Genomic DNA, 72,089 nt, shown 5'->3' on the forward strand with positions numbered 1-72,089 from the left:
GCTTGCAACCTCTTTATGTAATTTTTCAATATCTTTTTCAGAGAGAGTGAGGCGATCCTATAACCTCTTATTTTGGTCCACAAATTTTCTTTTTTCTTCATCCAATTGCTTATGTAGTTCGCAAGCCCTTTCCAGGGCCCCATGGTGGATTGATGAGCATTCTAATATTCCTTCCTCTTCACCTCTTATTCGTTAATGCCCTCAGCAAGCCCCACAATAACCATGGCAGCTTTAGCCAAGGCCACATAAAGAGATAGTATGAGTTCATTCAAAGATGGTTTATTCACACATCTAAATGATGTAGAAGGACAAACATGCTCTCTCGCTTCTTGAGGCATAGAATCTTTCCATTTCCTACTTCCTTCGGTAGGGCAGTAAGGAAATTTCTACATACTTAGATGTTCTCGCCACGAAAATAATGTTTGTGTCTCACCACTAGTAGACACAAGGTTTATTAAACCTCTAAGAGGGCCATGTTGAACAATCACACCAAATGTATGCTCAGTTGGTGGTCTTGGTGGAGGTGGAGACACAAGAGAAGGAACCACAAGAGGAACTATAACAGTGGTCGCCACACCACTAGATGATGCAACGTGATCATTTTATTTCTTTCGACGAAGTTCCCTTATAGGGTTACCCTCGTCTTTGCTACTAAGTACAATATTGGTAGCTCCAACATTAGTCTTTTGTTTCTTTTGACTACTTTCCACTTCTTTCCCCAACAAAAGCACCAGAAGGACTTCTTCACAAATTTTGCATAAAAAATTGAACGTCCATGTATTCGTCGATCTCATTGGATAAACTTGTTGATTCCCCTAAACTCTTTTCAATAGCACGAGCTATGTTTACACCACTAACAAGTCTATTATCAGTACAAACAGTAATCATAAAGGGGTTCACACCACTTTCTTGATCCCCTGTAAGTTTAGAGGACCACGAATGAGACCTTAATTTACGAAAGGTACAAAAATAATTTCTAGGCTTCTCTTTCTTCCCTAAGAGAATAAGTCCTAATTCACTAGAGGCTCCATATGGCCACGCAAATTGTGGGGGTAATACAGTCATGGTGTTCGCACTGTTGTTGTCATCAATTGGCTACCATCCATTAGGGCTCAAATTTATGAAATAGTGGTGAAACACGTTCTTGACAGTTAACACTTCATTTAGATCCAATGCGCGACCTTGACAAAGCTTATAAAATTGAGCCCACCCTCGCTTATGATATAAATTCTCATTTTTGTAGGCATACATTCTTACTAGGTATCGACCACTTAGTTGGAAAATCAAAACCAATTCCAAGCTTATACTTTACCTGTATGTATTTACAATGATTCAATCGAAGGTTCGAAGACTAGTTGGAAACAATTGATTCCACTCCCTCGCGAAGAGTAAAGTAAAATAGGCCACATAACCTCATCAATTACACGTTTTGAGTTGGTAAAAATTCTAGAAAACAGAAATCAACAGCGCCTCCTCTCGCCGACCACATTCGATAAAATAAGCCACTGCAATCCACCATGAGAAACCAAATAACTACCTCAGAGCTATCATATGTTCGTCCAGAAGATGGCAGAAGAAGAGGTGGAGTGGAAGATGAAAACCCGCTTCTAACACATGCAAGGGAAATAGAAAGCTTCCATTTATGGTGTCACTCAATCAGCTCGAACCTTTAATAATCGAGAAGTCATAGACAAAGTTGTGTATTTGAACTCCTCAAGCGGCCAAGTGACAACTCATTTCTTCGTGCTTGGTGGTGCAAGCATATGATTTCGCCTTCACGGGAGCGTTTGCTTCACGATTTTGTGAAGGCTCGCTCTCTGAACCACTACGGTTACCCTAAACACTATGATCACCTCCTCTCAACCTAACCATCATGCCCAACTAAACCCAGAATAATTACAAGGACAACTTGAAAATTTTATGAAATTTACCTCTGAATCACGATTATCCTTCTCAACAACAGCTTCTTCTCAAAAGTTTCAAATCCAAATGATTTAATATTTAGGGTTAAGGCAACCTCCCTTTTAAAAGAATTTTACACTTTGACAATTCGTGTGTCCAAGAATGAAGGCACAATCAGCTATATACAACTATACCTCTCCTCAACATGTGGTGAAGTGTATATGAAAATCTAAAGTGAAAAGCGTATGCGGTAAATTTCTTTCTTAGAAATCTCCCACCTCATGAAGCCTAGTTTTCAGAAGAGTCACTTTATAACTCTTCTTTAAACTGGGTGGGGGACAAATTGTTATGATACTCGCCATTATCAACCCGCTACCCAGTTTCCCAATTGAGTTTTGACTCGTAGCTTGCATGGTTCACATGTGAGGTGTTCGCGTCCATTCTTGAGTTCGCACGATGTGGGTTCGTACCACCATGCATGTGAACCCACACATAGAAAACATGTGTTAACCCTAGAATAGGGTACGTGCTGGCATACATGGGAACATACCTACGACGTCACATTCATGAACTATAATCATATCATATAAATAGAGAATTTAACCCTTTTGAAAAACAGACACACAAAAACACTCAACAAACCTCAATTTAGCTCATTTTTGAAACCCTTATATTGAAAATAATCCCCATATACATTCATTTGTACAAGTGTCCATATTTTGAATACTCAAAAATAAAGTTCCATTAATTGTTAAACAATTGATATATACTCATATTTCTATCTCTTTTTTTTCTTCTCTTTTTACTAGTTCACAACCAAATTAGATAGACAATATTAAAAAAATCAACTTGTATTATTCAATAAAATAAATAAAATATTTATTTTTAATACAAAGGAAAGTCGAGGATACTTAAAAAAGATGGATGTGTATATATACATGCATGTAAAAATTAGCTTTTAATACAAATGAAAGTCGGGAATACTTAAAAAGGATGGATGTGTATATATATATGCATGTAAAAAATAGCTTCATCTTTTTATAAGAGAGAAACCCTATCATGTATAAGTAGGTTGTTCAATTGCTTTAATTTTATTATTGAATACATTAGTTTTTTTTATGTTTAGAGCAATTTAAACCCATCAATTTTGGAAATGAGTAACTAAAATAAATTAATTACAACATTAATGTCTTGATTTAATTTTGCATATAAATTCAATTGGTATAATAATAGCCCTCAAAATTTATATATCCTGAAATTTGGTATTGATTTAACAAATTTAGCCTCTCGCAACATTTGTGCAATATGTAAATATTGAAGCTAAATTTGTTGAAATTTTTTAGAATTAAGATCAAATAGACAAAATATATAAACATTTAAGGTTAAATTTGTTAGTATACAACTAATGAAAAATATAGAATTATCCTTGATTACTCAATTTCAAAATTGAGGAGAGAGACTTTTATCGTATAAATATTATTTAAATTTCAAAATTTCCATCCTTAGATTGAATTGATGAGACGATGAAGAATTGATTTCTCTTTGCTTAATTGGAGAGCGAATAATATCTAGGTTTTGATTCTTATCAACACGTAAAAAGTGATTGGCAACAACTCTTTTAGGTCTTTGGCAGGAAATAGTCTAAAATAACATTTTCATATAATAAAAACAAAAGGCACTCTTCATTTAATTTAATCTTATTATTCGAATTTTCTGTTTAATATCTAATTTCAACATATATTTAAAGATAGATTAAAAAGTTACACACACTCCATATCAAATCTATATTTATTTTCCTTGTACTAAGATTTATACATTGACCAAAAGTAGCTAATATATAATAATACAAAATGCCTACATGTGTATATCTAGTCTGAAAATTCAAAGGCTGCTAAGCAAGAAGGAAACGAACCCCATGTCCTCAAAAAGATAAATAAAAAACAAGCCAAATTGCAGATAGTGGGAGGTGATCAAGTATTATATATTTTATTATATTTGTCCCTTCTTTGTATTATCGATCAAACGAGCACTTTGAAAAAAAGAATAATCCATATACCTGCTGCCGGATTCGGAGATACCGGGTAGATGGGAAAAGTATCCCAAACACTATTGTATTAGGTGTCAGAAAATACGTAAATTTATGTAACAATTAAAATATTTATGGAACAAAAATATAAGGAAGAATAGTTTTACATTGATGTAACTGTATCATTCTCTAATTTTTAGTATGAAAATGATTTACAAATCATATTATGAGATTTTAAAATATTTATGTTTTAAAATTTGACGGTAAAAGTACCATCTAGGAGTCGGATTGCATTCTACTCTATTTGCTAAAAAATGAGTAAAGTAGTCCCTACAAGATAAATTAAAAAGCATATTGATCATTTTAATTAAAAATTTTTATTTATTTTTACTGTTAAAAACTAATATGACTGACGAAATAAGTAAACAATCACACATTACGTACGTACAAGAACTAGTTTAATAGTAGAAATGGATGAAATTTTTAATAGAAGAATTACTTTACTAATTTATTAAAATTTTTAGTAGAGGGATTTTATCAAATATTGAAAGAAAAAACCTGCATTTTGTGGCGCACACGGTATGTGAGAATAAACTAATCACCTAATTAACAATTAGTTCTCCGGATTTATATAATATTAAAATATAACATTTCATCCTAATCTTTTCTTACTAAGAAAAGAAGACATGTTTCTTGAAAGAATCCAATTCATGTCGAAAACTGAAACATGTCCTTTTTTTGGCTGCTTTTTTCTTTCCACAATTTAAGTTAATTTTTCTTTAATTTTCTGCAATCTAATGAAACAATTTAAGTACAATGTTTCTGAGTATAAATATATATAATTTCCTTTATTAAAACGAAAATATTGTTGATAAATACAAAAATTTTAACGATCCATTTAAATTATAAATAATAATTTGCAACGTGCATTTAAAAAAAAAGGAGCTGGAAACAAAGTCAAGCAGACAATAATGCATCGTACAATGACATTAGAGGGTTTCTTCATCTGGTCTTGGTTTCTATAAAATAATAGTTTGCACATTGCCTTCTTACTATTCTTAAATTATTATTTGGTTATCTTTTAATTGACTTAGTCGTCCACGTTTTCGGTTTTTTTTTTTTTTACAAATTAAGAAACGGTGAAACCAAGAAAAAAAAGGAAAGACTTTGTCTGTCCATCAAAGACGACTACAACTTAAATCAAAGTTTCTATTTTATATAATAAAAATAAAAGATATTCAATGAAATGGGTCATTTTGATTTCAGTAATCCTTTGTAATTAATACTTCTTTATTAAGTTGTTTTTAAAGAAAAACAAATAAAAACTATTCCGCTATTCAACTACTGCTCACTGTTTAAACAAGCCCTTAAATTATTTTTTTAGTCAAATAAGTCCCTATTTTATAACTTTTACGCCATTCATTATAGTGTTTTAAAGTAAAATCAATAAAAATTATATATACTTCTAACATCAGCCTAAAATTTAAAAGAATAATCAGAATTTTAAAAAGGAGTGATTAAGTGTGATATGTATATAAGTACCTTCAAAAAGTTTTAAAAATATTATTTTATTCTTATTTACTAAACTACTCTCATCAAATTCCTATTAGTTTAAAAATAAAATATTTTTACTTTAATATTAAAATCAAGGCCTGCTCAACTTAAAAAAATTAACATTAGTTTTTAAGTATATTATCCAAATGATTTAAAATAAAAGTTGTGTATGTTAGAATGAAAACAAGTAACGTTAATCAATTTTCTTTTCTTCAACTAAACAGTTTTACATCAAAAATTTAAATTTATTTACTGTACGCATGGCTCTAAATAACCCTTAATAATTAATTTAATTAGCTCATGACCAAAATTTTATGCTGATACTTTGATGACAAGCTTTCATACACCTTCGTCCCATCTCCTTCTAAAAGAAATCTAACTTTTGAATACAAGTATCCGTACTACAGCTCATCTACGAGTCATTAAGTGTATGGATTGTTGTTAGGTTATTCACTTTAACTCAACAGGGTGTGCCCCATTATCTAACTACAACTTATCAATGTTTATCACATGATACATTATCAAATTATATTAAGATTTATTCAAAGATTTCTCGTCTATAATTTTTCTTTCTTTATTACTGTTTTCACAAAATATGATATAGTATTTTAGTAGAATTCTTATACCCAATTTTATATTGATAAATACAATATCTAAAAATATCTTTCCCTGTTTCTAGATTACAATCTAGCTTGGGTCCATAACCCTAAACTAAAAAAAACTTATATGATTTTAAAAAAATTAAAACAAGGATTAACTAAGTTTTACTTAAAAAAAAAGCACCCATTAGATCCCACACTCAATTTATTTATATGAATTGGCTTCATAGATTTATATTTTATTTTGGGAGGGGTTCCAAAAAGGACTTGGCTTCATTGGTGAGTCATTTCAAAGAGAGAATATGAGAGAAGATAAGGTTAAAAAGACCAAAGTGGCTTAATTAAAACAAAAAGGTAAACCCAAGTCTTTGATTGTAAGGAAAATTAACAGAAACTACTACCCCCAATATGAACAGATGATGAAGCTTCCCAATAACCTCTTCTTCTCTATAAATACTCCTACAAAGCCCCAACCCCTTTTTATCTCAAGTCTTCACATTTAATTAAACCAAGTTTCGAACATATTCTTTCACCACCACCGTCCTTGTATTCCTTTTCCTTTTCGTGTTATTCGGAGATGCTGAGCCATTTGCTCCACGCCGTAGCCGGTGACGACAATGGGAACAAGAAGATGAAACCGGAAAAGATCAAAGGCACTGTTATTTTGATGAAGAAAAATGTTTTGGATTTCAATGACTTCCATGCATCTTTTCTTGATGGCTTTCATGAGCTGTTAGGCAAAAGAGTTTCATTTCAGCTTATCAGTTCTCAACATGTCGATGCTGGTGAATTCCTTTTTATTTTTGTTTCATCCAAGAAGCTGAAAAATAATAATATTATTTTATCAAAGCATATTTGTTATTTTGTCTCTTAAAGTCAAAACAAAAGCCTGCCATTGCTATCAATAGTTTATAGTTATTTTATTTTTCTTCATTAACGACCACTTCCCTTTTATACACTGACATGTACATATCATCTTTAACCTCAAGGAAATTTTTTATCATTGTTGATGAAAATATTGAACTTTTTTTTTTTTTTGAGCATAGAAAATAATAATGCAGTAAACAGTAAAAAATGCATTTTCATATGAAATGTCAAGCACTAATTAATATTAGTCCTAATCTAATAATTAAATTTGTTTTATATTTTTAGATAATGGGTTGCAAGGAAAGCTGGGGAAAGAAGCATATTTGGAGGACTGGAACTCTACAGAAACATCGGCAGTGGCCGGAGAATCTAAATTCGACGTTAACTTTGATTTCGAGGAGGAAATCGGATTACCCGGAGCTTTCCTCATTAAAAACAATCATCACAGTGAGTTCTACCTCAAAACTCTCACTCTCGAACATGTTCCAGGTCATGGTCGGTTTCACTTTGTCTGCAATTCTTGGGTTTATCCCGACAAGAAATACGATAACCCTCGAGTTTTCTTCACTAACAAGGTCAGTTCTTCGATTGTTTTTCTCTTTGGGAGTTTCAGTTTTTCTTTTGGCTAAAATCGTAGTTTAAAATGTTTGGTTTTTTTTTAGACGTATCTTCCGCATGACATGCCGAAGCCGCTGCTTCAATACAGAGAACAAGAGCTGATGGCCTTGAGAGGCAATGGCCAAGGAGAGCTTCAAGAATGGGATCGTGTCTATGACTATGCTTATTACAATGATTTGGGGAACCCCGACAAGGGCCCCGAATACGCCCGCCCGGTTCTCGGAGGTTCTGCCAAGTACCCCTATCCTCGTAGGGGAAGAACTGGTAGACCTCCGACCAAGTCAGGTGAGGATCCCATACCAAATATATGTGGGTTAAGAATGAATGGATCATTGAATTTGTTGTGACAAGGTTTTGCTGTTACTGTAATAATCGAACAGATCCCAAGACTGAGAGTAGGATACCACTTTTGATGAGCTTAAACATTTATGTTCCAAGAGATGAACGATTTGGACACTTGAAGATGTCGGATTTCCTTGCTTATGCACTGAAATCTATAGTTCAATTCATAGTCCCAGAGCTTCAAGATCTAACTGATAAAACTCACAACGAATTCGACTCATTGGAGGATGTTCTTGAACTCTACTATGGTGGAGTTAAGCTTCCTTCTGGACCTTTGCTTGACAATATCATCAACAACATCCCCTTGGAGATGCTCAAAGAAATTTTCCGAACTGATGGAGCCCAACTGTTGAAATTTCCTGTGCCTCAAGTCATTCAAGGTTTGCATTAAATGTATTGCTAATTTCAGAGTTAAATATCTTTATTGTTGATTCCAACCATTTACTTACTTCGATATTTTTTAATGAATTGGAGCAGACAGTAAGACTGCATGGAGGACTGATGAAGAATTTGCCAGAGAAATGCTGGCTGGAGTTAACCCTGTTATAATCCGTCTTCTTCAAGTAATTTTTTATCTGGAAATCTGTTCAATTCTTAAAATTTACCATATGTTAAATATTTATATATATTCTCTGGTTTCAGGAATTTCCTCCAACAAGCAACCTAGATCCTAAAGTATATGGTAATCAAAACAGTGCCATAACCAAGGAACACATTGAGCACAACCTAGAGGGACTAACAGTAGAAGAGGTGAGAATTCGAATACCCCAGAATTAATGTTATCTGGTTTATCCTTTTCAAATCAGTCTAACTTGAAAGGATTTGGTTGAACAGGCACTGAGAACCAACAGGTTATTCATATTGGATCATCATGATTCACTTATGCCGTACCTGCGGAGGATAAACACTACGACAACCAAGACTTATGCGTCTCGAACCATCTTGCTTTTACGCAATGATGGCACTTTGAAGCCATTGGTGATTGAATTGAGTTTGCCACATCCGAACGGGGATCAATTAGGTGCTGTTAGCAAGGTTTACACACCTGCAGAACATGGAGTTGAGGGTTCAATATGGCAGTTGGCTAAAGCTTATGTTGCTGTAAATGACTCTGGAGTTCATCAACTCATAAGCCATTGGTATGAATTTATAAAATAGCATGTATGCATCGATTAGCTTTGATCTAAGAGGATGGTTTATGTTTATGGTTTTTTTAATCTGCTTACAGGTTGAACACTCATGCAGCAATGGAGCCATTCGTGATTGCAACGAACCGACAACTTAGTGTGGTTCATCCAATTTATAAGCTTCTCTATCCTCACTTCCGGGACACGATGAACATCAATGCCTTTGCTAGGCAGATTCTGATTAATGGAGGTGGTGTCCTGGAATTAACAGTTTTCCCTGGAAAGTATGCAATGGAAATGTCATCAGTGATTTACAAGAGTTGGAATTTGCTTGACCAGGCACTTCCTAGAGATCTCAAGAAAAGGTACATTAAGCTCGGATACAAATAGTTTTTCCCTGTACTTAGAGTCATGCCCTTGCACCCATGTCCGAATACGTGATGGACACGGGTATATAAAGCTTTTCGATTATGGAAATAACATGTTTTCATCTTCTCTATTCAGAGGAGTTGCAGTTGATGATAAGAGTTCACCACATGGTCTTCGTTTGCTGATAAAAGATTATCCATATGCTGTTGATGGACTGGAGATTTGGTTTGCAATTGAAAAATGGGTCAGAGATTATTGCTCCTTCTACTACAAGACCGATGAAATGGTCCAACAAGACCCTGAACTTCAAGCCTGGTGGAAAGAACTCCGAGAGGAGGGTCATGGCGACAAGAAAGACGAGCCATGGTGGCCTAAAATGCAGACTCGAGAAGAGTTGATCGATTCTTGCACCATTATCATATGGGTGGCTTCAGCTCTCCATGCAGCAGTTAACTTTGGCCAATATCCTTATGCAGGCTACCTCCCGAACCGACCGACTATAAGTCGTCGGTTCATGCCTGAGAAAGGAACACCAGAATACACAGAACTAGAGTCCAACCCGGACAAGGTTTTCTTGAAAACAATAACTGCTCAACTGCAGACACTCCTGGGAATATCCTTGATAGAAATCCTATCAAGGCATTCGTCAGATGAGGTTTATCTGGGGCAGAGAGCCAGCCCTGAATGGACGTCAGACGAAACCCCACTTGCAGCTTTCGATGAATTCGGGAAGCGGCTTACCGGGATAGAGGAACGGATTGTAGAGATGAACAACGATGAGCAGTTGAAGAACCGTGTTGGTCCGGTCAATATGCCATACACATTGTTGTATCCAACTAGTGAAGGTGGACTTACGGGCAAGGGAATTCCAAACAGTGTCTCAATCTGATGCATTTATCTTCAAATTATTTAAAAATGGCCATTAAGTTCTTTTTTTTAATTATACCATTTGTAAACAAATAAAAGTTTGCTATTAGTGCAACAAATAAAGTTTTATAGATATTCAATGTCTGTATAATATTGTAAGAACCTCGATATTATTGTAGTTTGCATTGTCCTCTTGAAGAACTCTAATACACGGTGTAGAATATTGTTTATCTCTTACAAATTGACATTGCCATGAATTCAAGGAGGCCAGTGAGTTATAACAGGTTAATTGAACTTCTAAACATTTTACGGATAATTTTCTCTTGCTAGCTTCATAATTCAATAATTATGAATTATTTTTTATTATTATGATTATTATTTTCTAAGGGATGAAGAAACAGATTATCCAAGTTTAAATCTGAAACCTAATGTTAATAAGGAATTAAGCAACTTTACTTTTTTGCTAAAAAAAGCCTGTTACATCAAAGGGCACAAAGCCTTGAAATATACAACAAGTTAAGCCCAAAACCCCCCAACCCCAGTCAAAGAATGTTTGGTAATTACGAAAAATAAAAATAATTTTAAATTTATATGGACTCGAATTAGGGTATTAGATATAATATTTTAAAAAATAATTTTGCTTTTATATGGGTTTGAACCATGATTAATTCATTTAAAGTTAAATATCGTTGTTTTCATTATTTTCACTTTTACAAAACATTTTAGTGAAAACTAAGGTTTTCAGAACTAGACTAATGGTCTAACCAGGTTACCAGTTGTCGGTCCAATCGGTTTGATTAAATAAATTATTAAAAAATTCATAAAAAATAAAAGGGTAAATTACACCAAATGTCATTAAATTATTAGTAAGTTTACGTTTTGATCACTCAACTTTAAAATGTTATACTATTGACCTATTTGAAAGTTTTCATTCAAGTTACCAAACTGTTAAATCATTGTTGTATGACATTCTTTGCTCACAACACTTGCATCAATTGAAAGCTTTCCTTTTCATTCTCTTCTCCAATTCAATTTTCTTTCACGGAACAACTTTGAACGTCATGAATTTGCAAACCAAAATTCAAAAAGCTTTCTTCTTCCATCTTCGGCACTAATCGACAAATTGTCTTGGATCTAAAGTATGTTCTTCTACTCATGAATGGGAACTGATTCATCGTATCAATCGCCGAATTATCGTATGGATTTTGCTAGCCAAACTTTAAAAAAACTTAACAACCCAATGACTTGAATAAAAACTTTTGAATAATTGAATGACTTAAATGCAAACTTTCAAATAGTTCAATGATCATTTTGTAATTTTTTGAAGTTGACTGACCAAAATATAAACTTACTAATAATTTATGGAACTTGGATATAGTTTACCCAAAATAAAAAAAAATTAAAAATATGGCTCAACTAGTTTTAGCTCAGCTATAACGGTTCTAGATTGAATAGATCTAATGCTTTTTTCTGGACCGATACCTAGTCAATTCCCAGTCCAACCAGTCTAATTCAGTTCAAACAACTTTGGTGAAAATAATAAAAACAACCTTTTATTGTTTTATAATTTTTACATAGTTAAAATTTCCAAAGATCATTTAAAAAAAAATGAAAACTGCCTCTGTTTTTTTAATCCAAATGAAGCCTTATTGATTCGTTGTGGAAAAAGTTTTCCATAATTTAATGAAAATTTTATTGGCTTTAATTTTAGGGTACATTCAAATTATTATAAGGCTAAAGGATCTAAAAAGCTCTCAATACAAAAAAAAATTAATTGAGCCATAATAAAAAAAAAGTGCACTTAATTAAACCCTTAATTCCTTAAAAAAACAATTGAACCTGTCCATTAACAGAAACTATCATTGACCAGTTTGACTGTTAATGATTGATGACATGACAAAAAAAATTCATCGGAATGCACCACTTGGTCGCACACATGCCATTTTGAGGACATGGAAAAATAATTTCACTCAAAAAAAATTTATGGCATGAAAATTTACATTTTTTTAACACCCAACGGTAAAAGAAAAATAAACTAACGAACCTTTTTAAACCTTAAATCGACCTTATTCAACAAATTAGAAGTTAAAATTTCTTCCTCCTACATTCAACCTTGATAGTAGAAATTTCTTTGAGTTCTCTTAGTAGGATTCGAAGATTGTGCATATTTTCTTGGGTAAGGAATACAAACCATTAACTATAAGTTATTTAAGGTGGTATAAATATTTTTATAAATATTTAAAAAGTGTCATTAAGGTGGTATTAAAATTTCATTTAAAAATTTTAATGTTTCGATAGTTAATTAATTAAAAAGAACTAAATCGTAAAAGATGTAAAATTTGATCACTATTTGATTTGAGTGATTAAATGGTTAATTGAATAAAGGAAAAGGAAATTAAATGGTAATTAGACCATTCAAGGAGTTAGTGGACAATTATGGGCTTGAAATTGGTGTTTTATTTATTTATTAACCAAGGTTAAAATGGTAATTTGGTATATTAAAATAAAACAAAACAAAACCAAAATCCATTATCATGTTGTCCATGTTTCCTTCACCAAATTTGAAACATGGAAAACTCCATGGAAGGTTTTGAAGCTTTGTCTTTCACTTTGAAGCTAGCATGGTATGTCATTTTAGCCCCGTTTTTAATGATTTTTATGTTTTTGAGATCGTTGCAACTAGGTCCAATTAGCCTGTACCTTCGGTTTTGAAACTGTTAAAGATTTTGAATGTTTTCGTTGATGAACCTTATGATTTTAAATGTTAAATGATGAATTTGAAATATTAGTTGTTATTTAAAATTATTTTATTAAGTGATTTTTGATGAATTTTCTGATTAGGGACTAAATTGTTAAAATAGTAAAAGTATAAGGATTTTATGTGAAAATTTTGCATGAATGGGCTGTATTGGATGCCATAAGTATTTAGTTAGGCTCGATTTTGTGTAAAAATGGTTAAGTTGCATGTTTTAGGCTTAGGGACTAAATTGAATAAAAGTAAAACTTTAGGGGTAATTTGTAAAAATTTAAAAAAGTCTAAATTGCATAAAATATTTTTTTACTGTCTAAATTAATAGATTGCTTGAAATTATTAATTTAGATGAAGATCGGGTGGAAAATTGAGAATAGAAAATTACCAAAATGCCCCTATACTTTGACATTTCTGCAATTTAGCCAGGTAAGTTCGTATGAACTATAAGCACTTAAATGTGAGTTAAATTGACTATTTAATGTGCTATTCTATTGTACATGAATTAATATATAGATGTTATTATGTAATTTATTATGTCATGAAACGATAGAAATTCAACGACGTATGGCGACTACCGAGCCCCGTTTGAGCCTGAGGAATTTGTAAGATGCAAATGACATGTCATTAGGGTTTACATGATTCGGGTGCTGGTCTTGAATGTCCTACCGATGGTTGAGGTCCGACATGTGTTATCGAAAGCTCGATCGGGTTGGAAGCTTGTCGAAGATTCATCACACTATCCATCGATTATATCGGTAGATTTTGATGTCTTGGTTAAGGTTATAATGGCATGTGTAGGTGGACTTGTGATTGATGATTAGTTGAATGTTAGTTAATGAGTTTGGCATGTATAGTTCATTTTGGGTGATGAAGCCTTGGTACATTTGGCGCCTTGTTGGTATGTGTTAATTTGATAATGTGTTAAAGCATGTTTGAATGGCCAAAGTGATATATGATGAATTGACCTCAACATGGTCAAGATATGGTATGCTTTGGTAAGGCTTTGAATAGATGTGCATGATTGAAATATGTTTTGTATACATGTTTATTGTTGGAACCATCTATATATGGTTAGATTTGTGTCATTTAGATGGCCTTGATTGTTGAGTGGAAATGGTCATTTGAAGTTGTGTTTTGAATAACCAAATTGGTATGATTGAATGTGATTTTGGCATGTGGTCAATTATGGTATAGCTTGGTATGAAATTAAACTATATATATATGGATAAGTTATGATCAAATATGTATAAGTTAGACATATGTATATTTGGGATGCATGAAAACTATAGTTCAAATGATAAGTTCTAATGACAAGGTATAAGATAAGCATGCCATGTTTTAAAATGGTAGCAAGGTGATCAATTATGTATATGTGTTGTTAAGTTGAGTGCTTGCTTTGAGGTGCCTTTTGGGCATATTAGTTGTATGGATAAATATCATATTGATCTAGCTTTATTATGCATGTTTTAGGTATATTTTTTAATGCTTGAAATAGGTACAATGACTTGTATGTATGAACATATTTTGGGTGAAAGAAATGGCTTGAAAGTGGCCCATTTTTTGTCCACACGGCTTAAGACACGGACGTGTGTCTCATCCGTGTGTGACACATGGTCATGCGACACGGTCGTGTGTCCCTTGTAAGTTTTTACATGGCCTAGCACATGGGCGTGTGGCTTAACCGTGTGAACCAAGTCAGAGAGTTACACGGGCACGGACACGGGTTGGAACATGGCCGTGTGTCCCTACTTCGAATGCCCACACGACCTGAGACACGAGTGTGTATCTCAGTTATGTGAGTCACACAATCGTGTGACCCCTGTAGTATGAATTTTTTTTATCTTTTTCCATGAAGTTCTAAATGTTTTTTATTTAGTCCGAAATCATTTCTAAAGTGTTTCTAAGGCCTCGAGGACTCGAGAAAAGGACGTTATGCAAGTGTTTGCATGGACTATGATATGATTTATGAAATTTTTGAGAATGAATGTTTTTATGTTAAAATTTTTTGGTAATTCTTCGTAACCCTATTCCAACGACGGATACGGGTTAGGGGTGTTACATCTTTTGAACCAATATTGTTCCCAACAATCCCATGAACAATAGAAGATTGAGTGGCATTGGGGACAACATGTTCGTACGGGTTTTTTTACAAATGCGACATCTTTGCTTTGCCCGATGTTTATTATTCTCCTCTTCCATACTATGTGTGCGCACCATTTTAAGAATTTGAATGTAAAAAACACTCAAACAAAAATTTGATAAAGTAAAATCAACCCTCACCATTATGCATTTGTAATAAAAATAAACAAACTCTAAGAGGCAAAGAAAAAAAGTTAAGATTTCATCACTTGTAATTTCTAAAGAGTAATCAAACTCAATAATATTAAAAAAATGTGTGATCACTTTCTATCAAAGTTAACCTGAAACTCTAAAAAGCCAAATGAAAACTTCACGCCAAAAGAAATAAGTTGGGTGGAGAAAGGAAAGACAACTCTTTTCGTACCTATTAACACAATAAGCAAAAATGATGTTAAGTTCACGAGACAAGAAATGCAATTAAGATTTAGATAACATTTGGTTTTCCTATTATGTGTATTTGGTGTTTGGTTAAATTTAATTAATGCTTTAAATCATGTTAGCACCACTGAGCCCTATTTCTCAATGTACGGTTTTATTTATTTCTGTGTACAAGTATGTTAGATTTTGAGGACTCAAGGAGTGCAACAACATTCAGGACCCAACTCTCAACTCGATAGAGTTTATATAGATTTTTATATGTTTATAGCAGATGGCATGTACCAATGTCTTGAGTTGGTTTTTAGGTTCATTTTGATGTTTTGGCATTTATGGTAGTAATGGTTGTATTTTAAATGTGTCAATGATATTTGATGGTATGTACATGCACTAATCTAGTGATACAATGGTATGTTTGCTCATTTTATATATGTATGCTTGTAATTGTGAGGTATTGCTTGCACGCCAAATAACAAAGTGTGATGCATGAGACTAGAATGAATATGTATATTTATGTGATCATATGTTTAAAGATGTTTAGATGTGTCAAGGATGAGATTTGGACCTTATGTTGAATGTCTCATAATGTGATGAGGTGGGATTTTAGGTCACTTTAGACCAAATGAGATTGATGTTAGGTAAACTTGAAAGAAATGATGCAAAATTTAGGGAAAAATGTTCTCATAGTCGCGACATTCCCCTGTTGAAGTCGAGACATCAAACCACTATATTCATGGTTGTGATTTACCCCCTTCTGAAGTCGCGATGTCATGCAACTACCCTTAGTGTCGCAAGTTTTGGTTGTTTTTACATTTTGGTCCATTATATGTTACTGGTGTTTCATTAGAGTTTTCGTAAGCTTACTTATAACCTGAATTTGGATAAATAATGTTTTTAGAAGTTTTAAAACTTAATTGCTTGCATGATTTTCCTTTTAGATATTGAAATGAAATTATAGTTGCTTCAACAATGAATATGAACCTTCACATCTTGGATCCGATGATCAAGTCGGGTGGGTGTTACAGGAAAGGTTAATCGACAATTTTTTTATTAAATTCATTTTTAATTCCCAGTAAAAATTAAATAGGTCAAAGTGTAAATTTTCATGTCAGATTTTTATTTTTTTAATTCAAAATGTTTTTTCGACGTTAGCAAAATGCCATGTGTGTTGCTAGGTGGAGCGGTTTGGTCAATTTTTTCTATCATGTCATCAATTGTTAACAATCAAACCAGTCAGTGATAGTTTTTGTAAATAGAAGGGTCCAATTAACTTTTTTAAGGGATTGAGGACTCAAGGGTCCAATTGATTTTTTTGATTTTTTTTACTGAGGCTTTTTTAGACTCATTAGCCTTATTATAATAAATACGATTAATTTTAAGATTATAGATTTATACACATTTAAATACATTAATAATTTATTTTATAAAATTTTCTTTATTATATTATATATATTTATTTTGAAATGATGTCATTTTCCAATTTATCAAATCTAATTTTAAATAATTCAAGTGTCATAAAGAAAAGAATTTTTTTAAAAGGTCTCCCAATTAATTTATCCAATTAGGTTTCTAAATATTTTATTAATTAATTGATTTTCTTATAAACTTAAGAAAAAGAAAAAGGAATGAATTTCTGTGTGAAAGTAATAATATTGCGTCTTGATTTACATTAGGTTACATAGCCTATTTATAATAGAAACTAGATACACAAATAAGGAAAGATATGATATGATATGATATGATATGCTATGATATGATATGATATGATATGATATGATATGATATGATATGATATGATATTGTGCTAATAAATTAGATACAAATAAGGAATGATATGATATGATATAAATTAATTATGCAAGATATCACATTAACATCCCCTTTCAAACTCAAGGTGGTGCTGTGGAAACTAAGTCTTGAAATCTAGTTGGAAGATGGGTTTTTGTGAAAATGTATGCGATTTGAGCTGATGAAGAGATAGAAGCAAGGTGAAAGAGCCCTGAGTAACATGATGTCGTACAAAATGATAGAGAAACCCATCATCATCAGAGAAAACCTCAAGACCCAAAAGAGGAGGAATCATCACAGATCACCGATCACATAGGCATTAGCCACTAATGAAGATATTAGTGCCTATGATCCCCATTACCGAGTGCCCCTGTCTCCACTTAAGACATTGCTTACAAAGAGGGAGAGCAACAATGAAGCACGAGATAGAGCTGAGTGTCCTTGATCACCAATTAAAAGACACTGTAAGAGAGCAAAGGCTCACAACGACCCTAGATCGACTGAAATCAATCGTCAGTGACATCTAACCTAGAACAACACCCAAACAATGACTAAATCAACAGAGATCTTGGATCTAGCAAAAAACAGAAAAATAAGAAAAGCAACCTTTGGAGGCTTTAGGCACCACCACCCATCCACCATTCGAGAGTTGTAGTAAATCTCTCACAAAAAATGGAATACTGGCACCAGAACACCACATCGGTCCCTCCTTAACAAAGGTTCGCTTGTGAGAAGAAAAAATAATAAAAAATAAAAAAGCCATGAAAGCTCAGACAAGGACCCCAAAAGGGATTATTAAACCAAGAGGAGGACATTAGAAAATAGAGCAGAACAAAGAGGCAAGACCCCCAAAAGGGGTTATTAAATCAAGAGGAGGACATTAAAAAACAAAGCAGAACAAGGAGACAAGACCCCAAAAAGGGGTTATTAAATTGAGAGGAGTATATAAAAAATAGAGAAGAACAAGGAGGAGGATGACCAACCACTGAGAGTAGGTGCTTGGTCGTCTAAATCGAGAAACATGAAAATGACCTAGAGTAACAAACAACCAAAGCACGGGAAACAGAGGGCAAAACTAGAAACATGATCAAAAGAGTTTAGTCAATAGAGTAGTCAACGACTTAGAATGGATTGAGTATGATGACTCAGCTTGGACAAAGAAAGACAAAGCACGGGAAACAGAGTACAAAGCTAGAAATAGGAACAAAAATGGCAAAATCTTTTTGGAGTTTTAGCGACTACAGGCATCGTCAATAAAATAGATCTGCAAACTGAAAAAAGAGAAGCCATGTGAAGTAAATGAGAAGAATAAATAAAGAAAATGTTGGTGGGAGGGAGAAAAAAGGCGAGCGGTAGCCAGCACGGAGGCTAACATCGTCATGCTGCTGGGCAAAACAAAAGATAAGAAGCAAATGACTTGGAGAAGAAAAGAAAAATAAATAAATAAAAGGGGAACCTAAGCTCTTGATACCATGTTACAAACTTAAGAAAAAGAAAGATAAATGAATTTTTGTATGAAAGAAATAATATTGCGTCTTGATTTACATTAGGTTACATAGCCTATTTATTCTAGAAACTAGATACACAAATAAGGAAATATATGATATGATATTAATTAATTATGCAAGATATCACATAGATGTGTGAGAAATTTGATATCTATCTTTTAATGTCACAAATTTTGTGCTACTTTATTTTAACTCAATAATCATTATTGAAGTTTTATTTAATAGAACTAGAATATGACCCTTGTGATTTAGAAAAAAAAGTTAGATTAAAATTTTAAATATATTATTGATATTAATTATAGATAACTTTAATGATTGAATTTATAAGGAAATGAAGTTAATGTTAAAGTTGAATCTTTATACCAGGCAAAATATGGGATGAATTAATGGAGAATATAATACGAGAAAATAATTAAATACATTAAACTATGGTTAAAACAAATAAATGGTGATTGTAAAATATGAATATAAAAACCTGTTATATGTATATAACAATTATTTACGTATAAATTTATTTCAATACATAAAAATAATAAGAATAAATGCACAAAATTTTAATGTTTGGCTTCTTTTTCTTTCTAGTGTTATTACATGTTAGTGTGCCATGAAAGGAGAGTGGAACAGTGGTTTAAGAATATACAAGAGCAATCCAACGATTCATGTGGGCAAGACATGCCAATGTAAAACAACTGGTAATTTTAATCGAGCATGGGAATTACTATACCCTCTACTTTAAGGATTATTGAGCGAGTGCACTCGAAATCCGAAACAATATTGGATAAAGCCAGGAAGAAAGGGTGGTGAAAATGTTCTCCGATGTGGCTATGTAAACTTCTTTTTTCAGTTGTTATATGAATAATTTTTTCTACGGAAGAGAAACATGAAAAAAATTAAGAACCTTTGTAAGCTTTAAACATTCCAATAGATTTGGTTGGTTGACTTATGAGTGATAGCACTACTTTTTCACCCCTGCTTGCATGTCTATTTGTGCTAGTAAAATAAAACAAATGTGAATCAAGTTGTCACAATTAGTGCTTTTATTACCTCCAATAAAAGGAAATTTTAGCATGAAAAAAAGGGAAACTTTTAGCGTTTTATTGTGCATAAAGATTAGGAAAGAGGAAAAATTTGTATTTTAATCTCAGCATGGTCAAAAAAACTATGCAAAGTAGATCTCTTCTCATTTTTATATGTCTTAAAATCAACCCATTTCAATTGCGAATTAAGCCGCCGTGGGTTATTGATAATTTTAATAAAATGGTGTATATTTTTTTTGGCACATTAATATTATATTATTCATACTAGGATGCTGTCATGATATCATATTTAGATATTTTCTCCAATTCCATTACTGTTTTGCCAATAACATAGGAGTTTAATTTTCCTATGAGACTCCTAAAAAAAATTAAACCAATGAATTTAATTTTAAAACTCTTAGTGGGAGCTATAAAGATTTTCCCATAAAACTAGGGACTGGTTTGAAAATTAGTCTAGAAAAGTTTCAAATTTAATCCGCTATTATCATCTACATAGAACCCAAACCTATGCCATCAAATCCGACCACAGCTTCATTGCTAATCCTTCAAATTGCCACCTGTACGGTAATGGCATCTTATTCATAATCCCACAAACTGAAAAAAATTAAAATAAATAAAAAAAACAAAATAATATCATTGGCCAAACCACCTTTATATTCAAGTTTCGCGGCAACGCCACTTTTCGCTCTCTCAAACATTGTTCTTTCTCAAAATTCTGTTTTTTTTCTTATTTATTTCTTTTTTAAAATTTCTCTAAAAAATCTTCTTTCTCTATTTCTTTTTTTTGTTAAATGTGTTGGTTCCGCTGGGAAAAGGCCGGCAATTGGTAAGTGGAATTGTCTCCGATCCGTGAATTAGGGTTTTAAAGTTGAGATTTTGAACCATCACTGTGGTTTTTAAAATTCCTTTTTGCAATTTTTAAAGGAGCTTTCGGTTAAAATTTTGAATTTTCGTTTCTTTTAAAAGTGCTTTCGGTTTTCTTCAGTGGGTTTGAAGCGGTTTTCAAGGTGACTTTATGGATTAAGCCAAATTGGCTTTGCCGTTCTAGTGGTTTTAGAGCAGCATTGTTTTGCAATCTTGCTTTATTTTCAATACGTAAAATTTTAGGTGTTTCAATTGTGAATGAAATTTTGATTCTGATTTTGAGATTTTGTGGTGTTTCTTTTTGCTGGTTCTAAAAAAAATTACAACTTATTATTATTTTTAAAGTTCATTGTTAACATCGATTTTACATCTGCACTATCTTTTTCAAATTTCCCCTTTTCTTTTTGAAGTTTATGTTTTATGATGGAATGCTTCAGATAAAGGAAGTCATTGATGGCCCCAACAAGAAAATATAAAAGTGTGAACAAACAATATTCGAGTAAATGTGAAGTATCTCCTGATAAAGACGCAGGAAATTCAAGAAAAAGTAACCCAAAGGTAGGTGTTTTGTCATTTTTAATTGATTATTTGATTTGAAGATCAATTTATTTTCTTGCCTTTGGCTGTTTGATGGATACTCTGTTTTACTTGGCATCATCATATGCTAATTGTGAGTCGTTTTGATGCACTGTTGTATTCTATGCTATAGAAGAAACTATTTGACAAGCTAGGGCATCCATGGAGCAAGGCAGAGATCGAGCGGTTTTATAAAGCTTATCGGGAGTATGGGAAAGATTGGAAGAAGGTATATTAGCTGCCTGCCACAGTATTTACTTCGAGAAATATAATAAAAAAGTTTAATGGTTTTACTGTAATTTTATATTGGGATGATGCTCCATCTAGGTATTCTATAAGCATAATTAACACTTTCTTTTTCATTTTAAATTTGTGGTTGCTTATGTTTAGGTGGCTGCTGCTGTGCGTAACAGATCCACTGAAATGGTGGAGGCCTTTTACATTATGAATCGGGTATGGTTAGGTCTCGGTGTAGCTTTAAGAACTAATCAGTTATCCAATTCATCTTTGATTGCTTAATCTTGTCCTTGAATGCTTATGGGTTTCATGATGTTTGTTTCTAAAATGCCCTAGGAAATGCTTAGGATTAGTACTTGATTCAATTTGAAAAAATAAAAAAAGAATTCGAATTTTGAGTTAATCGAATCAAGTTATTCAAGTTTTGAGTTCGAGTCGAGTTAAATTTTACAATTCAAATAACTCGAATAATTTGAATAACAAATTGGTGTCACTACCCTCTAGTCACTCAATTTTGAAAATGAGCAAATTGTCTCTCTCAACAAAAATTACAAAATAATTCAAAATAATTATAAAAATTCTAAAATTTATTTATTTTGTTAAAATTATAATTTTTTTAAAAAAAATCTATAAAATATATAAAGAAAGTTAAATTTTAAAATTTTTTAAAAATAATAATTGTGGGACCTAAATAAGTTAATTAGTGATTCAAGTTTATCCATGTTATTTTTATTATTATTTTGTTTTGAAAAAGTTTTCAAATATATATGGTTTGAAAAAGTTTTCAAATATATATCGTTTGAAACTTATGTGCTCTAACATATATGTTTAGTTTTTTTAATTTAGTTCGAACAATTTCACTCTGATTCGACTTGACTCGAATTTTATTTCACTCGACTCGATTCAAACAAATTTCAAATCGAGTTAGGAAGATAAAAAAGGACTCGTCAACTCAAAATTTTTTCACTCGATTTGATCGAATGCTCACCCTATTTAGGATAGATCACCTATTCTAAAAGATTAAAAAGGAAAAACAAACAAGGGAACTTCTGTCTTAGTTAACTTGCCATCATTTGAACTTTAATGTGGCTTCTCAACTAGCACTGCTATAATTTGATGCAGATAAGCATTTTGTCTTCATTGCTAAAGTCTTCAAGAGGTTATGTGGAATCATGTGCTTCAGGGGCTTTGAATGATGTTGCATTTTCAGCCTTCATTTGTTGGATGGAACCTGAGAGTTGCTTTATTTTGACTTTATTTGTTTATAAATATTGTTACATTATTGTGTTTTTTCTCTCTTTATTTTCAGGCATATTTATCCTTGCCAGATGGAGTAGCATCTGTAATTGGCCTTATAGCAATGATGACTGATCACTATAGTGTCCTGGTGAGATTGGTTTTAACATTTTTATTTAATTGTATGAGTCTGATATTTGCAGCCAGTGTTGATATAATTAAAGCTATTTGGTGCAGTTTGTTTTTTGGAAGTGTATTTCTCTCCTTTATGAAGTGAATTGATTCCTTGTTAGACTGTATTTTCGCAAATTATATCTTTTCCATTTTAGGCTTGCAAAATAAATTGAACTCTTAATGTTCTTCCTCTACCTACTGATCAAGGGTTGAAAATTTTGTACCATTTCAACTTACAGGGAGGGAGTGATGCAGAAATAGAGAGCAATGGGCCTTCTAAAATACCCCGGAAAACTCAAAAGCGCAAGCGGGTAAAGGCTCATTTTGGTTCATCAAAAGAGGATGTTTTTCTGCCCCAATCAATTGCATCCACTCAAGGATGCCTGTCTTTGTTGAAAAGAATAGGCTTTAATGGTAAAACCCATTGTTCTTGTTAGCACTCAATTGAAGCCATCTATGGTTTTTCTTAAATTTGGTTCCTTTTTTTTATCACAAGTCTCTTTATTTTTTCTGTCCTTTTATCTCTTATTTGGCAATTGATGCAACTAAGAGACTGAAAATGAGAGTTAAAGTTGTTCAAATTGTCCAAATTTATGTGCGAAGCAAATCAAAGAATAGTGCCTGAAGTTATTTTTTATTTGTCAAAGTGATAAGAGGTACAGTAATATGAGGAATAAATCTTATTAACAAAGTCAATTAATATTATGTCTAGTAAGCACAGAAACTGCTTGTGCTCTCTGAAAGTTTGTTATAATAAATAATAATCTTTGTAATTGTGATTGAGTTCCTTATTTGTTTGAATTCCTTTTAGGTATAAATCCTCATGCAGTTGGGAGAAGGACTCCTCGAGTCCCAGTTTCATATTCATATAGGAGAGACGACATGGAAAATTATAATCCGCCAAAAAAAGAGTTAAGAAGTCAGAGGCTAATGATAATGATGATGAACATGTCGCTGCAGTGACATTGACTGGGGCATTGCAAAGAGGAAGCTGCCCACAGTTTTCTCAAAGACCTTATAAAAAGGCTGAATGCAGAAGATCCGCACCTGTTCAGTGCTATGATCGGATGGTATAAGACCATTGATTTGGATTTATGATATTTAGGCTTCTTTGCCTTCATTATCAGCGTAATAACTTCATTTTTTTTTCTATTGACATGCAATTAGTTGCTTCAATCAGAGACAACCAAGGCCAAGCTTCCTAGTTCTTCCAGTAAACACCGGATTGAAAGCAGGCATGGAGGCAAGGAACCTGTCATTGGAACTTACATAAAAGATACAGGCCCCACGGAGGACATGGAAGGTGCTGGTACTGTAGAAGTGCGTGAAAAGGGGAAAAAGGTTTACCGGAAGAAAGTGAAAGCTGGTGAGTTCATAAACAATTTGTCTGATGATGGTGGAGAAGCATGTAGCGGCATAGAAGAAGGAATTATAGATAGGGCTGTCAAAGGAAAAGTTGAGATGGAGATTTCCCATGGAAAAAGTAAACTTTCACCATGGAGTCAGAGGAAGAAAAGCAAGAAGATTGTCTCGGGAGGTATGAACTTGAGATCTGGGATTGAATAATGTGAAAAGTATACCTATAAAAAAGTAGCAAAGAAAAAAGAGAGAAAAAGAAAAGGAAATGCTAAAGGATGTTGCTTAATTGTTCAAAGAATCATAATCTTCTTAGGTGAAAGTAACTGGTAGGTCCCTTTATTATAAGGATTGGTTCTAGTTAGTCCTTATAGTATTAAATGGATTAATTTAGTCTCTATACTAGTACAAAGAATAAAAAAAGGCCAAATTTTAACTGAGTTAACATTTACTGTTTAAACGATGTCATTTATTGTTCAACAGGTTAATATTTTTAAAACTTTTATGGTTTTATAAATGAAATCTTTTGTTTAGAGCTGAAACTGCATGTGAAAAAAAAATCATGCCTTTTCTTTTTAAAATAGTAAATGTTAACTCTATTGAAATTTAGCCACATTTGATTCTTTTTAATAGTAGAGCATTTAAATTGATCCATTTAGTGGTAGAGAGACTGATTTGAACCAATCCCTATAATAGAGGGACTTGACAGGCACTTTCACTGATCTTGCAACTGTTTTTTTTTTTGTTTTTCTCTTACATACATGCTCCACTTCAAATTTTTATTCCCTTTTATATGTAGATGAGAGCGCTTCCCTAGATGCCCTACTGGCATTAGCCAATTTGTCTACATCTATATCTCCAGCATCAATTATAGAATCCGGTAGGTTTCAATTGCTTCTACTTCAGTTTTTACTGATTAAATGTAGTATACGGTATTGGGTTTCTTGTCACTTATCTTCCTATACTTATGCAGTATATGTTTCTTCCAGTCCATTTTCTTCATGCATGCTGGAAGTGTACATTTTTCTCATTCCTTTCGTTGTTGTTTCTGTGTTTACCTAGAAGTATCTGCCAAATTCAAAGAGGATAGAATTGCACGTGAAACAGATGAGAAGCCAAGTGCATCTGAAGCTGCTTCTACAAGTCATTGTAGAGATGAAACTAAGCACATAGGGCTAAAAGAAAAGGTGCTCAATTTAATCACTGAAGCTGAAGATGGTACCTCCAGAAAATCAAAAGTTGGAAGGTATTCAGCGAAGGATGACAATGTTGTTTCTGAACCAAAGCAACAGGCAGAATCTACCAATAACTCAAAGAAAAGAAAAAGCAAATCCTTCAGTACTTCACAGGTAACCACTGAATATTTTGATTGTTGTACTTCTAATCTTGATTTCATGACAAAATCTTTTGTTCCAGCTGCAGATTTCAAATCCAGAAGCTCAAATGGATTCTCCTTTCATACAATCTTTTGATAATGAGGTAGGTGAATCTTTTAACCTTTTATTAGCTAGTTTAATGTGTGTAAGATAGCTAATCACTACCATGTTATTTTAATAGTATATGTTCTCTCCAAGGTTGATGCTGTTTTTATGTCTTGTAGGACATGGCTGAAGAAATGAACAAAAGTCTCACTAAAGGAAGCAGTGCTCAATCTTCTGTTCAATCACAACAAAGGAAATCATTCAGAGTGCCAGAGGATTCCCTCACTAAAAATGATCCAAAATTTGCTGAAACTGATTCACTGGTGTCAATTTTTCAAGTTCCTGCGGAATCTAAACTAGTTAGCTTACCAAATAAGCATCAAAGTAGACGTAAAATGAACCTGAAGAGAGCGTTACTTTCAACAGATATAAATTCTCTCAATTACACCTTAGCAAATCAACCAAACAAGGACTCTCTCTCACAAGACGGACTAAAGGTAGAATTCAATCTTCCTCCAAATTCCCCTCCAGCAATATATATATATATTGCTCATTTTCAGCATAATTTATGAATGTTATCGAATTCCAGGAAAGGCTCTCTTTCTGCTTATCATCTAATCTGGCAAGAAGATGGTGCTCTTTTGAATGGTTTTACAGTGCTATTGATTATGCTTGGTTTGTTAAAAAGGAGTTCGTGGAGTACTTAAATCATGTTGGATTAGGTCACATTCCAAGGCTTACTCGTGTTGAGTGGGGTGTCATAAGAAGGTAAGCTTGTTAGTGCCCCTACAGTTAAGGATTTTGGAAAAACAGATTTTACAATACAATTGCTTGTTATTACAGTTCCCTTGGCAAACCTCGGAGGTTTTCCGAACGCTTTTTACATGAAGAGAGGGAAAAACTTAAACAGTATCGGGAGTCTGTGAGACAGCATTATGCTCAACTTCGCATCGGTACCACGGAAGGACTTCCAACGGATTTGCCACAACCTTTATCAATTGGGCAACGTGTAATTGCCATTCATCCCGAAACGAGGGAAGTTAATGATGGAAAAGTACTTGATCTGGAGCATGACAGTTTCAAGGTCCAGTTTGACCGTCCCGAATTAGGAGTTGAACTTGTCACGGTAATTGCATTGTTTAATATATTGGCATTTCAGTTCATTCATCTTCGGTTCACTCTGGAAGTCACATAGACTATTGCAGGATATTGATTGTATGCCATTAAACCCATTGGAAAATTTGCTGGAAACTCTTGGGAGTCAAGATCTTGCTTTTGATAAATTCCCTGCGACACCCAATGTGTCTCAAGTAAATGGACATTCAAATTTTCGTGGGTCCGGGGTATACGCTCCAAGTGGGCATCCGGAGAATGCAACTAGCTCTGTGAACATGTTGGCCAATCCAATAAAGGTTAGGATACCTAGAAATTGCAAGCATTATGTACTTCAATTCAAAACTTTGTTATATTGCTTGATATGTTTCCTTTTTAATCTTGTTGTGTCCATATCTCAAACTTCGACCAAGTAAGCTGAGGATACTTTTCCTGTTGCACTTCTTTTCCGATGGTTCAAATGTATCCCTTTTTCTGTTTCCATGGAACATGAGAATGTTGGTGTATTTTAGAGTTAACACGTCATATTTCAGAGCCACTTTCTTCTTCTTTTGCTTCCTCTCTGCCTTCCTTCCTCCCAAATTATCTCCTTTGATCAAATATTCTGGAGCTATAATGGGTTCTAGATTAGTATTTCTGTTCCCTTAATGTTAAATACTAAATAGTAACCAACACAATATACTTGGGTCTTGTCCAGGTGGATGCAAGCCGTAATATTTTGAATGCTAAGACATCTGTTCCTAGTGTTGTTGCTGCACATCAAACAGCAAATGGTCTACCCCTTACCATGGCCCATATCCAAGGGAGGGAAGCTGATATACAAGTTATGTCTGAGTTGAACCGTGCTCTGGACAAGAAGGTTACTACACTATTCATATCATCTTGAATTACGTCTTAACTTTCTTGATACTTCTCATTCTAGATGTAGATTTTACTGATTTGCATGCTCATATAGATAACTGCTTTGGTAGTGATTTTACTTTATCTTTAAAAAGTTATCTGTTTTAACTTTGGTTCCAAAATTATTAACTTCACTGCATTTATCTCTTTGGTGATTTCAGATAATATATTCTATAAAATTTACCGAAAACCCTTCATTGTATTCTTTATTGGACTTTTTTCTTTATGTTTTCTTTGTTAATTGGCTTGTTTCTTGAAAATCATAGTCATATTATCTTGTGTAACTAGTTTCATAGTTGAGTTTAGTAGAATCACGTTAGTGTAGCCGGTGTTCTTCATATATATATATAATACTGCAGGAAGCTATATTGATGGAGCTCAGAAATACGAATGACGACATATTGGACAACAAAAGCGGAGGAAATTGCTTAAAAGGTTCTGAGCCTTTCAAGAAGCATATTGCAACGGAACTTGTACAGCTAAAGGAAGCCAATGGCCAGGCATGTGGCTTCTATGAATTGATGTAGAAGTGGTTTATTCTTTTCTTCGATTTTGAACTCTCTTCTTCGATAACTTTGAATTGATCATTTTCCATGCAGGTTTCTTCTGCTTTACATAACTTGAGACAACATAATGCTTACCCAGCAAACCCAGTATCACCACAGCAGAAACCTCCAACTAAGTCCAATTTCTTAGGTAGCTTGACAAGTTCTATTGACAGTTCTCTTGTTTCACTAGAATCTGATTCTGTTGCGGGCGAAATTGTTGAAGGCTCAAGATTAAAAGCGGGTTCTATGGTGGATGCCGCTATTAAGGTACAAGTATCTTTTATTCCTTGTGTATATATTTACTGACCCTTATTTGTCTGAGCTTATGGTTTAATGACCCCTATTATGTATGCACTTTCGTTCAGGCCATGTCATCTACAAAGGAGGACGAAGATGCATTTATGAGGATTGTAGAAGTTTTGGACTCCATAGATAAACTACAATTTACACCTGACATTAGGATGCCGGTGATAAAGTCAGCGGAGCCAGAGAATGGCAGTATCAGTTATCAAAAACACTTGGTTTCCAGATTACCTCAAAACAATGAACAAGTTCCTTCAGAGCTTATCACATCATGTGTTGCTACTTTGCTCATGATATGGGTAACCCGGAAATTATTTTCTGCTATGATTTCTACTCTCAACAGCTTGACGAGCAAGAATGTTCTTCATATCTGCATCTTGTTTGCAATCTTGTGCTTATTTCTATTTCTTCTGACATACAGACATGTACTGAGCGACAATTTCCCCCAGCCGATGTGGCTCAAATTATGGATTTGGCTGCTAGAAGCTTGCATCCATGGTGTAGCGAGAACCTGTGGATTTACCGAGAAATACAAAGGTGCATGGGCAAAATTAAAACTCAAATATTAGCTTTAATACCAACTTGAATAATGAATATGATGCTTTTTTTTCATGTAAATATGTTGGAGTCCTATTCATTTATTTATTTCTCCGATTGAATTTTTTATTGTTCATCTTTTTGATGGTTTCGTTCTTAATATCCAGATAAAGCTAACATGAAATACTGAACTATTTTCAAGATCATTTAAAGTTAATTTGTTGACCCAGAAATTAAAAAAAGAAAAAAAAAATCAATAATAGTGATCAATATTTCTAACGTTTCCAAGAGATTGTCTCCTTTTAAGAAAAATAAAATAAAATTGGAGCAACATAGTTGATTAGTTTATCATTTAAGGATTGAATAGATAAAACTGAAAAACAGGTGGATTGACCAGATGAATTGCCATGGGCACAACTACAACTTAAGAGTTATATATATACACACAGAAAACACAAAAGCTCGAGGCTAACAAGATTTAAGAATGCCTTTGAGTTGTTTAGCCACCTCCATCATTGTGGGCCTCTTTTCTCCATCAACACAGGTGCATCTGAGGATTGGTGTTGCCACAACCATCAACTGCTCCGCCTCGATCTACATTCTTGGATCCACAAAACTACTGAATATTTCAACACAGTGCTTCTCATCAGTATCCAGTATATTACGCTCCACAATTGTTAGCTTCCTTCCACCTAAAAGCTCAAGTAGAAGCATTCCAAAAAGATAAACATCAGCCTTCTCCGTTAAATAACCTGTGGTCACATACTCGGGAGCTGAGAGCCCTATTCTCCCTATAACAGCATCCTCCACATGTGCTTGTCCTTGAGGAAGAGATATACCTAGTCCAAAGTCAATGAGTTTGGGAACATTGTTGTGATCCAACATGATACTTTAGCATTTAATGTCACGGTGGATAACTGGTCTAGAAAATGCTGTGTGAAGATGTCACTGCATTTGCTAAATCCATTTCAATTCTCAACCTGTATTTCCATGGCAGTACTGGCTTAACATTTGTTGCAGAGAGAGATCTGGAGAGGCTTTTGCATGCAAATTCGTAAACTACACTCGGATTTTGGGTCTCCAAGCAGCATCCTAGAACTTTCAAAACATTTTTGTAACCACTCATTTGTGATCCTATGACAATATCTTTGTAAGCATAATATTTCAATCCAAGGGGATAATTACTATCATACTTCTTAACAAATATTGGACGGTCCTTTAAAGAGTCTTTGTACAATCGATAACCACCATCATAAACTACAATCCGATTTCCATCATAGCAATTTGTTGCTATGATAATTTCTTCTGTAGAGAAATGACGATGGGGTTGGACCTGCCATTGTAGAAGGCAACGTTCTTCTAATAAAACCCATCATAGAAATTTGTTGATGTATTTTGTAATTTTATTTTATTTTATGCTTTATGTTAGTATTTGGCCGCTGTAAAGTTTTTTTTTTAATTATAAAGGATGTGTGTGTGAAGGTGAAAAGATAAGCCTTCTCCATTATTCACAATTTTTTTTTGTTTTTCTTTTCTGTACTCTCTGTAACAAAATTTACACCAACAGTGGTATTCAGAGCGTCTTCTTGAGGGCTGTGAGGTTCTACTGCTATTTTTTGGGTGTTTTTAATGGCTTCTTCTAATGCTATTTCAACATTTGTTTCTATTTTCACAGTAACTCATTATCATGTTTGGGCACTTAAGATGATAGTTTATTTGAGATCTCTTGCCTTGTGGAACTTTGTAGAAACTGACGAAGATCCACCAACATTGAGATAAAATCCCACCATTGCTCAGTTCAAAGCTTATGATGAAGAAATCTTGAAAAAGGATAAAGCCTTAACATGCATTCACTTTGGGTTAGTAGATCACATTTTCACAAGCATTATGGATCTTGAAACACCAAAGGTTGTTTGGGACAAACTTAAAGAAACTTATGTGGGAGGTGACAGAGTGAAGAAAACGAAAATTTTAACTTTAAAAAGAGAGTTTATAATGCTGCAAATGAAGGAGGATGAGCTGATTAAAGATTATTTCAACCAGGCTGATGGTTATTGTAAAGCAAATCAGACTTTATGGTGAAGAATTGCTTGATGAAAAGGTGGTTGAAAAAGTCATGATCAATGTTCCTCAAAGGTTTGAAGCCAAAATTTCAACTATTGAGGAATCTTGTGACATGACGAGTCTAACTATTGCTGATCTTGTTAGCAAGTCAGAAGCGTAAGAGCAAAGGGTTTCTATGTGAGTCCATGAGGCTAGTGAAGGTGCTTTTCTTGCTGCTCATAGGGGAGTAAAGTTCAATAGCTCTTAGAAGAAATTTGAAAGCTCAAGCAAGGGCAAAGATGTTGTTTCTGCCACTAGTGGTCAAAATGGAAAGTTTTTAGCATGTCCTATTTGTAAGATGACAAATCATGCTGAAAAGGATTGCCGATTCAAGGAAAAAAAAACAAGTCCAAATTTTAGGGTACTTTTTGCCAAAAGTCTTGACATACTGAAAAGTTTTGTTGGGCAAGAAGAAGCAAGCAAAAAAACAAGATCAACAGCAAGCAAATGCAAGGTGAGCACCTGTTTATGGTTTCTCATGTTGTTAAACCATCTCATAACTCTATTTGGCTTATGGATAGTGGGTGTACCAGTCATATGATGCCTGTGGCTGCATATTTTAACTCACTTGATAAGTCCTTTAAAACAAGTGTGAAGTTGGGAAATGGTGTTACGACTCAGGTTCAAGGCAAAGGTTCAATTTCTGTGAATACTCTACAAGGTAAAAGGAAAATCTATAATGTTATTTTTATTCCTGATTTAGACCAAAGTCTCTTGAGCATTCCTCAAATGATTAAAAATGGTTTTAATGTTCAGTTTAAGGGTGATGCCTACAACATATTTGATGTTTGTGGTTTTAAGTTTGCTGATTTGAAAATGTAAAACAATAGTTTTTATTTGAAGCTTGATGTTGATTATGAATGTGTGTGCTCTGCTAAGGATGATGTTAGTCCTATTTAGCATAAAAGGATGGGGCATTTTAATCTTAGAGCCTTGAAGTATATGCAGTCAAATGGTTTTGTAACAGATTTGCTTGAACTGAATGTGTGTGATGATAAATGTGATAGTTGTCAACTTGGGAAGTCACATAAGCTATCATTTTCTCATTATGGTGTGAAGAGAGCAATTATGAAATTAGAGTGCACTCTAATTTGTGTGGTCCAATGCAAACTTCTTCTATGAATGGTAGAAAATATTTTGTGTTGTTTATAGATGATTTGACAAGGATGTGTTGAGTGTATTTCTTGAAGTCCAATATGAATGTATTGTTAACATTCAAAAAATCCAAGAAACTCGTTGAAAATCAGTGTGATTGTAAGTTGAAGGTCTTAAGAACAAATAATGGTGGAGAGTATGTGTCTAATGAGTTTAATGATTTTTGTAGAGACTTTGGGATTCATAATCAGCTCACTGTTCATTAACAGAATGGAGTTTGTGAAAGGAGAAATAAAACTGTTTTGGAGATGTGAAGATGTATGTTGTTTGAAAAAATTCTTTCAAATTCGTTCTGGGCAGAAGTTGTATCAACATTTATTTACTTATTGAACAAGTTAGCAACTAAGGCTGTGGATGGAAAAACTCCACTTGAAGCCCGGTCTGGGTCAAAGCTTTCTGTGAAATACCTGAGAGTGGTTGGTTCTATTTGTTTCAGCCATATACCTGCTAATATGAGAACCAAGTTAGTTGAAAGAGCTTGGAAATGAATCTTTGTTGGTTATTCTTTTCAATCCAAGGGGTGTAGAGTATTTAATTTGAAAAGCAAGAAAATTATGGTGAGCCAAGATGTTATCTTTGATGAAGATTCTTAGTGGAGTAGGGAGAAGAATGATGTGTAGAAGCACGATTATGGGTTAATGCTTGAAGAGGTTGATTTAACTGACAACGTTGAACATGGTGTGACTAGTAATGAATTTGGTGTAGCTGATGCTGAGGTTATCAAAACTAAATCCTTAGTAAATATGTATGAGAGGTGCAATTTTGTTTTTGCTGAACCAATAAGTTTTGATGAAGCTGCAAAGGTACCTGAATGGATTGATGCAATAAAGGCAGAAATTTGTACAATTGAGAAAAATGATACATGGTTCTTGACTGATTTACCTAGTGGTAAACATGTTATAGGTGTGAAGTGGGTGTATCGGACTAAGTTCAATCTTGATGGCACTGTATTGAAGCATAAGGCTAGGTTGGTCGTAAAGGGGTATGCACAAATAGGTGGAGTTGACTACGGTGATACTTTTACACTAGTTGCTAGACATGATGCTATTAGATTGTTGAAATATGTATATATTTTAAATTTATTAAGGTAGATAAATCTTATTTAGGTAGATAAGTTTTATTCATATTCTAGGAATATTTTATTTTGTCTTTTAGTAGTTTATTAGAATAAGGGAATTATTTTCCCAATTAGGATTAGGACTCTTTTCTCTATTTAAGTTTAGTTTTTTAGTTAATAAAAAAATAGAATAGTTTTATTAAAAGCTCTCTTGTAAACTTTCATGGCATTTGAGTTAGGTTAAATCTCTAGTAACATCATGGTTAAAACAACATTCATTGGAGATAAAAGATCTAGCAATCAAACAGAGGAAGAAAGTTCTACCGTTGAAACAACTACCGGGAGTACAATGACTTAAGGGACAGAGGCGTCTCAATTTTCTTTTCAGCTGACATCTCTTAAGTTGAATGACAAGAATTATCTGGAATGGTCGCAGCCTGTAAAATTATCAATTGATGGGCGCGACAAGCTAGGTCATTTAACTAGAGAAGTCAAGCAACCACAGGTGGGCGATCTAAAGATGAAAAAGTGGAGGTCAGAAAATTCTATGATAATTGCGTGGCTTATTAATTCCAAGGGAGCATCTGTAGGTAAACCTTTTCTTTTTCTCCCAACTGCTAAAGTCATTTGAGACGTTGTGAAAGACACCTATTCAGATTTAGAAAACGCTTCACAGATCTTTGAGTTAAAATAAAACTTTAGAAAGCTAGGCAAGGGGAAAAGGAAGTTACTTTTTATTATAATGAGATGATGTCTCTTTGGCAAAAACAGGATCAGTGTTATAATGATGAATGAGAGTGTCCCATAGATGGTGTAAAAGCTATGAAAAAAGAAGAGAATGAACGAGCTTATTTGTTTCTGGCTGGTTTAAATAAAGAATTTGATGAAGTGAGATCTTGTATCTTTGGGGAAAAAAACCGCTTCCAAAACTTCATGAGATTTTTTCTGAGGTTAGAAGAAATGAGAAAAAGGAGAAAAGTATTGTTTGTTGGAACATTTTCAAATATTTATAGTATCCCAATAACTATAAATGAATGGGTGTAATTAATCAAAAGATAAATCTTTTGGTCATTGGTCAAAAGTTATATCATTTGATTTTTTAAAAAAGAATTATAATTATTCAAAAAATATTATTTGAATAGTTACAAAATTAAATGAATAATTATTATTTATTTATTCATAAAGACACCTATTGAAAGATGTCTCTATGAAGAGACAAGAAAATTCCTATAAATAGGAATGGGTTTTCATTTGGAAATATATCAACAAATTCTAATATTATTTCTTCTCTTCCTTCATTTTCTAATATTATTAGATTATTCTATAAAGTATTACTGCAGAAATCCTTTGTAGAAATTAAGTTTTTTTTATACATTACTCAGTGCATAGTGGACTATTCTCGTCAGTGCAAAACGCAAATAGTCATTGGCTTCATTGTATCATCGAGGTTAATTTGCTTGGAACTCATTTGCACATGAAGATAAGTGGGGGCGAATATAACCTTAAAGATAGTGCCTTGATACACGCCTTGGAGCCTTGTCCTATTTCTTCTTTTCTTTTCGAGTTCTGATCGTGTGTTTGAGATTTTCCTTACCGGAGTTTTGTACTAACAATTTTAAGGTTATATTACATGATGACTACCACAACACATGAAAGTGGAACTCTAAGGGAGTTGGCTTCCAACTTTGTTAAACTTGATCGGTTTGATGGTGGCAATTTTCGACGATGGCAGAAAAAGATGCACTTCTTATTATCAACTTTGAAGATTGCTTATGTTTTGGATACTCCAAGACCTGAAGAGCATGAAAACGAATCTATTGCTGCAACCCGAGAAAGACAAAAATGAGACAATGCTGACTACATGTGCATGGGCCATATATTGAATGGTTTATCTGATGGTTTGTTCGACACCTACCAAAACGAGGTCACTGCTAAAGAATTATGGGACAAATTGGAGGCAAGATACATGACCGAAGATGTTACAAGTAAGAAATTTCTTGTCAGTCGTTTTAATAATTATCAAATGGTTGATGGTCGTTCTGTTATGGAACAATTTTGTAATATTGAAAAGATGCTGAATCAATTTAAGCAATATGATATGAAAATGGATGAAATGATTGTGGTATCCTCCATAATAGACAAACTTCCTCCATCTTGGAAAGACTTTAAAAGAAGTCTAAAACATAAGAAAGAGGAAATATCTCTTGAGGCTTTGGCAAATCATCTTCGTATTGAAGAAGAGTATAGAAAACAAGATCAGAACCTAAATTCTGAAAATGCCAAAGTACATGTTACGGAGGAAGTACAGACTACTAAACCATTCAAGAGAAAATTCAAACAGACTGATAGAGCACTTAAGTTCAAAAAGAAACAAAAGGGCTCATGCTATTATTGTGGAAAGCCGGGACATTTCAAGAATGAATGTCAATTTTTAAAGAAGAAATCATCTTCTAAGGCTGATAATAACGAAAAGTTCGTTGCAATGATATCTGAAATTAATATGGCACAAGATGATAATACATGGTGGATTGATACAGGAGCAACCAAACATGTGTGTAAAGACAAAAGCATGTTCACAAAGTTCACACAATGTGAAAATGACAATGTCTTGTACATGGGAAATTCTTCCACCGCAGCAATTAAAGGCAAAGGGTCTGTTGAAATACAAGTCACTTCTGGAAAGGTTTTAACCTTAAATGATGTATATTATGTACCAGAAGTTAGGAAGAATTTAGTGTCTGGAAGTCTGTTGAATAAGTTTGGTTTCAAACTTGTTTTTGAGGCAGATAAGTTTATTTTGACTAAGGGAGGAATTTTTGTGGGGAAAGGGTATATGTATGAGAGCATGTTTAAACTCAATATTATTAATAAGAATAAAAATACTATTTCTGCTTATATGGTTGAATCTTTTTGTTTGTGGCATTATAGATTAGGTCATTTGAATTATAGAAAATTGAATGACATGTATAAATTAGATTTAATTTCTGATTTTAATAATAATATTGAAAAATGCAATACCTGTATGTTGACTAAAATTACAAGAAATCCTTTCCCTAAGGTTAAAAGGAAAACAAAATTGCTTGATTTGATACATAGTGATGTATGTGACTTGCATAATACTCCTACATTAGGTGGAAAGAAATATTTTGTTACTTTTATTGATGATTGTTCTAGATATTGTTATGTATATTTATTGCATTCAAAAGATGAAACGCTTGATAAAGTTAAAGTTTATAAATCTGAAGTTGAACTTCAGTGTGAATCATTTATCAAGTGCTTAAGATCAGATAGAGGTGGAGAATACTATAATCCAAGTTATTTTGAACTCACTGGAATTGTCCATCAAGTTTCAGCCCCTTACACACCACAACAAAATGGTGTAGCTGAAAGAAAAAATAGAGTCTTGACTGAAATGGTAAATTCAATGTTATCATATTCAGGTCTTGGACAAGGTTTTTGGGGAAAAGCTGTTCTAACAGCTTGTCATATATTGAATAGAGTTCCTAATAAGGAAACTAAAATAACCCCCTATGAACAATGGAAGACAAGGAAACCAAACCTTAATTATTTGAAGGTTTAGGGTTGTAGAGCTATTGTAAAAGTTCCAACACCTAAACGTAAAAAGTTAGGTGAAAGAGGAATTGAATGCATATTTATAGGTTATGCACATAGTAGCAAGGCATATAGGTTCATGGTAATTGAACCAAATGATTCAATTTCAATTAATACTGTTATTGAATCAAGAGATGCTATTTTTGATGAAAATAGATTTAATTCTATATCAAGACAATTACAACCACAACAATTGATTCATTCTTCAAATGAGAATGAGATTCCATTGAAACAAATTGATAATAATGATGAATCTTGTCAAGAATTAAGAAGAAGTAAGAGGATTAAAAAGGTCAAAGATTTTGGACCAGATTTCATTATGTTTCTTGTAGAAGGAAAAGGTGAAAGTATATGCAATAAGATACCTTATTTTTATAATACCGAATCTGATCCTATTACATTTGAAGAGGCAGTGAAATCTCAAGACTCTACTTTTTGGAAAGAAGCAATAAATGATGAGATTGATTCAATAATGGGAAATCAAACTTGGATCTTAGTTGATCTTCCACCAGGTTCCAAACCAATAGGTTGTAAATGGATCTTCAAAAAGAAAGTGAAGGTCGATGGAACCATTGATAAATTTAAAGCAAGGTTGGTAGCAAAAGGTTTTACACAAAGACAAGGTATTGATTACTTTGATACCTATGCTCCAGTAGCAAGAATTGCTACAATTAGACTATTAATATCACTTACCTCTATATATAATTTGGTTGTTCACCAAATGGATGTTAAAACTACATTTTTAAATGGTGAATTGGAAGAGGAAGTGTACATGGAGCAATCGGAAGGATTTGTTGTTCCAGGACAAGAGCATAAGGTATGTAAGCTTGTTAAATCTTTATATGGGCTTAAACAAGCACCAAAACAATGGCACCAAAAGTTTGACAAGGTTGTTTTAGCTAATGGCTATAAAATAAATGAATCCGATAAGTGCATATATAGCAAATTTGATAATGGAAAGGTTGTCATAATTTGCTTATATGTAGATGACATGCTCATTTTTGGCACGGATTTGGAACAAATAGAAAACACAAAGAAATTCTTATCAAACAACTTTGCTATGAAGGATATGGGTGTAGCAGATGTTATTCTTGGGATTAAAATAACCCGAGATGAAAGCACTATAGCTTTATCACAATCACATTACATTGAAAATGTGCTTAAAAAGTTTGGTCTTTTCAACTGTATATCAGCATCTACACCCATGGATCCTCAATTAAAATTAGTATCTAATGCTGGTAGGAAAATTGATCAATTGAAATATGCAAGTCTAATTGGTTGTCTTATGTATATAATGACTTGTACAAGACCAGATATTGCATATGCTGTTGGAAAATTGAGTAGGTACACAAGTAATCCAAGTAGTTTGCATTGGCAAGCTTTGAATAGAGTACTTAGGTACTTAAAGAAAACTATTAACTATGGATTGTGTTATAATGGATATCCTCCAGTTTTAGAAGGGTATTCAGATGCTAGTTGGATTACAAGTTTGGAAGATCATGCATCTACTAGTGGATGGATCTTCATTCTTGGTGGAGGAGTCATTTCTTGGGGTTTCAAGAAACAAACATGTATTACTGATTCCACTATGGCAGCAGAATTTATTGCATTAGTCGCTGTATCTAAAGAAGCAGAATGGTTAAGAAATTTGCTTTATGATGTACCTTTATGGCCTAAGCCAATTTCACCTATTTCTATCCGTTGTGATAGTGAGGCTACTCTAGCAAAGGCATATAGCCAAGTATATAATGGAAAGTCTAGACCCATTGGATTGAGACATAGTTATGTCTGACAATTAATCTCTGATGGAGTGATCACTATTAATTATGTGAGGTCAAGTGAAAATTTGGCAGATCCTTTGACAAAAAGTCTTGCTAGAGATGCAGTAAAAAGGACCTCAAAAGGGATGGGACTCAAGCATATTAATTAGAGTCACCCATGATGGAAACTCGATTCAACGCTTGGTATAACGTCAAGTCTTGAGTTCAATGAGACAAAGTACATCATTAGTGTGTGATTGTTAGCACTATAAATAAATTCATCCTAAGATTAAAGTGCTAGGTACCCGTAATGATAGGGGAAGGATGAGTAATATACTCTTAATGGACCCATAACATAAATATGTTAGAGTGTTATAATTACGGGAACACTTTTGATGGGATCTACCTATGTGAGTGGAAGTGTGGCCGCTTCTAGGAGCTTAAGGGCTTGGCTCTGACAGCACTCATGAAAAGAGGACATAGACACATGGCCATAATAGTGTCCCTAGATACTATGCATTGACTGATGTTGAAATCATTGTGTGAGATGTGTTCAGTTAATCAAATGGAATAGTTGGTTCAAAGCTTAGTCTACCATGTAATTTCGATTAACTTTAACATGTTTTTCACTAAGTGAAGGTTCAATCGTAAGACACCTTTATTTATGCAAATTGATTTCCAAGAATATCAAAATCTAAATATTTTGAAAATGGGGGGAGATTGTTGGAACATTTTCAAATATTTATAGTATCCCAATAACTATAAATGAATGGGTGTAATTAATCAAAAGATAAATTTTTTGGTCATTGGTCAAAAGTTATATCATTTAATTTTTTAAAAAAGAATTATAATTATTCAAAAAATATTATTTGAATAGTTACAAAATTAAATGAATAATTATTATTATTTATTTATTCATAAAGACACCTATTGAAAGATGTCTCTATGAAGAGACAAGAAAATTCCTATAAATAGGAATGGGTTTTCATTTGGAAATATATCAACAAATTCTAATATTATTTCTTCTCTTCCTTCATTTTCTAATATTATTAGATTATTCTATAAAGTATTACTGCAGAAATCCTTTTGTAGAAATTGAGTTTTTTTTATACATTACTCAGTGCATAGTGGACTATTCTCGTCAGTGCAAAACGCAAATAGTCATTGGCTTCATTGTATCATCGAGGTTAATTTGCTTGGAACTCATTTTCACACTGAAGATAAGTTGGGGCGAATATAACCTTAAAGATAGTGCCTTGATACACGCCTTGGAGCCTTGTCCTATTTCTTCTTTTCTTTTCGAGTTCTGATCGTGTGTTTGAGATTTTCCTTACCGGAGTTTTGTACTAACATTGTTAAGGCTAGGGTTTGAAGCTAATGATGATAATTCTGCTCTTGTAACTATTAAAAACAATGATGATAGTGAAAAAAGGAAAAAAAAAACTTGGTGCGATCACTGCAAAAAATATTGGCACACTCGAGAAACGTGTTGGAAGCTTTATGGGAAACCAATTAATGGAAGAAAAAAAAGTGACAATGGTCGTGATTCACAATCAGGGGATAGCAGAGCTTTCCAAACAACTAATGAAAATTATGAGGGCCAAAGTTCTCTAGAAGGGTTTCCATTCACTAAGGAACAATTAGAGCATCTACACAAGCTTTTTCAATCACCACAGTTTCGGATGAATTCTTCTATTCCTAACTTATCCAATAACCTTTCTTCCTCTTTTTCACAATCAGGTACTGATTTTTCTATTTTTTTAATGTCAAACCTTGTAAAACAAACATGTGGATCATTGATTCTAAAGCTAGTGGTCACATGACTATTAGCCATTTTCTTTTTCAACTTACACACCTTGTGCAGGAAACAAAAAAGATCAAAGTAGCAGATGGGTCGTTCTCAGCAATAGCCGGGAAATGAACTGTTAAAATTTCTTCTTCCTTGGTTTTACATAATGTTTTACATGTGTCAAATCTAGCTTGTAATATCATATTGATTAGTAAATTATCCCAGTCCTTGAATTGTCATGTTATATTTGACTCATCTATGTATAAATTTAGGACATGGTCTCGGGGAGGATGATTGGCAATGCTAAAGAATTTGGTGGAATTTACTTTCTTAACAACGACCATCTAAGTCAACCAACAACTACTTTATGTTTAAATTCTGTTTCTAATTTTGATAAGGTTATGATTTGGCATTATAGGCTTGGAAATTCTAATTTTTACTATTTAAGATATTTGTTACCTAGTCTATTTAAAAATAAGAGTCCTTCATATCACTGTGAATTTTGTGAATTGGCTAAACATCATCGGTCATTCTTTTCACCTAAAAAATATAAAGCCTCCAAACCTTTTTTGTTAATTCATAGTGATGTTTGGGAACCTTCAAAAGTCTCAACTTTTTCATGAAAACATTGGTTCGTCACATTTATTGATTATCATACTCGTATTTGTTGGGTGTTTTTTATTAAAAGATAAGTCTGAAGTTAAAAATGTGTTTCAGTCTTTTTATACTATGGTGAAAACACAATTTGGTGTGAAAATAGAGGTATTTCGGAGTGACAATGGTGGGGAATTTTTTAGTGACCAATTAGGTGTTTTCTTAACCAAACATGGAATAGTCCACCAAAGTTCTTGTACAAATACACCACAACAAAATGGGATTGCAGAAAGAAAGAACTGAAATCTTTTGGAAGTAACTAGGGCCTTGATGTTCACTAGTCAGGTACCATGTTATCTTTGGGGCGAAGCCTTGTTAACAGTTATGTATCTTATTAATAGAATGCCCAGTAAAACTCTAAACTATAGAACTCATTTTCGCCTCTTTAAAGATAACTTTCCTAACTCTAAATTGATCACAGATTTATCCCTTCGAGTTTTTAGGTGTAGTATTTTTGTTCATCCTTACAACCAAGGTAAACTAGATCCTAAAGCAAAAAAAACTGTCTTTGTTGGCTATGCTTCTAATAAAAAGGGTTACAAATGTTATGATCCAATTGATAGGAAAATTATTATTACCATGGATGTCATATTTGTTGAAACGCAATCTTATTTTGATTCTAATCTTCAGGGAGGGAATTATAGTAAGGAAGATTCTATAATTGATCAAGAAAAGACTAGGAATATACAACATAAAGATTCTAATAATGGGGAAGGCGAATTTATGATTAACACAAAAATTAATGATGTTAATGTTGTTAATAAAAAGGAGTATGAAGGTGTAGAGTCTGATCATGAGAATAAAGAATAAACAAAGGAGTTAATTGTTTATACAAGAAGAAATCAAAATCAAGAAAGTGGAATCCACCAGATTCATCACCAAGAATCCGACCTGTAAGATCTTGTCAAAAATCCAGGTAAAGCTCATAGTCCAGCCAATGAATTTTTTGATTTAGATATTGCAATTGCTAAAAGAAAAGGTGTAAGAAATATTGTCAAATATCCCATGTCTAACTTTGTTCCTATAAAGCCTTATCTTCGACATTCTCAGCCTTTGTTTTGTGTCTCGATACTGTAAAAATACCCAAAAAATGTGAAAGATGCTTTAAAGGTTTCTGAGTGGAAGGAGGCTATTTTAGAGGAGATGCACGCTCTTGAAAAAATAGGTACATGGGAAATAATGGAATTACTTGTAGGGAAAAAAAGTGGGTTGTAAATGGGTGTTCACAACCAAATTGAAACCAAATGGATCTTTAGATAGATACAAAACCCAGTTGGTGGTTAAAGGGTACACTCAAACATACGGGATAGATTATCTTGAAATATTTGCTCTAGTAGCCAAATTAAATTCCGTTAGAGTTTTTTTATCAATTGCTGTTAATCTTGATTGGTCTTTACAGCAGCTAGGTGTGAAGAATGCTTTCCTAAATGGGAAACTTGAAGAAGAAGTTTACATGGATCTTCCTCCAAGTTTTGAAGAAAAATTTAGAACTCGAGTATGAAAACTCAAGAAATATTTGTATGGTCTAAAGCAATCTCCTCGAGCTTGGTTTGAACGGTTCATTCAAGTTGTTAAAAAACAAGGTTACTCACAAGGGCAAACTGATCACACAATGTTCTATCGACATTCACAAAAAGGTAGAATAGCAGTTATTATAATTTATGTCGATGATATCATTCTTACAGGAGATGATGTGGATGGAATAAGGTTTTTCAAGGAGTATCTAGCATTGGAGTTTGAGATCAAAGACTTAGGTCCTTTGAAATACTTTCTTGGAATGGAAGTTGCTCGATCAAAGAAGGGTTTTGTAGTCTCTCAGAAAAAAAATGTGATTGATCTTTTAAAATAGGTCGGGATGAGTGGTTGCCGCCCAGCTGACACATCAATTGATCCAAATGTAAAATTAAAAAATAAAGAAGGTCGATTAGTTGATAAAGGGTAATACCAAAGATTAGTTAATAAGTTAATTCACTTATCACATACAATGCCAGACATAGCTTTTGCAGTAAGCTTAGTGAGCCAATTCATGCACTCCCCAATGTGAAGTTTCATGCTATTCATGAGGCTGAGAAAAAATTGCTGATTAAGATGTAATTTTGTTCTTCTGAGATGCAGGTTGCTGATTTGATGACAAACTCTCTTTCAAGGAATAGAATTTCTTTTCTCAAGTGTGAGCTTGGCATGTCCAATATCAACCTCAAGGTAGAGTGTTGATGTATTTTGAGTTTGATATTGGGAATCAAGTATATATATTTTATGTGTCAGTTGCTTTAGGCCTTTAGTAATAGGCTGCTATTAGTTTTCTCTTCTGTAATTTTTTATTTTATTTTATGCTTTATATGTTACTCTAGTGTTTGGCAGCTGTAAAGTTTTTTTTAAATTAAAAAGGATGTGTGTGTGAAGATGAAAAGATAAGGCTTCTCCATTATTCACAAAATTTTTTGTTTCTCTTCTCTGTTTTTCTCTTCCTTTTTGTAACAAAATTTACACAACTTTCTTTACTCGCAAATTCGTAAACTTAACTCAGATTTTGGGTCTCCAAGAAGCACCCTAGAACCTTCAAAACATTTTTGTGACCACTCATTTGTGATCCTATGACAATATCTTTGTAAGCATAATATTCTGATCCAAGGGGACAATTACTATCATACTTCTTAAAAAATATTGGACGTTCCTTTAAAGAGTCTTTGTACAATCGATAACCACCATCATAAACTACAATCCGATTTCCATCATAGCAATTTGTTGCTATGATAATTTATTCTGCAGAGAAATGACGGATGGGGTTGGACCAACCATTACAGAAGGCAACCAGTTCTTCTAATAAAACCTCTCCATTTTTGTCAAAAAGTATCTACTTCTTTTCATGTCTCTTTACTTTCAAACATGAAATCATCTTGTCTGAAAGTATACTTTTGTAAAGCCCTGATAATTACATGAAGTTTACATCATTTGAGTGTTGCATAGTTCAGGAGAAGGTTTGCTTGAGTTGACTTTTTCTTTAATTAGACCAGATCAAATATAGAAACAAAAACATAAGATGCAATGAAGAAAGAAAAATTCACCTGGGAATTTTGGTTACTAAATGAAGATAAAGGAAGGCAGAAGATCCATGAAATCAGAGCAATAATCTTGAAAAGTGAACCAAATTTGTTGCAACGAAAAGCTACTGGAAATCTTACAGGTTAATTCCATAGACAAATATTTTCCAATAGTTTGATATTTGAGAAGAAATGCAAAGTCATTATAGGAAATTTCCATCAATATGTCTGGCACTTTCCTTGGACTTGTCTATAGTAATTACTAGCACTAATGATATAATTGGCTTGGTATTAAATAAGGGTAAATTTCACAGATAGTCACCCAACTTTCAAAAGTTTTTATTTTAGGAATATGAAGAAACATTCAAAAGTTTTCATTTTAGGAACCCAAATTGTTTTTTTTGCAATTTAAGCACCCACGTTACGTAGTTTGATCATTTTGGTCACTCCTATTAAAATTGTAAGAGAAACCTGACTTAGAATTATTCTTAAATTTTGATTTTCCACATAATTTAAATGAAATAAAAAATTATCATTTTAGTTCCAATCTTTTCATATAAATGGGGTTGAACCCTAATTTAATTTTTTTTCATATTCCCAATTTTCCATTACCAAGAAAAAAACCTTAATTCATAGATTTCTCTTTCTGTGATTTTTTTTAATCATTGGCTATTACTATTGATTCATTTTTTCCTTTTTAAGTTTCAATCTTATTTGATTTGTAAAATTCTTGAATTTTTTTTTTCTTTCAAATATAAAATAAAGTGTTATTTTTTGTTTGCAAAAAGATTGATTTCTTCTTCTAAAACATCACCCTAATTCTTCCTTCCCCTAAAATTGTCCCCATATTTCCTTCAATAAAGTTTCAATCTTTAATCACCTTTGGTTTTAGATTTTCTTTTTCTTCGTTTCTTTAAACACTTGTTGTTAAAAAGAAAGAAAAGATTAGCGGTTTCTTGCCATAAAATATAGAAAAGAAAAAAAAAGTATAAATTTTCTCATATATTATATATTTTTTCTTTTTCAGTTTTCTTTGCTGCTTGGTCAAAAAAATAAATATTGAAGAAGAAACTCCATTCAGACAGTTAAAAAAAAGTCCCAACCAAATACACAGTATTCATTGTTTGTTTTCCCTTTCATGGACTAGATTAACAAGTCAGGCACAATCCATAATCAACAAAAACCAAGATGAAAATAGATGGGGTTTCTTGAATTGAATTCGAATCTCTTACAAAAATGAGTTGGGAGATAATCCAAAATTTCAATTGCAAATATCTCATGGGCTTTCTTTTTCATTTTATTTAAAGCCGAAACAACAATTGATGAAAGAGAAATCATGAAATATTGAAGGAAAAAAATTGAATGCTTCTTTTGGACTAATTTGATCTGTTTGAGATGAAGAAGAAGATGGAAAATAATAAATGTTTTTCTTTGCAAATTCTAAGTTAAAATTTGAGAAAGATGGTTTGGATATACGGGCATTTTCAACTATTTAATTTTTATTTTTATTTTATTTTGGTTAATAATTAGTTTGGAAAAAATATATATTTTTAGTCTTTTAAAGTGGTATGCAACATTTATGACGTGATAAATTGTGCTATGTGGCATCCAAGGATTGATCTACGCATCAAAAAATGTCATGTCAAATTTTTGTTGGAGATTTTAATATGAGTGATCAAAATGAACAAACTAAGTAAAGTGGTATGCAACACTTATGACATGATAAATTGTGCCATGTGGCATCTAATGATTGGGTTACATGTCAAAAAATGTCATGTCAGATTTCCATAAGAGATTTTAATAGGAGTGACCAAAATGAGTGAACTATGTAACGTATGTGCCTAAATTGCAAACTTTTTTATTTTGGGTGCCCAAAATGAAAATTTTGGTAGTTGGGTGACTATTTGTGTAGTTTACCTATTAAATAATGATATATATATAGTTTGAAACTGAAAATAATAACACATACACAATGTATCGAGTTGACTTGTGACACAAACTCAATCAATGAAATTATCTATACTAGATTATGACATACCCATGATGTGGGTGAAAATTAAAATTATATAAAAAATATATTTATAAAGACGTGATATAAGTAACACATGAGGCTTTGGTTGAATGATAAAATGTAAATGTTAAAAAATATAGAGGCTTGGGTTTAAATATTATTATATGTTTAAATTTTTCTATAAAAAAGATATAAAATGACAAAACACCCTCAAACTAATATAATTTACTTTATAAAGGGTATTTTTGTCATTACCTAATTGAGTTGGTGCTCGATTGACTCGTGACACCAACTCGGTAAAATGCTTAATATATAATAATATAGATACATAGTACACGATGTGGGTGAAAAACATATTTTGGCCTTGTTTGGCAATTGGCTGATAGTTGATTGCTGGTTGCGGTGGCTGGTTTGACCTACTGATTCTATTAACTAATTTTACCAATTGATTCTATTAACTATTTATTTAAAAATGTTTGATAAAACTTAGCTGATAGTTGAAAGCTAATAGTGTAAAATGAAAAATAAGAGCATGATATATTTTATTGTTAAGTATTTATTTATTTATAATACTTTAGTCTTTATTAGGTGAAATTATTGAAATAAAACATTATTACCAAGGAATTAAAATATCCATTATGAATATTAATTTGTGAACATTTTTGAAAATTTAAATAAGCAAATCTCTTAACTTCCTTATTTGAAAATATTAACATTGTGGAAATTTATAAATATTAATAGTGTATCAATATAATTGTAAACTATATTCTTAGTGATAATTATGTCATTTTCTTAGTATGTAAATTAGTGATAATTATGTCACACTCTAAATAAATTTGTTAAGTAGCATATTTCAATTAATTTAAAGTTGCATAAGAAATCATTTTACATAAGTAAATTGAAAATATATTAAGAGTACATAAATATTCAAGAAAGAGATACATGTGGCAAAGAGAGTAATTTTTGAGCAAAGCATGTGGCAAAAAGGAGTAATTTTTTAGCAAGCATGGTTAGATATGTCATTCCACACATCTCATTCAAATTGATTGATCTTCAAAGTCGGGCTTCCATATATCCACAATATCAACACAATTCAAAGCCAAAAGAATTTGGTTTAATAAATTGTTCACATATTTTTGTTAAGGTTAAATTGTTTTTAATATGCAAACAATTTCTTGAACTAAAATCTTTCAGCTTTGAATTCTGTTGATATTGTGGATATATGGAAGCCTGACTTTGAAGGCCAATCATTTTGAAGAAAATATCATTGGAGATTGGATTGACTCAGATCACACAATTAAACCCCTTAGATTATGGAGAACTGATCGAGATTGCATTGAAGACTTATTTGAAGAACAAATCTTCAACAATCCACTTTACATTGACCTTTGTTAGTATATAACTTTGCTATTTTGTAGTTGTATTATTAATGGGCGGGATTGTAATTGATCACTAGTATGTTAATAAGTCTCAAAAACTTCTATATATTGAGAGACTTGTATAACAATTTATTGTTCATTAAGGAACTTATTTTGTAAGAGCACTTGAAGTGTAAGTAGATCGTGTTTACAACTTAAATTCTCAGAGAGAGAATTTAGATGTGAGTATTATACTATTGAGGTACAAGGGCAATGTATCTATCCTTAGAGAGTGATAGGGTATGATTCACTTGTTGTATCATGTATTAAAGATAGTGGAATTACTCACTGAGTAAGGCTCCGCAAATGTAGGGAAACCAAACTGCATACACAATCATGTGTGTTCATTGTTTACTTTGTTTACTTGTTTATTGCAGTTCAACACTCAGTTTAAAAGCAATTAGCAATTATTAGGTTTCAACAATTGGTATCAAAACTACCCGCTTAACATATTTAACTACCCACTTAACATAATTATTGGTGATTCCTAGTGTTGTTAATTACTAAGCAAAGGAAGGATTTTTGAATACTCATGTAACGCCTTCAACCCGACCCAAATCACTGGGTCTGGATTTTAGGTATTACATCACGACACTTAAGAATTGATTTTAACAGACATCGCATACTCTTGATTTAAAGCATATTTCTTATTTATTTTATAAAAGGCTTCATTATTAAAGAAAAGTATTTAAAAAATAAAATAATACATCAGACTTATCATAATTTAATTACAACACAAAATTTTACTAAAGACTGACTCTAGGAGGCATAATCCTACTATACGCCACTTTTCCAAATTGGCCAATGTATGCATAATAACCTAGTTTGCCCTTTCTATGGCAAATTCCTGGTGTCATCCCTCCTGGCGATATCATTCACTACAATACCTGAAACATAAACATAACATTTGTAAGTTATACAAACTTAGTGAGTTTATATACAAAACACCTTTAAACTTTTCTTACTGAAATTTACATCCTGAGTCTTTGGATTGCCGTTTTTGTCTTTGACGGATACTTCACAACTTCAAATATATATACTTTATACATACTTACACGCCACTTACCATTCTTTACTTATTATCTTTCACTTAACTCTTTGGCTATCTCTAGATCTTACCTGAAGGTACAATCTCTTCTATTATTATCAAATAACCTTGAACATTTATTCCATAACAGTTGATCACTGGTACTATTCTACTGGCGGATACTACTTACAAATCTTTCATTTGGAAGATACCCTTACTAAGTCTGATAATCATATCATATCCTGTCTTAGACCAATGCATACTCATATCGATGAGAACTATTCTAAAATATTTAGAAGAATTCCACCACATCCTTGTTACATAATACCAGAATAAACCAAGATGAGAAACAACTTAGATTCCATATGATTTCAGAAAGAGCCACGATACCATTCAGATCTGATAGATACCAGATACTCAGGTTGACAAATGCATATATCTTTCATAACTACAAATACGCCCATATTCTAGACTAATAAATTACCATGGCGGATACTCTCTTTGAACATACAGATACACACGTCTTTTCAAGGGACTTCTCTTAAGACGTATTCGATTACATCACAAAACTAATTCAACCAAATTAACTTCAGACGTATCATACCCTTACCATATACTTATCTATCAAGGAATTCTCAGTACTTGTCCAGAACTTACCACAAGGGCGGATAACCACATTCTATTACATAAATATCATCGAATACTCCAATATGATGATACAAGACTTGCCACAAGGACTTGGCAGATCACCCCACACAAGCAAACAAACAGAATCATGTATTTACTGTCCCTACGGACTTTCACAGAAGGTGTCACGGGTTTCTCCCTCATAGACTTATACTTAAATTCATGTCGTGATCTGCCAGTTCGATCTGCACATTACCGAAGAAATCGCAAATTTACTTTAAAGAAAGGATAATGTTAGTACTTAACCTAAAAAAAATTGGATTACAAAAAAATGTATTTAACTTCACTTATAAAATATATTTAAAATTTTTAATATCAAAAAATTATTTTCAAAAGCTTCTTTCCTGTGGGGTTGATATGAGTCTCAAGGCCCAATTTTAGACCCATTGGTGTGATGGGCTTACACTACCTCAATGCCCAACAACAAGTTCAAAGGGTGAAATGTATTAAAGTCAATTCAACCAAGCTGTCAATTTTTAAACTGAAAAGATTAGTCAACTTGCAACAAATATTTGGATAGGATTCGAAAATTTTTGGATTAAGATGTCTTCATAGCGTTCGAATATCTATTCTTTTGCTTCAAAACACACTTTGAATCACTTGATTTTGAGTTCGGGAACTCAATTTATGACTATTTTAGTGAAAACTACGTTAGCAGAATTTCTGGACAGGATTATTACGAAAATTACAAGTTTTAGGCTTTTAATTCAAGTTTAAATCATATTGGGTTAAGGTTTTAGGCTTAATTTTTATTATATATGAACCCAATATTGTATTTATCAGCTCTTATTATTTTATTATTTCAAATTTTTTATAATTATCAAGTATTTTAAGTTATTTAGGAGTTTTATGTCAACAAGAAAGTTTAGTTTAAAACTACTTGTTTAGGTTAATTAGAGTTCTAGTATACTTAAGAGTTTTATTTAAATTTATTTAGCTAACCTATATAAAGGCCTTTGCATTGTATACAATTCAATCAATTCATTATTATTCAACAACTTCTCTTTTGAATTAATAAATTCTCTTTGAGTTTTTCTTTTCAAGAATTTTTCTTAAGTTTTCTTTTAGAAGAGTTTTAACAATCTTTTCAGATTGTAGGGATCATCTTCAATTTTTTTTTTGCCAAGTTTTCTTTCTTAGAGGGGAAATTAGAGTCACTTGAATGGGGTTATGAATTCTTCTTGTTTTTAAGGCTTTTTAGGACTTCTACACGCCACGTTCCATCTTTTTCATCTATCTTCTTTATTTTTTTCTTTATTTTTTCTAATATTTGATTTATTGTTCTATTTTATTTATCTTAGTTATTTATTTTAATTTCTTTCTTTAATTTTTTTATCTGACTTGGATTCATTTGTCTTTCAAGTTATGTCAAAATCTAACTTTCTTTCCGAACGTCTAGAGCCCTAGGTCAAATTCGCGACTTGGACAAACTTACAATCCTCTCCCGCATCCATTCCCTATTAAGGGTAGTTAGTGTTGGTGTGTAGGGATAAAAATAAACTTATGAGAATTTAATAAAGGCTTCAAGGCGTGTATCAGTGCCACTTTTTTAAGGTTCTATTCTCCCCTACCTATATTATAGTGTGCAAAAGAGTTACTTGAAAATTAACTTTGAGGATGCAATGAGGCCATATGATTGTCTATGTTTTACACGGACGAAAATAGTCCATTAAGCACTAAGTGGAGCATAGTAAGGATATCAATTCCTATAAAGAATTTCTGTAGCAATTCTTTATAGAATAATCTAGAAATGTAAAAGATGGTAAGAGAATAGAAAGAAACTTCGTTTCTATAATTTTAGGCGTGTCATACAAATTAAATTGCTCTCCTATTTATAGGAGGTCTCATGTCTTTTCAGAGGGACATAACTACCCAAATGGACAGTCATATCTTTAGTAATAAGCATAATTATTCAATAGATATCTACTTGAATAATTATGACTTTTGCTAATAATTAAGTTACGTAACTTTTGAATTTAAGAGATATAACTCATTACTATAAATAGTGACAACTTTTGGTTCCTTATGGCTTTTTATTTGAAACTATTGAAACACTATATATATATTGAAAATGTTCCAAAAATTTTCCCCCATTTTCAAAATATTCTAGATTTTGGTAATCTTAGAAATCAATTGCATAAATGAAAGTTTCTTACAATTTAACATTCACTTACTGAAAACATGTTAAAGTTAATCAAAATTGCATTATAGACTATGCTTTGAACTAGCTATTCTATTTGATTAACTGAACACATCTCACACAATGATTTCAACACCATTCAATGCACAGTATCTAGGGATACTATTATGGTTATGTGTTTATAACCTCTTTTCATGAGTGTTGTCAGAGTTAAGCCATTGAGCTCTCAGAAGCGGCCACACTTCCACTCACATAGGTAGATCCCATAAAGAGTGTTCCTATAATTATAATACTCTAACATATTTATGTTATGAGTCTATTAAGAGTATAATACTTTGATCCTTTCATTATCCTTACGGGAACCTAAACACTTTTTACTTTAGGATGATAAATTATATATTATTTTATAGTGTTAGTAATCACATACTGGTGATATACTTTGTCTCATTGAACTCAAGATTTGACATTATGCCAAGCGTTGAGTTGAGTTTCCATCATGCGTGACTCAAACATTATAAGCTTGTACCTCATCCTTAAATTTTAAATTTTCAACATAGTTATGTTAATTATCTATTCCACATGGTGAAACTTTATATTTATTTGTGTCTTGAAAATTCACAAAACCAACATCCCTATCATGTTTAATTACCCATTCTTTCACAAAAAAATGATATCAATGATATCCTTTCTACTATTGTTTCACAAAAAAAAAATTATATCAATGATATTCTTTCTACTATTGTCAAATTACAGTGATCACTTTATCTTTCTTATCATGACAATTTCATATTTGGCTACTTTATTTATTTCTTGATATCCAAGAAATTAATTTCACAATTACCAAATATATGAAACCATACATCATGTCCTTTTCACCAATTAATTTGTTGTAAAGAGGCCCTGAATCCCTTGATGAAATTCGACAACACATTTGCTATTTGTCATTTGTCATAGCTTCTTTTCAAAGTCAATACTTGACTTTAAAACTTTTTTGCATTCATAGTCAAATTTAACACACCATATATACAAGGGTGTAACATTTATAGTCATATTATAAGACCATCAATTATCCAATCAAGTGACTATAAAATTATATATTTATTCACCCTTCACCATGGATATTATTAGTTATTTTCTAACTATGATCGAAATTATGTCCATCACCTAAATGGGTCAAATAGCATTCATATTTCTATTTTCACACTCACGAGATATTTTATTCATGACTTCCAAAGTAAATTTCAAATTTTATTACATATCAAAATTTCATAGAACCACCAGATTATAGATCATATCCAAACCATATACAAAAAATCACATGCACCATCGTAATATGCACAGTGTCACGCCTTAAATTTGGGGTTAGAAGTATTAAGGTCTATTGGTTGGGTCAGTGGTTCGAATGGGCCTTTAAATTAGTTTTTATGTTTCAAGAGTAGAATGAGCATGCTGGTTCAGTGGTTAGGAGGAGCTTACTCTTAGGTTTCAAGTTCGACTCCTTGTGTGTGCTTAGGGGAAATTCTTTTTGTTCCAATTATCTAAAAAACTGATAGGATCTTGTTAAAACTTCATTTTATATTTAATTTAATTTGTCAAAAAGGGGAATCCCTTAAACTTCTCTCTTGTTCATCCACTCTCCTCACATTAGTTTTTTTTATTTTTTTTCAATTCCAGATTTTTGTTTTGGACCCTTTTTGCTATTGCGTTTCCTTTTTCCATCATCCTCTTTTCCAATTATTCCTTGTTTCCAATGACTTTCATTTGTTTCGCAAGTCTCGATTGCTTCATTGTATTTTTCGCTCAGCAAGGTTTTGCTTGTCCTCTTGATTTCCGTTTAATCAAGTGTTGAATCGGGTAAGTGTAAGTGTTCTTTTCTTGAGATTTACATTGGTTTCTTTGATTTTTGTATATGGTTTAGACCGATTTACTTATAGGTTTAGTGTGTTTGTAAAATTGATTTTTCATATCTGTATAATTGAAGTGCTTCGGTTGATCGTTAGTGCGTGAGAATAGCCTTTTAGGTGTGTTTCTTAATCATTTGTAATTAGGGGTCATTTTGATGATTAAATTCATGAGTCGCAGCAAATTTTGGGGTGGTTTATGAACCACATGGGCGTGTGCCGCACACGGGCGGTCCACACGACCGTGTGCTACTGTAGAAATCATGTTAATTTTTGAGTCACACGGATTGGCCACACGACTGTGTGACCTTTGTTAGGGAAATTTGTCGATCGCACATGGGCGTATCCTTTAGCCAAACGGCCACGTGCCTCAGTCACACGGGCATGTCATTCCACCACGCAGTCATGTCTCCTCTACTCCTTAAGTGTGTAAATTTTGTCACATGGTTCAGAGAGTTACACGGTTGTGTATCCTTGTCACACGGGCATGTCTCTCAGTCACACGATAGTGTCCCCCTGTCACACAGGCGTGTCCCTTATCCACATAGCCGTGTATCCCATTACATGGTTTGAACCTTCCCACCTTAGCCACACGGCCGTGTGGTCTAGTTTTTGCAGTTTTATTTCTGTTTCGTTAATTGATTCATTTTGTTTCCTGAGTGTTTCCTTGCTCGTTTAGGGTTCTGTAGGAATGATTTGGATATAAATGTTGATTATTGGTTGATTGAGGTGAGTGTTGTATTGATGGATACATTATTTATTTATAAATATATGAATAATTGTGATTATTTGTGCAAATGGTTATTATGATCCCGTTAAACTAGTTTGTGCTATAAGATTGAATAGTTGTGTAAATCAGAAATTTTGTATATCGTAGATTCTGTTAACCTATATTGATCATGAATATGTTGTGAGTTAGCATAAGTTGAAATATGAATATGTATGATTCAGAAGTTATTCGAACGATCCATGTGATTTGCATATGCATTGTGTCTGGGATATGATTATGAAGAGAAGGAAGATTGATTTGGCAGTATTATTTGCATTACTTATAATTTGGCGGTAAATCGTCAATAATTCAAGTAGAAAATGATGACATTAAGGTGTGATTTGGTTGGATGGGTCCACCATAACCCAAAAATTGGTGTGTAAAGGTTGGAAAGGGTCTAGTATACCCTTAATGGTGTGTGTGTGGGATTTATGGAGATATTGTGTAGAGGTTGGATAGGTTGGATTTGGTATTGGTTTCATTTGAGCATGGATTGCATGAACATAATCTAATTTGGTTGTGATGGTTTGTTGATATGATTAGTCAATGACTAGATATATTTTTCCGATTGTTATCACTACATTGTTTGCTGCTATATGACCCTGTTTTTGAACATTGTCAAAATGTTAACGTATTACGATGCTCTACTCTGAACTGATATCTGATTGTGATACAGATTTGGTTTTGCATGTTTGTTTGATTAATTATTATTGTACTGTCTATTTTCATTTGTTTAAGACTCATACTGAGCTTTCGTAGCTCACACCCTTAGTTTTTCTCCTATCAAGTAACCCTCGAGATTAGGTGTAGGACTTAGCAAATCGGAGGTCCCAAAGTTTCGTAAATCTCTTGGTTTGGATTAATAAGTTTTTCCTAAAATTCAGTAAATCATTTTCAATTGGTTTGTAAGAAAGATTATGTAAACTATGGTATGGGTTTGGTTTTTGGACTTGTATTATAGTAGGATTTTTTTGTTTTTGAACTAAGATTGTGAATTCCATGCATGGTTTTTTTAACTAATCAATCTGCTACTGTTTTTAATAATCACATAGTTTTTAGGAATAACTTATGATTTTCTGTTAAAAAGTAAACGACAGATTTTCCGTTGCTATGTTGATTTTGAAACTCTGGTTTACAGAATTCCTAAATCTGATTTGTTTGTCAAGAAAATATACAAATTATAAAGTTTGACTTTAAGTCGATTTTTATGATAAATTTTTTTTGTAAAACATAAACAAGGTTTACTATCAGTTTCAGTAAGATGCAAGCAAAAGAGGTTTTTGAAACGTGTTTTAGAATTTGATTGGAATTTGTTTGTGAGTCATTCCAGTGGCCAATGTGACCTCCAGAATCTGGTTGGAACTTCTGGGCTGGGTTTTTGGGTATTATATTTACTGGTATCATTTCTAGGTTTGCAAAAACTCGGCCTGTGTTTTTAACATGTCTGCATGCATGGATTTAAAAAGAGTTTTCGATAAAAAAATACCACAGTGTTTTGAAATTTTGTTTCTTCAAACAAGTGTCTGAGACTCCGTTGCTGGTCCGTAGGAAACATTGAAATTGTAAGATTAGAAATGTAAGATTTTAAATTATTATCTCTGATTATGGTGTTATAGAAATGTAGATACCTAAGATTTTAGATGCAAGGACTGTTACGGAATCTGATGGTAAGAAAAATTGTGAGAATCAACCCAGTGGGATTTTAGATGAGTCCTCTACTTTGCCGGGGTGTGTATTTGCTCATGAGGCGGAAGTTGTTGTGGTTACGCCAGCTACCAGTGGTAATAATTCAGAGACTGGTGTTGATTCGTTAACATAGTCAATATTGGGAGTTTTGGAGAGGGTCTTTGAGACCATGCTGGAAAGGTCCAAAGTAGAGGAAAAAAAGTAAGTGTGTTGAGTGTGAGTGCAAGGGTCATGGTAAGGCTCGAAATAAGATAGGTATTAGTCCTTCTAGCTCAGAGTCGCGGTTTACGAAGTGGGTTAGAATTCAACAAAATTTTAGGTAAGGTAATGAGGATGGTTCTGGTAATGGTTCAGATTTTCTGGTATGTGGGTTCTGTAGTAAGCGCCATCTGGGTGAGTGTCGAAAAAAATTAGGGGGCGTGCTTCAGATGTGGGTCCACAGAACATCAGATTAAGGAATTCCCTTGTTGATCACTTGGTCAGAGGCAAGCCCTGAAGAAGACTCAAGATCGGGAAATTTGAACCAACGTCAAGACAGGTATGGTTGTAAGTTATTGTGATTTGTGTTTTGTTTTGTTTGGGCTTAGTTTGGCTTTTTGTTTGATTGGTTGAAGTGTTGTGTGGGGTAGTGAATTAGCTCAAATTGTTAACGCCACATTAAAATTCTTCTATCAAATTCGATGGTGTGACATTTTGAAATCACAAAATACTTATTTGGTAGCCATGTAACAAAATAATAACATTGTAACGAGCCTGAATTTAACAAAAAATTTTTTGAACAATGTTAACAATTGGACTTGCATTTTTAAATTTGAAAAGTGAAGGGATTAAATTCCTTAAAATAAAAGAGGGGAGACTAAATTCCTTAAAATAGTGGTATTTAAATTTTTAAATACAAGGACTTAAAACACATTTTAACTAAAAATAAATTAGTGTGGACGTATTAAATTTAAATATTATATATAAGGTTAATTTACAATTTTTCCCTATACTTCATATGAAAATTGAAATTTATCCTTATACTTTAATTGATATTTTTCATTAAATTACCACTATATTTTAATTTTATATTGAATTTTGCTACATATGTATAATTAACTTTTGTCACTGAAGTTCGATTTTTATTGAATTTTTCTATTCAATTATAATTTAAAACAATTTGAAGACAAATCTAATAAAATATTTTTAATATTTAATTTTACTAGTTACCATAATAAATTAATTAAAAATAAAACAAAGTTATTTTATAAAAAAATAAACTTAACTTTTTGAAATTTTGAGATATATATATTAAAATCAAGTCTTTCTTTCATTAAATAAAATTTCTAATTTATTTTATCAATTTTTATATTTAATAAATTGTATTTTAACTATTAAATAAAATATTTGAAATAATATTTTTCTTGTTAAATTTTGTTTTCAAATAGTCAAAACCAATATTGAAAGGTAAAATTTAATTAAAAACTTTAAGTGTTGGTGGAAAAATTTAATAAATTTTAAAGTTTAGTGGTAAATTTCAACATTCATTTTACAACATGGCAATAAATTTGCATTTTAACTCATATAATATAAATATTGATATTGTAAATAATATATAAATTTATTATAGTCAAATAACATTTCAATTTTAAAAAATAATAATTAATATTGCATATGTAATATTTTCATGTTAAAAAGTTCAAAAAAAAATATAAAATTATTTCATATTACAAAATAAAAAAAAGCAAATTTAATTAAAAAAAAGTAAATGCAAAGTTTATATTAGACATTGAAATGATTTTTTTATTAAAAAAAGTAAATTTCAAAGTTTATTTTAAAAATATTAATGAAAAGGTAACGGATATAACTATAGTAATGAATAAGTTTAAACCAAAAATTCCACCGTATTCATGTCAAATTTATGTTTTTAAAATAAAGATGTTAGATTAAAAATAACTATAGTAAATAATGAAACGTATAGTTTGAAACTGATTAATGATAATACGTAAAATATATACGATATTAAAATAAAAGTAAATTAAATTGTAAGTAAATAAAATTTAAACACGTAAATACATCATATTAATAATACTCAATGCACTACAATTGTTTACCATGATATTGCCATCAACCTTGAGTTAGTGTCAAGTTCACTTATAACACAAACTCAATCAATAACATTATTGTTATATACAATCGATGGAGGTAATAAAGTATATATAATAAAATAAAAATGTACAAAAAAATATTAAAATAGAACTTTGGTTGAGTGGTAAAATATTTTTTTTTAATATAATTGAAATGGCAAGGGGACAAATATCATAATATGAATATTATTTTATTATTTGTTTTAAAATAAAGAGATTAAAGTCCGATTTAAATATATAACTTATTTCAAATATAAGATATTCGAGTAACTTCTCTAACCGAGATGGTACAAATAATAGTATAGATTACACTTCCTAGTTTATACTAAAGTACAAATTCTACAAATAAAAATTCTGAAGGTACCAAAACATAACTTTAACAATGCTTTTGAAAAAACATTAATATATTTTATATGGTAATACTATAATTTGAGACCCGACTTAAGGAAACATCTATGAGACACTGAATTTGCAGCTGTTTCCCATGCCATGATGTCTGATCCAAAACTATAATGTGATCTAACGACATACTTATTAGCTTCTGAATGCTTTTCATCTGCCTTTCTAGCATCATTAATGTCTTTTCTTTTTCTCCAGTCAAAATCACCAGCAAACTCACCCTTCTCTTCTCAGTAACATGAGTTAATGCCATGTTATTTGGTGTGTTGTATCCAAAGGCTTGTTCGAAATTAGGCTTCAACACATACATAGGTAACAAGATTCTTATCAATGCACACATAGATTCTGAATAAGGTCTACATCAGTTATGGTTTTACATAAAAAAATAAATAAAAAGTGTGAAGCAGCAAAGAGCCTTTGGATATTCTTCAGGAGTGAATCTGCCGTCGGCAAAAAACATAAATACAAAACATCTCAATTTCATTCAACTAATGAACAGCTGAACTTTAATTTTGCATTTTGGGAAAACAGAAAAAGAAAGAGGTTGCAGCACTAGGTCGACTTTTGGTAACTATATTTTTATCAAAGTAATTTGTACAAACATCTGCTGATAATGCTCTCAAAACAAGTTTAGCATATATGTGCTGAATTTGCGATTAGCGTCGAGAGCCATTCTTCGGGTGATGTTGAAGAACTTCCCTCTTGAAGGGACATGCCAGCACATTTCGACAATATTTCCTGCAAGCAATCCATATATGCCGTGAATCAAAAGAATAATCGGCGCAGAAAAATCAGGCAACAGGAGGATAAATTATGGACGAGTTCTCAAACGCCTTAACCGTGGAGACATTCAAAAATATTTCTTTTCAGTTTTGTTGTTTATGAGCAGGGCTGCACAGGATCCATGGTTCTTTGACTTCATGAAAATTCAGCACACTATGGGCCCAGTTCGGTGGCATAGTCGGGTGTGGTGGGAATCCATTCACACCACACTAGAGCTCTGTTGAAGTCAAAACAATCAGGTACGTGTGTACCTGTGGTATTTTGGCCTTAAATGGGGCTCCAATGCAGTGTGAATGAATTCTCCGGGCTACACCACCAACAGAGCCTAACCGAATGTAACAATCTCACAAACTAGATTTAAATACACATCAGTAATTTTTCAGTCATCCAATTGAATTGGGGTCTCCTCGAAACCACACAACATTGTAACAAAAAAGTAGGACAAAGAATCCAGACCTAAGCACACATACTTCGAATGATTATGCTCCAAGACCCTGAAACTTCCAGTTCCAAGCCCACCAAATGATCCAAGAGAATTGCCTCGCCAAAGACCACTAACAGGACTTGGAGCAAATACGTGCACTCACATGCATTACAATACCACTATAATAGGATAGACTTATGCAACAATGATAAAGTTACTCATTTGGAGATTTATTGGCACCTGATAAACTGTCACCATGCCAGAATTCTCAGCTTGCCTTTTTTCCATCAGTTTATTCGCAATTTGATCTAGCAAATGATATCTGACAACCTGCAGAAACCATAGAAGATAAGAGTTATTGACATTTCTTGGAATCTCTAATGCTATAAAAGTGACAGAATCTGTTCTTTGTAAAATGGATTTTCTATATACATGTCCAGGTTGTGAAGATCATTACAAGATGGAGAGCCCCAACTTGATCAACTTTCAAATAAATTCAGCTGTTATCTACACTTACCAATCTCCATGACAAGCATGAATCGAAATAATAAGAGTACAAAAAGGGAAAACACACACCTTCCAAATTACTAAAGATTGAACCCAGAAGAGAGCACAGATTTGTAGCTGATACCACTGTTAAACAAGCTCAAGCAAGCAGTTTATATTGATACCAAGAACACAGCCAGAAACTCCCGTACAACTGCCTTATGTTCATCAATTGTTTCATTTGGAAGCACACTTTGATATATAACCCAGTAAAAGCGCAAAAAGGAATTCTCCAGTTTAAAATCATTGACTATACCTGCACTATCTTAACTTCTGTGTCAGGATGTAGGTACTGTCGAGCTCTTTGCTTCTCCCGATTCAAGCACCAGAAAACCTAGAAAGTTTAGGAGACGATTAATATTGTCAATAACAATTAAATAAATAAGTATTTGACAACTAAACACCTTTTGAACATATTCAGCTGATGAGTCATGCAGAAGCCACTCTGAAGCTAATCGAGAATAGTAACCAGAGATTTCTGTAAGCATGATCCGCTCAAAATCTTCATAATAGTTAACCCCTTTGTAGTCACTAATTTCCACAAAGATATCCAAGCCATTCTTCAGCAGGACGCAGTCAATCTGTTGTCCCTCACGCTCCTGATTGATCTGCATGTAAAACTGAACTGACCCAAATTCCACTAAAAGGGAAACTAAAATTTTTACCATAGGCAAGCACATGGAAATTACCAAAGTTAATGCAGCCTCAATTAATCTACAGTACAACTTCTTGAAGACCTGAAATTTATATTAGACCCAAAAAAGAATAGCAATTACTCGAAAAGTTTTTCAATTTTCATCAGGAAAGCACATTTAGTTCAGGTAAAACTGTCCCAAGAATAAACAGTCACCTACCAGATCCCTGAAACAAGAAAAAGAGATGCCATTTAGTGACTCAAGCTCAATATGTTGAGGGATAAAGAAGCGATCGAGGTATTCAAAGAATCTACATAACCATCTTGCCATCAGCTTATAATTAGACCATATGACTACAAATTCTCTCAACAAATTTGCACCTTGTTTATTGACTAAAGTCGGCAGTACCTGAGAGTAAAAAAAGACAAGAAAATTCATAAATACACACTCAATGTATCATGTGTCAAACTTTGTGTGTAAATCCACATTGCGGTCCTACACCTTCCCTAGCTGTCCTAAAAAAGAGGTCTGCATTTGGGAATATGAGCACCACAAGAGCAAGTCTGGAGAAAGCTAATACAAATGACTTCAAGATGCAACTGAACAAACTAAAGAAAAACCATTATGATATAAGTAGTTGAAATCTCAAATTGTCTCACCGTTGAAAAGATGCTCTCTTCCAAGCTGTTTCTGAATTTCTCATAAAGCTGCATCGTTTTCTCATTAGAGCTATGGTAAGTGCACATGAAATAAACACATCTATGGAAATTGTGAAGGATGACATTTTTATCTTAACAACACTAACCTATGTTGTGTAAGATGATATTGCAGGTTAATCTAATTGAAGTAAATCCCTATATAAACAAAGGATACTCATAGAACCTCTGGTATTCTTCTCCAGAGAACTTTGTTTCAGGGTACCCTTCAATAATCTTTTTTGCCTTCACAATCGCCTCATCCATTATCATCATCCCTTCATCTAGTGGTATGTACTTCAGAATCATGTTTCCGTTCTTCACGTCTTAACTTGGCAAATATCTGCACAACTATCATTCTCACATTATGCTAACCAATAGCACTAGAAGTGACAGTTCCAACAAATTTTATATGATTTGTGAATATCGAAAATCAATGAACAAGAATCATATATTTTTCACTCAGTATTCATGAACAAGATAACAGAGGCAAGAACAAAAAGTAACACATGAATCTCAATAATGTAAATCTTATTTACAGGAAGATAAAGTCAATCAACTTTAAATGAGATTATTAACGTCTTAAAATACCAGAACACCACAAATGCTTGAAATTGTAAATCGAATTTATTTCCTTCTCCAAAATTCCAGTTAAGCCAAAACTATAGAAAAAGAACACTTCTGAGAAATCACAAGAATAAACACCTGGATCAACCATAAAGTTCATGGCATAAGATCAAAAAATTTCACTTCCCGAATTATATAAAACACTCAATTTGTGCTAAACGCAAAGTAAAAGTCTAAAAGATATCAGGAATAAGCCAAGAAAAAACAATTAATAAATCAATATACTTGCAAAATATCTTCACCAACCATTACAACTAACCAAAAAAGAGGAAAATACCGAAAGCCAAAAATGAAAAATCAAACGCCCAAAAAATTAAAGCAAGAAAAACATAAGATTTACGCCCAAAATTCTTGAATCAAGGAGCTAAATTCTCAAAAAGGAAATATGGAAGATACACTAGAAATAAGCAGAAAAGAGCTAAAAACCCAGCAAAAGAACCCGATTTCAAATTCGAACGTAAAGCAATTAAGGTACGGAAAGATAAAAAAGGATTCATTAAAAAATTTACCTGAATTTTTCAGTTTTTGGTGAGAGATTTTCCTTGTTCTTTTTTTGCCAGTACAGCTTTTCTCTCTTAAGTCGCTGATTTTCTTTGTATTATTAGTAAAACTGCTCAAACTACTCGACTTTTTTAAATATTAGTTTTTAAATATATTTATATATCAGAATAGGATATTTTGGGATTAATTGTCAAGCTGAATCCGCTTTTAATTCCCATGAATTTTGTCGCATGATATATAGAAACCGCTAATATCCACTTAAAACTTTTACACCTGCTCTTATACTGTTTCTTTTTTTTAATTAAATAGTTTTTTAAACAAAAAAAAAACATAATATCCTTTGAAACACACTTTATCACTCTTTTAAAATTTTATATTGATGTTAAATTGTACATAATTCCCATTGCTTCATCAAGAAATTAATATAACAACTTAGAATTCAAAATAATTTCACTTTAATAATAAAACTAAGGGCTTTTATGGATAAAAATCATAAATTAAAGGCTTATATAACTACAAAAATAATTCAATAACTTAAAAAAAAATTTTAGTATATAAACCTATAAAAAAATATACATTAATTAACATCAACATCCACAAATGTCAAGCTAGCATCAATCATATTTCTCAACTACAACACATAGCCCAATTATCATGTATTTAATGGAGAGAACCTCATCAATTTATATATATCATCACCCTTCTATTTTTCTCACTAAACATAAACCTTGACTTCTCTCTTTTTCTATCTTCCATATGTCGTAAAATCTCTTCCCTAATTCCTTTATTTAACTCAATTTCAAATTATGGACAAAATTATTTTATTGAGATAGCAAAATCACATAGCTTCTCAAGCCATTACCATGATAAAATTTTTTATTCTACTATTAAAATTTTGTTATTATTAAATTCTATTTAGACTATTGATCTGTTGTAATTTGATATATTAAAATTAGGCTCTCCATTACGTTTGAGGAGCTTATTCTCAAACAATTAGGTGTTTTTTTCTTTACTTTTGTCGATTTTTAGCTTTTGTTATTAATAAATGATTTTTGTTAATTTTATGCCATTTTGAGACCCCAAATTGGCCAAATGGCGCCATAAGGACCTAACGATATGATTGAGTGGTGTAAGAAGTCGATAATAACCCGAATTTGAAGAAATCATGATTCAAAGGGGATATCGCGACATTGAGGCATGAAAGTTGTGATACCCCTGATAGTGCTAAAGTGAATAAAATTGAGGCCAACTTCAGTGATATCACGATACTGAGTAATGGGTATCGCAATACCAAGACCCTTAAGACTCCCAATTTCAATATTGTTTTGGGTATTGCGATATCGTTGCCTGACGAGGAGAAAATTGACTACAGTGGTAGTTTTTGTCCAACTCCAACACCAATCAAAATTCAACGTTTAGGGGCATTTTGATCCAAAATTTTAGGTTGTACTCAAATGTAAAAGCCACTTTTCGTTGGGAAAAAGGGGGGTTGTTCACTTTTTACTTTCCTTTCATCTTTTTAGCTTTTAGTTTTCTTCTTCTTCATTTCTAAGGTTTAATTTTAAGCTTTTTCTAGTTTTCATGTTAGTTAGTTAGTTTTTACTTAGCTTGGTTTTATTTACACTTCAGTACTCCAACTCTATTTTCAGTTTAACCCTTAGCCAAATATAGCTCAACTCTATTTCATTTCCTTTGATAAAAATCTGAACTTTAGTGTTATTTTTTACCATCATTGTTGCCATCTTCATCTTCTCCAAGCAACCATCAAGAAATCTATTAAGCTAGCTTTATTTGATAAATTATTTTGATATAACAAACAAAAATGTTTTTGAATAAAGTTTGTTTTTGAACAATGAAATTATAAATTTCAAAGCATAAAAATCATTTCAAGACTTCCAAACATCTTTGAAAATATTTTGAACACTTAGAAAATTTTGGACAAAGTTTAAAAATGATTTTAAACTCTTTGACTCGATTGAAACATTTTTAAATTGATTGGAAAACTTCTCTTCACAAGAAGTAACAATATTTTTCAAAAACTATCGATACCCATACAATTTTTATCGATACCAAAGTTGCTTACTGACTTGAAACAAAAATTGAACAAAAGCAGAAAGTATCGATACTTTTCAAAATATATCGATACCTATTGTATTTTATCGATACCATTTTTGCATTCTGACTTGATGATTTTTCAAACAATCACAAAAAGTATTGATACCCATTAAAAAATATCCATACCTTTTACCAAGTATCAATAAATTGTCTTTGGTATTGTTGTAAACTAACTTTAACGGTCACTAAATCAAGCATTAAATGCTAATAGTATCGATACTTGTAGAAAAAGTATCGATACTTTTTGTTGCAAGTGAATCAAATGATTTGGTATTTTAATCCCCAACGACTCTATTTATTTCCTCAATAACCACAATAGCTAGAAATAAATTTGAGGGTATAAATACCAGCTTCTAAAGATCCTACAATAACAAGAGAGAATATTCAAGCTTAATCAAACAACCTTTTTGCTAATTTTTTCCATACTTCTCTTACCAAAACTTGTGAGCTTCATTGTTATTCTATAAGCTCAAGTGTTCTTCTTTGTAATTGAGCTTAATTTGTAAACATTCTAATCTTGTAAGGGTTTGTTCTTAGTTTGCTTATTTGTATTTCTGTGAGAGGGTTTGTGTCTTAAGGTTTGGGTAGAAACATTAAGGGGATTTCTAAGGTTAAACCTTGTCCTCAAAGGTTATCAAAATAGTAAATTTGGGAAAATCCTCAGTAGTGGAAAGCTAAGTTAGTGGAGTAGGCAATTGGGGTCGAACCACTCTAAATTCTTATGTCAAATTTTTCTATCCTTATTCTCTAGCATCTACAAAATTTTAAAAAACCAATTCACCCCCTCTTGGAAATTTTGGTTTAATTATTTGAGCTAATAATTGCAATTAGAGCTAGTTTCTATTTTTCGATTTTACAACCAAGAGAAAATCCTTGAGGTAGCTCAACTTTCAGCCAATCATTCCACTAGAGATGACGTTTACATCCAGTTCAATTTTTCTTGGAGAATTTTAATCTATCTCCAAGCCTCCTTAGTTCAACAATGCTAACTATTCTTATTGGAAGACAAGAATGATGTTGTTCATACAAGCGAATGATCTTGTCGTATGGGATATCATCATGGACGGTCCCTCCATACCTCTCAAGTAATAAGCTCTTTATTCCAAATAGCAATAAAGAGTGGAACGAGGACGATAAAAGGAGTATTCAATTGAATGCCAAGGCTATGCATACCTTATTTTGTGCACTTGACATGAAAGAATACAACAGAGTATCTTCTTGTTCCAATGCCAATGAGATATGAGAAAAGTTTGAAGTCACTCATGAAGGTTCTAGCCAAGTAAAGAAGTCTAAGGTTAGAATTCTTACTCTAAATTATGAAACCTTCAAAATAAAGCCTGATGAAGATATTAAAGCGATGTCTGATCGATTTATTATCATCATTAATGAATTAAAGTCTTATGGGAAGACATATTCAAGTGAAGAGGTGGTAAGAAAGATGCTTCGAAGCTTGCCTAAATTATGGGAAGCCAAGGTGGTTGTAATTGAATAAGCAAAGAATTTAGAAACATTAACTTTGGATGAGCTCATTGGTTCTTTACTTATATATGAGATGAGGATAAATAAAGGGCTTGAAGAAGCCAAAATTGAGAAGAAAAAGGTTGGTGTTGCTTTTAAATCCACCATAAATGAAGATAGTGAATCAAGTAAAGAGGTGGATGAAGACAAATAGATGACCATGTTTGCTAGGAGATTCAAGAAGTTCATGAAGTCCGATAAAGGAAGAAGACTCCAAAAGAAGGAAGGATTGAAGCTTTAATCTACCTGTAACCTCCCTAACTCAGCCTAAACGTTATGGCCAGATTAAGAAAGCTATATTAGCCACTGAAATGACTAAGCTAACTTACGATACTTTTGAAGACTTTAAATCGACTAATTTTAGAGAAAAACCGCGGTTGTACTTTGAGTTAGTTTAAAAACATTCATTTATTAGGTCATTTATACTTAAGATTCATTTTATTGTTGATAGTGTTGTTTTAGAAAAAAGCGTTGATTTGTCACTCTGCTTTGTAAATTCTAGATGTTAACTAATGCAACAAAAAAACCATTATTCATCTAACTTTGGAAATCTAGTTGTCTTATCGATTTATTTTTTAAAAACAGTTTCTTTGCAATGTAGTGAAAATTGGAGAATAATGTCAAATGTTACTTAAGTCATATATTATGCATTTCCCAGTTATTATGTTTAAGTATTCCATGCATGCAAAAATCTCCAAATGAAAAGTTACCAAGCCACAGAACAAAAATAATTAAAAATTACAAACCAAAACCAATAGAGACTTATTGATAATACTTATTTAAAAATAGTTTGATGTCCGAGGTGATGATTCATATACTAGGGTTGATCTTAGTTTCGAGGTTTACCTAAAAAGTTAAACACTGTAGGGGGAGTGAGTTTATGAAAGCTTAGTATGAGTCTAAGAGTTATCTAAGCAAACATATATCGATACAGTAAGACATAGGAACATTAACACAATGACCATAATAAATAGAGAAATTTATCAATTAGTTCATATAAGCATTAACCAGAAAACCATAAAGCCATCTCATGGAGCTCATATCAATAAAAGTTCATATTAAACCATAACAGTTGATAGATTGGAGTATGGGCATGCTATGATACAAATGATACAATGCAAAAGATTCCTACCCAACCATCTACTACATACCATGAGTTCCCTAGAACCCATCTGTCGAACTCCAAATAGTGCGAGCCGAAGCTCGATGTGGATAAACCACCAATACAGTAATGCAAATAAGCTACCAATATGTACAGACAAGTTGCAGGTATTATGAACAAGCCAACAGTAATGGTAATGTAGATAAACAACCAATATATCCAAATGAGCTACCAGTAAGGGTAATGTAGATAAACTGGCAATAGTGTGGACAAGGCACTAGTAACAGTAATGTAGTTAAATTTCCAATAGTGTGGACAAGTCACCAATAATGTAGTCAAGCTACCAATAATGCGATTAAAAATTTTCAATCTCCTCGGTATTCCCGGTGTAGTGCACTGACAATAATATTGCGGACTGTAACTATTGCCAGTACTCCATGAAACTCCTTCGTCAACCACAATAACTCACCCCATGCATATGCAGCATAACATACAATCATTAAGCAAAATCATGTTTTCAATTCAGTTTCGATACAATGGCATGTTTTGCATGCTTACGGTAACAATTTTGGTACATTGATTTCATGCTTTCAGTCAATCGATAATCATGGCATCAATAGTATGTAACATACATACATACAATATGCATTACAATCAAACATACTTAACATGAAATCAATTAATGAATCAAGGAGTCGCATGCCATACAAACACTTAATAACCAATAGCAATCCATATCATTTCAATATAATGTCCATCAATATCAGGCATGCAATCAATTAATCAAACATGACAAACTTTGCATTCATGCAAATTTTAATAAAGACTCATCATTCGGTCAATTATAGATTATGTACCTTGTTCGACACCATTTAATTTGCTCATTTGGCCACTCGGCCATGCCAGACTAGCAAACAATATTTATCAATTTAAAATATATTTTAATGTATTGCAAATAATTATTTTGAGTTACGACCCACACCTTAAGTCACAACTCACAACACTACATTGTAAAAATTTACACTTTCGCACCTTAAACCTTAAACGATCACTGATCCAAAAACAACAAGTAAACATTAATTTTAACCTTAATAAAAACCTAGAAACACCCCTAAGGGTTCAACCAAAACAATGTTTCCTTAACGAATTTTCAAATTTGCAAAAGTGATCAATCTTACATTGGTACAACGCCTAGCGATAGTGTGAATAAGTTATGTTTTTACTGTTGGTCTTGGATGTTATGATCAGCACCTATGATCAAATTTATATAAAAAATAAATAATAAAGCATTACTAAAAAGCCTTAGAAATATCCGGCCAAATCAACAACTTTAAGCGAAATTAATATGACAATAGTTTTCGCTAAATTTTGCACCTATGCTACCCGTTAACTACTTTCGTATCATCGAACGAAGGGAAACAAGTACACCTAAAAATAACACGATTAAAAATCGAGTAGATGAGATGAGTGACAATATTTTACTTGCAGGAGAAGGGCCACAAAAGTGATAAAACAGTAACCCCCGAAGTGGTGTTTAATGGGCGACACAAAGAGGGGCTGCTTAGGGACGACTAATCTACCACAAATTGATGTGAGAAATTAGGCCTTCCCGATATACTTAAAGAGCTTATTCTCGAGAAAAATAGTGTCTTTTGCATAGTTTTTCATAATTTTTAGATTTTTAGTAAATAAGTGAAAATGTCTCGTTTTTAGTAAATAACGTGTGATTGAGTGGTGTAGGGACATGTTGGAGGTTGAGAATGAGCAAAAATGGCACGAAAAGAAATGGTATCGCAATATCCATACCTTGGAATCACAATACCTCTAATATTATGGAAGATTGGAGACACCTTTCAATGTTATCACGATATCCACCCTTCTAAGAAAACCCCAAGGCTCGACACTGTCTGCGGTATGGTGATATCCTCTTCTGCATATCGCGACATCGACATCATCAGGGGGACAAAATTAGACAAAAAAGGTAGTCTTTGTCCACCCAATCCACCAATCACTCAAGACCCGTGTAGGGGAAATTTTGGCAATGAAAGTCCATCATAATTTAGCCTAAAACAACCAAAATTGGCCGAGGAGGAAAAAGACACACATTAGCTTAGTTTTAGCCTTAGTTTTCTCTTATTTTTTTCTACATTTTTCTAGGGTTTTCATTTTCTCTTCTTCTTTCTTAGTTTTAGAGTTTCTGCATTTACTTCTTATTCTTGTTGTTCTTAGTACAAGTTAAGTTAGTTATCACTGTAGCTTACGTTTATTTACACTTTTAGTTCCTGTACCTTAGTTATAAGATATTTCTAACTTGAGTTTAGTGTATTTCATTTTCTTTTACTTTAAATTTGTTAAAGTTAGTTCTTTTTATGCTTTTTGCTTTAGATTTCTTTGTTGAATGCTTTCAGTTTCATGTTCTTTAAGTTTTATTGCATAAAAATCTCAACTTTTATATTTTTCTTAAAGCTTTACTTTAATGGTTTTTTTTCTTTTCATTCCCATGTTCATTCTTTTTATTTTCAACATAAGCAGCTAAACTTAAAAGAGGGTTGGTTGATGGAGATATGGGTAACCTGATTTTTGGACGAATGACTAAATCGTAATAAATTAGACTAAATTGAATTGATTTCAAAACTTAGAAAGTGACGCCCCTAAGGGAATATCTAGGCAAGTGAGACCGAAAAGTAATCTTGTTACACACTCATTCATTAATCTTAGATTAACTGGTGAGATTGAGAGATAAATAAGATTAATTCGTCTAAGTCGATAAAATTATGAACGAAAGATAAAGTGGAGCCACTTGGTAATTTAAATTATTTATGTACTTTGTTCGAGAACCAGTGAATCACATTGAAATCAACCAACCACCATTAGTCATTTATTTGGTTAATTACTTAATTTTATACTCTTTGCAATTTAGTCCCTAGATTAGCAAATTTAATTTTCTTGCAATATTTCCTTGTTATGATTTGTTTTACTATAAAATTGTATTAGTAGGCACTTAGATTATTTTGTGCATGTTATTTATTGCTTAATACCCATCTCCTTTGGGTTTGATCCTTGGAATATTCTGTTATTCCATTGTAGCGCTATAAATATTACAACTGACCTGTACGCTTACAGTAAAGTCGCAATCATAAAATTGTTTTATAAAATCATTTATTTTATTTGCACGTATAAATGCAGTCAAATTTTTTGACACCATTGTTGAAGGGACGGTGTAAGATTGAGCAATTTTTAGTGTACACGTTTAGTAGAGTTAAGTAGAAAAAGTAGGATTTATAGATACAACTTTGTTTTCTATTTGCTTTTATTTTGTCGCAAGTTTTAGTTAAATTTCTTCACTCTTTTGTGCTTGTAGGAGACGTTGTATGACTTGGACTGGTAACAGTGTCTTACCATTTGAGCTAGAACTGAAACATATTATCATACATATGAGGAGGGTACAACATCTTAGAGACGTCCACCTCCACAAAGAGAGCAACCCATCAAAGATTCGCAAGTAGAGATTCGACAACCACCACACCTATCCATAGAGCAACGAATTTTGCGTGACTAAGCGATGCCCAACTTGGATGTTGTTCGAGGTAGCATTAATCTTCTGGCAATTAACGTTAATAACTTAGAAATCAAACTGACAATGATCCAGATGATACAATCGAACCTTCAATTTTGAAGGTCAATGAATGAGGATCTGAACCAACATCTTAAGAGATTTCTAACCATTTGTGATACTTTTAAATATAATGGGGTATCTGATAATGCTATCCCTCTTTGATTATTCCTTTTCTCTCTTACTGATAATGCTTTTATGTGGTTAGATTCACAACTGATAGATTCTATCAATACTTGGGACGAGCTAGCGAGCAAATTTTTGCCGAAGTACTTTCCCCCGAGCAAGACAGTGAAGTTTCAAATAGATATTAAAAATTTTTGACAATTGGAAGAAGAGTCATTGTACGAAGCATGAGAGCGCTTTAAGCTAATGCTTCGTAAGTGTTCATATCATGGCTTACAAATTGCTTGCAACTTCAAGCTTTCTATAATGGTCTTAATAGAAACTTGTAGTCTAGTCTTGACAGAGCGTCTGCGGTAGCATTCATGTCAAAGACATACGCCGAGGTTTGTTAACTTATCAAGGACATAGCGATGAACTCTTACATGTGGTCGGCTGAACAGTTCACATATTGAGCCAAACAATCAGCAGTGAATGCTGTTGGTAGTGAGGACAAGTATCAACAAGTCCTCGAAAGGCTTAATTGATTGGAGATGAGTTCAGCCAAGGCGCAAGTCCAAAACCAGCCAAATCTAACCCATTTTAATGCAAGACACGATGATGTGGGCAACCATATGGAGGTTAACTATGTGGGGAATAGAGGATATAACCCTTACTCCAACACCTATAAACTGGGATGGCGTGACCATCCTAACCTTAGGTGGGGAGGGGACCTCCCAATCAAGGGAACCAAAACCTTAATCCTCTAAAACCCAATGCATCGTATCAACCTCCATTTCTTTTTAGGGCACCCCAAGATCAAGCCTATAGTAGTGACCCTCCATTGTCGATTAGGGTAAGTAAGGTAAAAGAAGTCTTACATGTAGTACAAGTTGATATGCACAAAATCCATGGTCAATTAGACCAATTTTTGCAGTTGTTATAAAAAAACCTTAAC

At 32.6% G+C, this 72,089-nt stretch overlaps 5 protein-coding genes across 9 annotated transcripts; 2 read left to right on the forward strand and 3 right to left on the reverse strand.

The window, feature by feature from the left end:
* Positions 1 to 6,562: 6,562 nt before the first annotated feature.
* On the forward strand, positions 6,563 to 10,408 carry LOC107919998 (probable linoleate 9S-lipoxygenase 5). Its single transcript, NM_001327165.1, is given in 9 exon segments — positions 6,563 to 6,866; positions 7,234 to 7,523; positions 7,611 to 7,851; positions 7,947 to 8,288; positions 8,386 to 8,471; positions 8,551 to 8,658; positions 8,743 to 9,047; positions 9,137 to 9,400; positions 9,540 to 10,408. Coding segments are annotated over 9 exon segments (2,598 nt in total). The 5' UTR covers positions 6,563 to 6,658; the 3' UTR covers positions 10,294 to 10,408.
* Positions 10,409 to 20,544: 10,136 nt separating this feature from the next.
* On the forward strand, positions 20,545 to 29,262 carry LOC107918322 (protein ALWAYS EARLY 2). Its single transcript, XM_041108619.1, has 21 exons — positions 20,545 to 20,696; positions 21,172 to 21,292; positions 21,444 to 21,539; positions 21,701 to 21,763; positions 22,857 to 22,934; positions 23,197 to 23,371; positions 23,769 to 23,902; positions 23,935 to 24,027; positions 24,125 to 24,494; positions 25,113 to 25,193; positions 25,376 to 25,662; positions 25,730 to 25,792; positions 25,914 to 26,231; positions 26,324 to 26,502; positions 26,578 to 26,860; positions 26,940 to 27,146; positions 27,545 to 27,706; positions 28,107 to 28,247; positions 28,347 to 28,562; positions 28,661 to 28,897; positions 29,020 to 29,262. The coding sequence occupies exons 2-21, from the start codon at positions 21,188 to 21,190 to the stop codon at positions 29,182 to 29,184; spliced, it is 3,453 nt and encodes a 1,150-aa protein (XP_040964553.1). The 5' UTR covers positions 20,545 to 20,696; positions 21,172 to 21,187; the 3' UTR covers positions 29,185 to 29,262.
* Positions 29,263 to 29,729: 467 nt separating this feature from the next.
* On the reverse strand, positions 29,730 to 30,020 carry LOC107919309 (probable serine/threonine-protein kinase PBL8). Its single transcript, XM_016848790.1, has one exon. It carries the CDS (start codon positions 30,018 to 30,020, stop codon positions 29,730 to 29,732), a length of 291 nt encoding a protein of 96 aa, XP_016704279.1.
* Positions 30,021 to 30,057: 37 nt separating this feature from the next.
* Positions 30,058 to 30,925, reverse strand: LOC107919308 (non-functional pseudokinase ZED1-like). The gene is made up of 2 exons (XM_016848789.1): positions 30,866 to 30,925; positions 30,058 to 30,468 (listed from the first exon to the last, which is right to left on the reverse strand). Exons 1-2 carry the CDS (start codon positions 30,923 to 30,925, stop codon positions 30,058 to 30,060), a joined length of 471 nt encoding a protein of 156 aa, XP_016704278.1.
* Positions 30,926 to 58,781: 27,856 nt separating this feature from the next.
* LOC107920498 (cullin-1) lies at positions 58,782 to 62,933 on the reverse strand. 5 transcript variants are annotated; one of them, XM_016850239.2, is made up of 10 exons: positions 62,690 to 62,873; positions 61,732 to 61,904; positions 61,518 to 61,617; positions 61,078 to 61,266; positions 60,913 to 60,960; positions 60,628 to 60,831; positions 60,480 to 60,557; positions 60,254 to 60,310; positions 59,918 to 60,007; positions 58,782 to 59,208 (listed from the first exon to the last, which is right to left on the reverse strand). In XM_016850239.2, the coding sequence occupies exons 2-10, from the start codon at positions 61,860 to 61,862 to the stop codon at positions 59,101 to 59,103; spliced, it is 1,005 nt and encodes a 334-aa protein (XP_016705728.2). In that variant the 5' UTR covers positions 61,863 to 61,904; positions 62,690 to 62,873; the 3' UTR covers positions 58,782 to 59,100. The 5 variants fall into 5 exon arrangements, 4 of the variants coding, with proteins under 4 accessions (XP_016705728.2, XP_016705727.2, XP_040965681.1 ...); XM_016850238.2 differs by having other exon boundaries at positions 61,732 to 61,896; positions 62,690 to 62,872; XM_041109747.1 differs by lacking the exon at positions 60,254 to 60,310 and having other exon boundaries at positions 62,690 to 62,933.
* Between the last annotated feature and the right edge of the window lie 9,156 nt (positions 62,934 to 72,089).

The sequence above is a fragment of the Gossypium hirsutum genome, chromosome D13 (genome assembly GCF_007990345.1).
Source record: "Gossypium hirsutum isolate 1008001.06 chromosome D13, Gossypium_hirsutum_v2.1, whole genome shotgun sequence".
Classification (NCBI taxonomy): domain Eukaryota; kingdom Viridiplantae; phylum Streptophyta; class Magnoliopsida; order Malvales; family Malvaceae; genus Gossypium; species Gossypium hirsutum.

What these genes read in the sequence shown, in the direction of transcription:
- LOC107918322 (XM_041108619.1), top strand. Translation starts at nt 21,188, where the DNA reads ATGGCCCCAACAAGAAAATATAAAAGTGTGAACAAACAATATTCGAGT. An exon ending in TCTCACAAGACGGACTAAAG is followed by an intron (nt 26,232 to 26,323) that starts GTAGAATTCAAT and finishes ATCGAATTCCAG; the next exon opens with GAAAGGCTCTCTTTCTGCTT. An exon ending in TGGTGGATGCCGCTATTAAG is followed by an intron (nt 28,563 to 28,660) that starts GTACAAGTATCT and finishes ACTTTCGTTCAG; the next exon opens with GCCATGTCATCTACAAAGGA.
- LOC107919309 (XM_016848790.1), bottom strand. Translation starts at nt 30,020, where the DNA reads ATGTTGGATCACAACAATGTTCCCAAACTCATTGACTTTGGACTAGGT.
- LOC107919308 (XM_016848789.1), bottom strand. Translation starts at nt 30,925, where the DNA reads ATGGTGGGATTTTATCTCAATGTTGGTGGATCTTCGTCAGTTTCTACA. An exon ending in TTTCTACAAAGTTCCACAAG is followed by an intron (nt 30,469 to 30,865) that starts GCAAGAGATCTC and finishes CTACAATGGCAG; the next exon opens with GTCCAACCCCATCGTCATTT.
- LOC107920498 (XM_016850239.2), bottom strand. Translation starts at nt 61,862, where the DNA reads ATGATTCTGAAGTACATACCACTAGATGAAGGGATGATGATAATGGAT. An exon ending in TTTCTTGTTTCAGGGATCTG is followed by an intron (nt 60,961 to 61,077) that starts GTAGGTGACTGT and finishes TATAAATTTCAG; the next exon opens with GTCTTCAAGAAGTTGTACTG. An exon ending in CAGCTGAATATGTTCAAAAG is followed by an intron (nt 60,558 to 60,627) that starts GTGTTTAGTTGT and finishes TAAACTTTCTAG; the next exon opens with GTTTTCTGGTGCTTGAATCG.